The 60948-nt window shown below is 46.5% G+C and overlaps 1 protein-coding gene across 2 annotated transcripts; it reads left to right on the forward strand.

Annotated features, from left to right (window-relative positions):
• The first annotated feature begins 20439 nt into the window (after positions 1 to 20439).
• CHST1 (carbohydrate sulfotransferase 1) lies at positions 20440 to 60393 on the forward strand. 2 transcript variants are annotated; one of them, XM_075280783.1, is made up of 2 exons: positions 20440 to 20704; positions 58291 to 60393. In XM_075280783.1, exon 2 carries the CDS (start codon positions 58342 to 58344, stop codon positions 59602 to 59604), a length of 1263 nt encoding a protein of 420 aa, XP_075136884.1. In that variant the 5' UTR covers positions 20440 to 20704; positions 58291 to 58341; the 3' UTR covers positions 59605 to 60393. The 2 variants fall into 2 exon arrangements, with proteins under 2 accessions (XP_075136884.1, XP_075136883.1); XM_075280782.1 differs by lacking the exon at positions 20440 to 20704 and adding an exon at positions 55219 to 55298 and having other exon boundaries at positions 58291 to 60392.
• Positions 60394 to 60948: the final 555 nt, after the last annotated feature.

Raw genomic sequence — 60948 nt, forward strand, 5'->3', positions numbered from 1 at the left:
ACAAGGTGAAGATGAGGTGGAGACAAAGTGGAGACGAGATGGAGACAAGGTGAAGACGAGGTGGAGACAAGGTGAAGACGAGATGGAGACAAAGTGGAGACATGATGGAGACGAGGTGGAGACAAGATAGAGACAAGCTAGAGATGAGGTGGAGACAAGGTGAAGATGAGGTGGAGACAAAGTGGAGACGAGATGGAGACAAGGTGAAGACGAGATGGAGACAAAGTGGAGACAAGGTGAAGACGAGATGGAGACATGATGGAGACGAGGTGGAGACAAGATAGAGACAAGCTAGAGATGAGGTGGAGACAAGGTGAAGATGAGGTGGAGACAAAGTGGAGACGAGGTGGAGACAAGGTGAAGACGAGATGGAGACAAAGTGGAGACAAGGTGAAGACGAGATGGAGACATGATGGAGACGAGGTGGAGACAAGATAGAGACAAGCTAGAGATGAGATGGAGACAAGCTTGATACGAGATGGAGACAAGATGGAGACAAGCTAGAGACGAGATGGAGACAAGATGGCGACAAGATGGAGATGAGGTGGAGACAAGATGGAGACAAGCTAGAGACGAGATGGAGACAAGATGGAGATGAGGTGGAGACAAGATGGAGACAAGCTAGAGACGAGATGGAGACAAGGTGGAGACAAGATAGAGACAAGATGGAGACAAGGTGGAGACAAGATGGAGACATTATGGCCGCCCCATAATCATGGACAGAAAATAGAATAAAAAATCTACAATCAGAAAATAAAAACTGATTGGATAAATGTGATCAATCTCATGATCTGGTTGTAATAAATAAATCTATTGGCGACCCCGTGTGACCTTTAAGTGTCACATCTCGCTATATTATACGATACGAGGCTGCGCCGGGCGGTCTGTGCTGATAGGGTTAAGCCGCAGCGTCCGCACCTCCCACTAGGATGGAAACTCTTCTTCCTGGATATATTGTTGTTGTCCTAGTAAAATCCTGATAATGAAATTTTCCATCGGCGGCTCCAGAACTCCGGCGAGATTTGCTGATTATTCATCAATAGGCCGGGTGCAAAGCGAACAAACATAAAGGCGGCGGCGTGGTAACGGCGAATAGGCAATGATTTATATGCAAATATAGAGACAAAAATAATTATTATGCGCTGACTGTCAATTTGCAATCATTGGGCGGCCACAAGTTATCATCTCACTAGAGGAAAGACAATAATGAGAATCAGTCCGTGTACAGAGAAGAATACAGCCATGGATAAGAGGCCGCAACGCCAAAGTGCACATCCCAGCCGGCCGGCTACAAGTTACATGGGGTGGCCAGTGATTTCACATGTAATACTCCATATCCCCAGTGGTGGCGCTGCAGGGAAATCCAGCACTTGTTCTCAGGTCGATCAGCAGATTACAGCCGAATGCTCTTATAGAGGAGAGACCGTCCAAAGGAAACACCAAAACCAGAGCGTGAAATGCAGCACTTTTATCTGATCGGTTTTATTTTCTGATTGTAGATTTTTTTAAATTCTATTTCCTGTCTAGGATTCTGGGGGCGGCCATCTTGTCTGAGCTTCTCCTCTGCTCTATTAACAGCATTTAGTGATCTGCTTTACAGCACCGTCATGGCCATAGGCAATAATAGTCAGGTGCCGACTCATTGAGGTCTATGGAGAGTTTTCTAGACATGCTCAGTACAGAGAGGGGGAGGAGCTAAGCTATGACATCATCTATTGTGAATAGTGATGTAATGATGGCTCAGTGGTGTTATCTATAGAGGTGTTATCTTCTATTGTAATCCTGTCTGTGATGTAAATGAGGTGACTGCTGCAAAGAAAACCTTCACAATTGGCAAGTGTAAGCCTTTTACTAGGGTTAGTGGTAAGAGAGGAAATTTTGGCTCCTTGTGGTCTAGATCCAGTATACGGCTCCTGTAGAATGGACCTCCATTCCAGAACTTTTTGTCTTCTGGGTTACATATAAGTTTTTAAGAAGCAGCAAATTTTGGCAAGTTCCGTCCCGTGGTGTAGCGGAGGTTTTCTGCTGGTCCATGGAGTGGATATGGGTCCATAATTGTCCCCTACTGTCATGGATAGCGGGGCCCCTGAGGTGTTGTCATGGACGTAGAGTTGTCCTTATATCCCAATCATCACCCTCACATATGGCGTCTCTTGGTCACTGTACGCCGTCATATCCCGTATATATCTCCCATCTACATTTACATTTGGTTTCCCGGGAAACTCTAAATTGCACGTTTCGCCCTTTGCTTTCTAGGAACTGGTAATGACCGGAGCTGTCTGCACATAACACGGACTCTGGACGTGCGTGATTCCAAGAAATGTGAATCTATAAACTGTACAATAAGCCAGGAATAATGGCCATGGAGGAGGAGGAGGAGGATGGGAGTGATCTGCAGGCCGAGGTGACCACATCTAAGGCCCTGTTCACATCTGTAATGGGATTTCTGTTCTACCATCGGAGCAGAGAATTGGAAGGCTGAGGTTAGATTAGTGACCCCCGGATCCAACATGGAAGTCCTGTGCTGGGGGTAGGACATGACCCCATTAAGGCCTCTCATTGGACCAATTATTGGGAACCTCCATTCAGTAGGGTCAGTCCACCCCGATCCCTGGCAGAAGATCACCCAACAAACAAGTAAAGAATTGGGTAAATGAGATAAGTCAGTGGGTATTGAATGGAAACAGAAGATTCCTGATCGCGGCCTGTTGGACTTATCTGGATCACTAGAACAAGATACATCTGTAGACCTGAACTTATCCCAATGTCATTCTGTCCATTTCCACAACTTCCAAGACACAAGTCAATGACTAGTTTGGCTGGATATGGAAGGCCCATGGCAGATGTGACGGACTTTGGGCCCATCAGAAGACTCATTCTGGTCATGATGTTATCAATATCTGGGCCCTCGAGGAAAGGAGAACGTCCTACCAAGGCAATGGAAGGCTCAAACAGACTCCATGAACTCATCCCTTAGGTGGTCACCATGTCCCTGGTGATGTTTGGGGCCAGGGTCAGCAGGACAGAGGTCTAGGCTGATGTCTGGGCCCGCTGTTCTTTGGTAGACCCATGGCAATTTGAGTGAACCTACTATATTCTTGGCACATTGGTGATGGAGTAGACAAAGTGGCCCATGTGAGACTTGTAGCCAAAGTCATACGAAGAGACAGCCCTGGTGGAGTCTGTTCATCTGGAACTTTCTACATTATTGATACCCAAACAGTGCAGGTCACCTAAGGCTTATCCTGACCTTTCATGGTCCTAACAACGCGATGATGAGATTTTTGCATCATTGACTTCCAGATCTTGTGTCTCAAACCTTTGGAATAAGTTGTCGCTGGTTGTGTGCCGTTATACTCGGTCCGTCCGTCTGTCCATCTATCTATGTCTGTCCATCTATCTGATCTGTAATATACAGGACCGTTCCAGTCTACATGTCTTAAACATTGAGCATTGTGCATTATCCCCTCCATTCCTATGTCTCAGTCTTTCCGTTAACCTTGGCCCAATTCTCTGGATTAGATACAGAACCTGGCTGCGGAGATGTAGGAAGTGGAGCGTGGAGTTCCTGGCCGTGCACAGGCAGCCATATATTGGGTGCCTGTTGCTTAACCCATCGCAGACGTACATGACGCTGGGCCGAGCGGACTCCCTGCTGAGCTATCACTGACATGCATTAACATATGTAAGCCAAGCAGTGGAGCTCCAGCCATCTCCACTGAGCTGCTAAAGGACGCCGCGCTCTACAAAGTAAGTCAATGGAAATATAGGTGGAGGCGGCCACGGACACTACATGCACCAGAGCTCCGGCCTCCGCCCCTAATGCCCCAAATACAAAGACTATATACATCATAGCAATGGAGCCGACAGCCAGAGAGTCTTCTTATATTACAGGAACACTAGAAAGGAACCCACCAGCATGGTTACCAATAAGGGGGCCCCTAAATTGTCAGGAACACCCATGTTTGGGTTGAGTTTGCATAAACCCCGCCTCCTTTTCAGACCAAGCCAACCAATAGGTGTGAGATGTGAAGAGGAGGCGCAATGTGACCTCTCGAAACAGCCAATCCCGATAATCTGATAGCGACGATCCATCCTAAGCAAAGGTCCTCATGGAAAACCCGTGTGAGGCCGGGGCCCCATGGGACGTAAACGCTGCGATTTGCCCACAGTGGAGACGCTGCGGGAAAAATCGCGGCATTGTACAGTGCAGGCAAAGTGTAAAAGATCGCAGCGCGGACATGCTGCGATTTGCAAAGCCACTGCGCTTCTTGCCGCAGCGCTTTCGTGCTGCAGATACAGCCCGTGGGGCCTTAGCCTGACTCACATACCCTTTAATGATAAGAACACGGCTGGGATAATATCCAAGTCTATACAGTAAAGCCAAAAAGTGAAATGTATCAATCCGAAAAGTCTTCTGTTCTGCAAATAATTACATAAAATACAGGAAACACGGAATAATAAGTAATAATAATAATAATAATAATAATAATAGTAATAATATAATAATAAATAAGTAATTAATATTCATATTATAATAATAAAATAGTAATAATATAATAATAATAATAATAATATAAATATATAAACAATAATATAATAATAATATAATAAATAATAATACTATAAATATATAAATAATAAGTAATAATAATAATATAATAATAATAATAATAATAATAATAATAATAATAAGTAATTAATAATAACAATATAATACTAATACTTTACCACTAATAATAAGTTTGTAATGAATCCCATGTATATAATATTTCCTGATGATACATTCCATGTGGGTGATTTATATTCACACTCCTATATACTGTATACACTTGTATGAAGGTGACTATACACACATATATATATATATATATATATATATATATATATATATATATATATGCACTGACATCACTGACATCTGCTCTGCGTTTCGTCATCGCCCCTGACCTGGCCTCGTCCTCCTTCTTCTCCGTGGCCCAGACATGACAGTTTGTTGGGGCATAAAGAGGCGATTATTTCGCTTTGGTGGGTTTGTGGCCCTTCAGTTGTGAGTTTGGAGCTGGGGCAGCGGCGAGGTGTAGAGAGGTCTGACAGGACATAGGGCTGCATTGTGGGGGGATGAGCGGCGCCGGCTGATTCCTAGGGATCTATCCCAGGAGCGCCGCCTCCCCCTGCACCCCCTGCACACACTGTGCCCCATTGTATACGGCAGCCTGGATAACACTATTTATAGGCCCCGACACAGAAGAACTACAAGAGTGGAAAAGTTCAGGACGACGTCACAAGAACCATAAAAGTCACCGATCCCAAATACAGAGCGCGCCCTACACGTATCCCACTATATACAGAGAGCGCCCTACACGTATCCCACTATATACAGAGAGCGCCCTACACGTATCCCACTATATACGGAGAGCGCCCTACACGTATCCCACTATATACGGAGAGCGCCCTACACGTATCCCACTATATACGGAGAGCGCCCTACACGTATCCCACTATATACGGAGAGCGCCCTACACGTATCCCACTATATACGGAGAGCGCCCTACACGTATCCCACTATATACGGAGAGCGCCCTACACGTATCCCACTATATACGGAGAGCGCCCTACACGTATCCCACTATATACGGAGAGCGCCCTACACGTATCCCACTATATACGGAGAGCGCCCTACACGTATCCCACTATATACGGAGAGCGCCCTACACGTATCCCACTATATACGGAGAGCGCCCTACACGTATCCCACTATATACGGAGAGCGCCCTACGCGTATCCCACTATATACGGAGAGCGCCCTACGCGTATCCCACTGTATACGGAGAGCGCCCTACGCGTATCCCACTGTATACGGAGAGCGCCCTACGCGTATCCCACTGTATACGGAGAGCGCCCTACGCGTATCCCACTGTATACGGAGAGCGCCCTACGCGTATCCCACTGTATACGGAGAGCGCCCTACACGTATCCCACTATATACGGAGAGCGCCCTACACGTATCCCACTATATACGGAGAGCGCCCTACACGTATCCCACTATATACGGAGAGCGCCCTACACGTATCCCACTATATACGGAGAGCGCCCTACAGGTATCTCACTATATACGGAGAGCGCCCTACGCGTATCCCACTGTATACGGAGAGCGCCCTACGCGTATCCCACTGTATACGGAGAGCGCCCTACGCGTATCCCACTGTATACGGAGAGCGCCCTACAGGTATCTCACTATATACGGAGAGCGCCCTACACGTATCCCACTGTATACGGAGAGCGCCCTACACGTATCCCACTGTATACGGAGAGCGCCCTACACGTATCCCACTGTATACGGAGAGCGCCTACACGTATCCCACTGTATACGGAGAGCGCCCTACACGTATCCCACTGTATACGGAGAGCGCCCTTCGCGTATCCCACTGTATACGGAGAGCGCCCTACGCGTATCCCACTGTATACGGAGAGCGCCCTACGCGTATCCCACTGTATACGGAGAGCGCCCTACGCGTATCCCACTGTATACGGAGAGCGCCCTACGCGTATCCCACTGTATACGGAGAGCGCCCTACGCGTATCCCACTGTATACGGAGAGCGCCCTACGCGTATCCCACTGTATACGGAGAGCGCCCTACGCGTATCCCACTGTATACGGAGAGCGCCCTACACGTATCTCACTGTATACGGAGAGCGCCCTACACTGTATGATATTGTGCAGTCCATTATGTTTATGGTGTGGTTGTTACTTTGATGGCGGTGTTATTCGGGTACGATACAGTATGGCGCTGTTATTATTCGCTCCTGTTTGGTATCATTATCCTGTATGAGGCCTGCACTGGAGTTACTGAGCCCCGCTGGGCCTGTATACCCGGGCACTGCCATGTACAATAGCTTTGTATACTCCTATAATACGCTCTAGTCTTACGGAGTGTTTTTGTTGTGTTATTAGCTCGCTGCTCCCCCGGCTGAGATTCTTATATACTTTACTCCTTTCTAATCCTTTGATTTCTCTTGCAGCCGGCGTTGTGCGGAGACGAGGTGGGAGTCATTGATCGCGACTCTATCAATACGTCTAGCATTGCCGAGAACATGAAGCGTGCACCTTGTCGCTGACTTTTACCTCACATTTCATATAAAAGTGACATCGGGCGATTGGTTTGGGAACACAAATAGTCCGCGCGCCCTCTTAGACTAGATGCGGAGTCCTAGACCTTGTATGATATAAGACATGGGGTCGATAGTCTTGGTCACTGATTTCCTTGTACTCGGGGTCGGCTGCTTTTTAGTTCTTCTTTACTTTCCATCTTAGCTGCATTATATAATGTGAGTCTTAATTTCCATCTATTGTGACATCAGAGGCCCGGGCTATTGCTCTGTCCTTCTCCCTTGCTTTACACTGCAGCATTGCTTTTTTTCAGATTGGCTTCTGTATTTGGATACAAGTCCATTGTGTGCTAAGCATCAGACATATGGAGGGAGAAAGAAGGCCCAGTGAGCTCAGAGCTTGCAGCCTCTCAGAACATGCCACTGACCTTAGAGATGGCAACTTCACAGGGCATGACCACCGAGCTCAGAACTTTGCAGCTACACAGGCAGTGCAATTTGATTTCAGAGCGTGTGGCTTCACTGGGAATGCTCAGTGAGCTCAGAGCTGGCAATTACACAAGCAGTGCCCACCGAGCTCAGAACTTATAGTTACACAAGCATTGCCCACCGAGCTCAGAACTTATAGTTACACAAGCAGTGCCCACCGAGCTCAGAACTTGTAGTTACACAAGCAGTGCCCACCGAGCTCAGAACTTATAGTTACACAAGCAGTGCCCACCGAGCTCAGAACTTATAGTTACACAAGCAGTGCCCACTGAGCTCAGAGCTGGCAGTTACACAAGCAGTGCCCACCGAGCTCAGAACTTGTAGTTACACAAGCAGTGCCCACCGAGCTCAGAACTTGTAGTTACACAAGCAGTGCCCACCGAGCTCAGAACTTGTAGTTACACAAGCAGTGCCCACCGAGCTCAGAACTTGTAGTTACATAAGCAGTGCCCACCGAGCTCAGAGCTGGCAGTTACACAAGCAGTGCCCACCGAGCTCAGAACTTATAGTTACACAAGCAGTGCCCACCGAGCTCAGAACTTGTAGTTACACAAGCAGTGCCCACTGAGCTCAGAACTTATAGTTACACAAGCAGTGCCCACTGAGCTCAGAGCTGGCAGTTACACAAGCAGTGCCCACCGAGCTCAGAACTTATAGTTACACAAACAGTGCCCACCAAGCTCAGAACTTGTAGTTACACAAGCAGTGCCCACCGAGCTCAGAACTTGTAGTTACACAAGCAGTGCCCACCGAGCTCAGAACTTGTAGTTACACAAGCAGTGCCCACCGAGCTCAGAACTTGTAGTTACACAAGCAGTGCCCACCGAGCTCAGAACTTGTAGTTACACAAGCAATGCCCACTGAGCTCAGAACTTGCAGTTACACAAGCAGTGCCCACCTAGCTCAGAACTTGTAGTTACACAAGCAGTGCCCACCGAGCTCAGAACTTGTAGTTACACAAGCAGTGCCCACCGAGCTCAGAACTTGTAGTTACACAAGCAGTGCCCACCGAGCTCAGAACTTGTAGTTACACAAGCAATGCCCACCGAGCTCAGAACTTGCAGTTACACAAACAGTGCCCACCTAGCTCAGAACTTGTAGTTACACAAGCAGTGCCCACCGAGCTCAGAACTTGTAGTTACATAAGCAGTGCCCACCGAGCTCAGAACTTGTAGTTACACAAGCAGTGCCCACCGAGCTCAGAACTTGTTACATAAGCAGTGCCCACCGAGCTCAGAACTTGTAGTTACACAAGCAGTGCCCACCGAGCTCAGAACTTGTAGTTACATAAGCAGTGCCCACCGAGCTCAGAACTTGTAGTTACACAAGCAGTGCCCACCGAGCTCAGAACTTGTAGTTACATAAGCAGTGCCCACCGAGCTCAGAACTTGTAGTTACACAAGCAGTGCCCACCGAGCTCAGAACTTGTAGTTACATAAGCAGTGCCCACCGAGCTCAGAACTTGTAGTTACACAAGCAGTGCCCACCGAGCTCAGAACTTGTAGTTACACAAGCAGTGCCCACCGAGCTCAGAACTTGTAGTTACACAAGCAGTGCCCACCGAGCTCAGAACTTGTAGTTACACAAGCAGTGCCCACCGAGCTCAGAACTTGTAGTTACATAAGCAGTGCCCACCGAGCTCAGAACTTGTAGTTACACAAGCAGTGCCCACCGAGCTCAGAACTTGTAGTTACACAAGCAGTGCCCACCGAGCTCAGAACTTGTAGTTACACAAGCAGTGCCCACCGAGCTCAGAACTTGTAGTTACATAAGCAGTGCCCACCGAGCTCAGAACTTGTAGTTACACAAGCAGTGCCCACCGAGCTCAGAACTTGTAGTTACACAAGCAGTGCCCACCGAGCTCAGAACTTGTAGTTACATAAGCAGTGCCCACCGAGCTCAGAACTTATAATTACACAAGCAGTGCCCACTGAGCTCAGAACTTGTAGTTACACAAGCAGTGCCCACCGAGCTCAGAGCTGGCAGTAGAGTTTGCCATAAAATTATCAGCCTTTTCAGGTAGCCAAATGTAGCCGCACATACATATAGCCGCACATACGTGTAGCCGCACATACGTGTAGCCGCACATACGTGTAGCCGCACATACATGTAGCCGCACATACTCTTACACTTTAGGTGGACTTGCTATAATTCCTATAATTCTTCGTCCATTTGCAATTCGAGCAGGAAGTTCCATAATAATAACCAGTAATATCTGCTCCTAAGTATCCGCAGGACGAGACCACGGCGAGATGGGGAAGATTTAACAGATACATTTTGCTAATGGAAGAAACATATTTAACAAATGTGTCCCTCTAAGGACGGCGGAATATTAATGGCAGAGCGGAGCTTAATGGACGACTCCCTGCAAGGAGCGCCATATATTAATGGATGTGACACCTTTAAGCGATTAGTTCCTCATAGGAGCAAAGTATATTAATGGCAATGACATGTTTAACGGATTATTATCTCTAAGGAGTCGGATGCGCGACTACCAACAGAGTCTGCGACGTGACTGCCCGTGACATGACAGCGCCTCCCTGTAGACTGCCGCAGCTTCATTCAGAAACCTAATGACTTTACACCGCTCATCCCGCAATGTCTGGAAGCTGCATACAAATAGGTGGCGTCCTCTCCTGCCGCCCCCGAGTAACAGCGCCGGTGCCCCCAGGCCGGGTCTAGGATCGCAGCTCAGCCCCATTCACTTAAAGGGGATGTCCAGGGAAGCTTATTTGACTTACTCCCTCCAGGAGTTTTTAGGTGCTGCACCTAGGGGGCCGGGTCTGACCCTCGGTCACGTGATCGGAGCTAACACATGACCCCCAGGTCGCTCCACCCTCTCCCTCCTCTTACTATAGTCAGCAGCCCTCATAGCACAGGCGACTAATGGTGAGACCGGGAGCCGTGTGACAGCCGTGCGAAATACTGTCATGTGAATAAGCCCCTTCCCAGGGTTCAGCAGACTCACACGGCTGTTAGATCTGCATTGTCGCGCGACTCCGTCCCTCGGCCCGTTTGTGTTAATTCCTGTCCCAGGATCAGATGTGACTGTAATGAATGACTACTCCTCCCATTGTCCGCTCCTCCCAGTGATGGAGGGTAACCCCGAGGAGCCGTCCTGTATTATAATACCTGGAACGCCGTACGGTAGACACGGCTGATAATACGGTGACGCTGCGCTCATCCATGTCAGCGACTCATTATTTATAGGTGGGGATCAATGATTAATAACGTCCTCGCATCCGGCCTCCTGACCTGGAGATCACATTCATCAAGATGAGAATAACGAGGAGGATCGAGGCCGCCCCTGACCCCGACACACGCAGAAAATGAAGACAGTGCGGCCTCCAGGAACAGCGCCACACTGCATCAGTGGTTACAGCTGGTACTGCAGCTCAGGTGAACCAAGCCTCGGGTGCTCATAGAGCATGAATGGAGTGGCAGGGTGCATGCTCGGTCTGACGCTCCATCAGGGTTGGAGAGGGGGTGCCCTGTTTTCTTTCATTGGTCGGGGTCCCAGCAGTGATCATGACGTTATCCACTAGCGTGCCAATAGGAAATAACTACAGAATTTGGTGTAACCCCGTTATCCTCATCTATCACATATTGTGGTGAGGACACTATTAACATTGTAACACCTGTCCAGGCAGAAAAAGTATCTTAAATTGCAAAAACAATCTGTTTTCCTTCCATTTTATGGGCCATTCCCTTAGTAACTGTATGAGGTCTCCATCATGGCGGCTGCTCAATGGCCACCAAGGTCCAATGCTGATCCGATGGGTTTCATTTCCATGGCTGTGACATATTCGGGTCCTCAGTCACGTATGCCGCATCCCTTTAAGTATGGAGATTGCCTTTAAGAAGGTGACTTTACTCTCCTGCTTAAATATTGAAATTGTCCCTAATTGTTTATCCTCGCTGTGTGCGCCGAGCAGAGATAGGAGGCCGTGTACACAGCGATCCCCGCGCCGCGAGCCCTGGCAGAGGAGATAGACGGGCGGCTGATACAGCGCACACAACTCTCTGACCGTCTCTCAGATAAGGAGGATTTGTCAGGAGAACCAAGAACTTCATGACGGAAAACTCGCCCATCGCCGTCTGTGGCTGCGATATCAATTCTGCTCTGCGCCAACTTATCTCACCACATCGACCTGCTAAATGGGCCGCTAGGATGGACCCTTCAATGTCAGGAAACCTGTCAAGGGAATTGAGGCCCCAGGTGCCCCCCCGCGCCCGACAGCCGTGTCCTACACTATGGCCAATACAGCGTATCCTAGGACTGTCTGATATATTTCATAGACCTGCCAGGAGTCATGTGGGAGGAGCTGCTCCTCCTTAGAGTCATTCTGGCCACTCCCCATCCTGACTTGGTTGATCCCCTACAGACTGGGGAACATCACTCCTAACATACGGCGCATGCGCGGGAAGGTGTAATGAAGTGGTCTCAGCATTATCTGCGTCCTGCGCATGTGCCGTAATAGCTGCTTGTAAAGACATACCCGGCCTGTAGCACAGGTATCGGAGGACCCAGGGCGCACCAAGAAATTACTACACCAGTCTGACCTGCTGCCCCCTACAGGAAGGGTCATCTATTCTCCTCCTGGTACCAAATCCTCCCCCATCATCCTGGCCCCACAGTCATTGGCTTCATCTGCCCTGGCCATGTTCCTCCATGTTTGACCCCCGGAGTTTTGTCTTTCTGTGTCCCTTAGTAATGGCGCTTGCGCTGGTGGTGTGCGGTTATAGTCCGCCTGTACTATGGCGCAGTGACGTGTGTACTGACACATTGGTTGTACCCCTGCGCCATCCTCGTGCTGCTGCCATTCTTCATGCCGCTGCACCAGGATATGGCGGTGTACAAAACCCTGCTGGACTAATCTAACCCGATGACCAGACGTCGCCTGTACTTGCTCCGATCACTCGATCTCCCTTCTAATGTAGATTCACTCGGATTCCCGGAATGTTTTATATTCTGCTGCGCTCCAGGGTCACGTGTCTAAGGTCCAATCATGAGAGGATGGGGGTCTCTAATAAAGTGGCCACTCAGCATATATAATAGCAGGAGATGGTCCAGATATACGATGGCTTCAGGGCCAAGATATTGCGCGTTCCTTCAAGCTGAACAAGAATCTTCTCGTACAGACAAAATACATTCAGAAGGAAAAGATAAAGAGAGACCCTACGGTGATAAGAAAAGACTGACAGATGTGGAAGGAGATCAGACAATGGGCAGTAAGTGCGAGCGCCGGGTCAGGTCCCTATAGTGCGGAGCCCGCGGCTGCGCCGCCTCACAGGGACCTACTAAAGCCGACCAGCAAACTCTCCATTTAAAGGGCAAACTTGCTCCAAGGAAGAAAAACGCTGAAAAGAGCCGCAGTAAAGTGCAAAATCATAAAGCGAGTCGTCTGGAACTGACCGTCACGTTAACCCATTCATGAGGAGACGTCCCGCCCCATATTATATGTAAACTTCTGGATCCTCAGTGTATGCAAAGGAAGAGATAATATGCAATGTTCCTCTCCATTACGTCTTCTACAAGCGAATTAACCCAATTCTTTAAAATCCAATTGTCTACTGGCCATGGCAACTGCAGCAACCTGATGACATCACCACGGACGGCCCATGTGACCCCCCCCCCCCCAGATTGCACTTTACTCTACAATTAGTCTTCTTTGGCAAGTGAGCGATTCACAAGAGGAAACACTATTTTATTAAAGGGGTCTTCCCAACTCACCTGCTCACCACCATGCAGTCTGTCCGCTCTGCTCACTTCCTGGTTTTCTCAGTACATTGGTGGGCGGGGATACCTTGCTCTGCTATCTCTCTTCATAGCAGTTCATGTTTGCAGTCAGTAATGAGGGATGGTTATAAATAAATTAGCACAGTATCACTGCAAGGTGCACAGTATGAAGCTGATGTAGAAGAGCGGGATTTGATAGGTCATGAGAATCCCAAATTTACATGCTACAGGACCAAGAGTCAGCTTGCAATAAACTCAGTTTTAGGTCTGTGTTTACATACAGAGGTAACTGACTCCCTGTCTCAGCCCTTATCAGCAAAAATCAATCAGCCGACCTGATAACTGGAAGAGGGAGATAAACAGCCCAGAAATACAAGCTCGCTCCGAGCACTCAGTCCCCCTCCCGTCCTGAGAGCAGGGAACTATGTCACTTGTGCCGGGTGTAGAGATAAGATCATCCCCAGGTCTGTAGTTATGGAAACACAGTGTAAACAATGAAGTGCATAATCTCAGATAGCAGCCAAACAAAGCAGTTTTGCTGAAGTAATGTATTTAGGAAAAGTCCACATAAAGCTCCAAGTATAGATAGGATCCTTGAGATCAGACAAACCCTTTAAGTTGAATGTAACCTATCAATCTGCAGGGCTGGGGTGATATGCTGGTTCTGGTGACAGTAACCTATCTATCTGCAGGGCTGGGGTGATATGCTGGTTCTGGTGTCAGTAACCTATCTATCTGCAGGGCTGGGGTGATATGCTGGTTCTGGTGACAGTAACCTATCTATCTGCAGGGCTGGGGTGATATGCTGGTTCTGGTGACAGTAACCTATCTATCTGCAGGGCTGGGGGGATATGCTGGTTCTGGTGACAGTAACCTATCTATCTGCAGGGCTGGGGTGATATGCTGGTTCTGGTGACAGTAACCTATCTATCTGCAGGATTGGGGTGATATGCTGGGACTGGTGACAGTAACCTATCTATCTATCTCCAGGGCTGGGGTGATATGCTGGTTCTGGTGACAGTAACCTATCTATCTGCAGGGCTGGGGTGATATGCTGGTTCTGGTGACAGTAACCTATCTATCTGCACGGCTGGGGTGATATACTGGGTCTGGTGACAGTAACCTATCTATCTACAGGACTGGGGGGATATGCTGGTTCTGGTGACAGTAACCTATCTATCTGCAGGGCTGGGGTGATATGCTGGTTCTGGTGACAGTAACCTATCTATCTGCAGGGCTGGGGTGATATGCTGGTTCTGGTGACAGTAACCTATCTATCTGCAGGGCTGGGGGGATATGCTGGGTCTGGTGACAGTAACCTATCTATCTGCAGGGCTGGGGTGATATGCTGGTTGTGGTGACAGTAACCTATCTATCTGCAGGGCTGGGGTGATATGCTGGTTCTGGTGACAGTAACCTATCTATCTGCAGGGCTGGGGGGATATGCTGGGTCTGGTGACAGTAACCTATCTATCTGCAGGGCTGGGGTGATATGCTGGGGTATGGTGACAGTAACCTATCTATCTGCAGGGCTGGGGTGATCTGCTGGGGTATGGTGACAGTAACCTATCTATCTGCAGGGCTGGAGTGATATGCTGGTTCTGGTGACAGTAACCTATCTATCTGCAGGGCTGGGGTGATATGTTGGTTCTGGTGACAGTAACCTATCTATCTGCACGGCTGGGGTGATATGCTGGTTCTGGTGACAGTAACCTATCTATCTGCAGGGCTGGGGTGATATGTTGGTTCTGCTGACAGGAACCTATCTATCTGCAGGGCTGGGGTGATGTGCTGGTACTGGTGACAGTAACCTATCTATCTGCAGGGCTGGGGTGATATGCTGGGTCTGGTGACAGTAACCTATCTATCTGCAGGGCTGGGGTGATATGTTGGTTCTGGTGACAGTAACCTATCTATCTGCAGGGCTGGAGTGATATGCTGGTTCTGGTGACAGTAACCTATCTATCTGCAGGGCTGGAGTGATATGCTGGTTCTGGTGACAGTAACCTATCTATCTGCAGGGCTGGGGTGATATGCTGGTACTGGTGACAGTAACCTATCTATCTGCAGGGCTGGAGTGATATGCTGGGTCTGGTGACAGTAACCTATCTATCTGCAGGGCTGGGGTGATATGTTGGTTCTGGTGACAGTAACCTATCTATCTGCAGGGCTGGAGTGATATGCTGGTTCTGGTGACAGTAACCTATCTATCTACAGGGCTGGGGTGATATGCTGGGTCTGGTGACAGTAACCTATCTATCTGCAGGGCTGGGGTGATATGCTGGGGTATGGTGACAGTAACCTATCTATCTGCAGGGCTGGGGTGATATGCTGGTTCTGGTGACAGTAACCTTTCTATCTGCAGGGCTGGGGTGATATGCTGGTTCTGGTGACAGTAACCTATCTATCTGCAGGGCTGGGGTGATATGCTGGGTCTGGTGACAGTAACCTATCTATCTGCAGGGCTGAGGGGATATGCTGGTTCTGGTGACAGTAACCTATCTATCTGCGGGGCTGGGGTGATATGCTGGGTCTGGTGACAGTAACCTATCTATCTGCAGGGCTGGGGTGATATGCTGGTTCTGGTGACAGTAACCTATCTATCTGCAGGGCTGGGGTGATATGATGGTTCTGGTGACAGTAACCTATCTATCTGCAGGGCTGGGGTGATATGCTGGTTCTGGTGACAGTAACCTATCTATCTGCAGGACTGGAGTGATATGCTGGGGTATGGTGACAGTAACCTATCTATCTGCAGGGCTGGGGGGATATGCTGGGTCTGGTGACAGTAACCTATCTATCTGCAGGACTGGGGTGATATGCTGGTTCTGGTGACAGTAACCTATCTATCTGCAGGGCTGGGGTGATATGCTGGGTCTGGTGACAGTAACCTATCTATCTGCAGGGCTGGGGTGATATGCTGGGTCTGGTGACAGTAACCTATCTATCTGCAGGGCTGGGGTGATATGCTGGGTCTGGTGACAGTAACCTATCTATCTGCAGGGCTGGGGTGATATGCTGGTTCTGGTGACAGTAACCTATCTATCTGCAGGGCTGGGGTGATATGCTGGTACTGGTGACAGTAACCTATCTATCTGCAGGACTGGGGTGATATGCTGGTTCTGGTGACAGTAACCTATCTATCTGCAGGGCTGGGGTGATATGCAGGTTCTGGTGACATTAACCTATCTATCTGCGGGGCTGGGGTGATATGCTGGTTCTGGTGACATTAACCTATCTATCTGCGGGGCTGGGGTGATATACTGGTTCTGGTGACAGTAACCTATCTATCTGCAGGGCTGGGGTGATATGCTGGTTCTGGTGACAGTAACCTATCTATCTGCAGGGCTGGGGTGATATGCTGGTTCTGGTGACAGTAACCTATCTATCTGCAGGGCTGGGGTGATATGCTGGTTCTGGTGACAGTAACCTATCTATCTGCAGGGCTGGGGTGATATGCTGGTTCTGGTGACAGTAACCTATCTATCTGCAGGGCTGGAGTGATATGCTGGTTCTGGTGACAGTAACCTATCTATCTGCAGGGCTGGAGTGATATGCTGGGGTATGGTGACAGTAACCTATCTATCTGCAGGGCTGGGGTGATATGCTGGTTCTGGTGACAGTAACCTATCTATCTGCAGGGCTGGGGTGATGTGCTGGTACTGGTGACAGTAACCTATCTATCTGCAGGGCTGGGGTGATATGCTGGGTCTGGTGACAGTAACCTATCTATCTGCAGGGCTGGGGTGATATGTTGGTTCTGGTGACAGTAACCTATCTATCTGCAGGGCTGGAGTGATATGCTGGTTCTGGTGACAGTAAACTATCTATCTGCAGGGCTGGAGTGATATGCTGGTTCTGGTGACAGTAACCTATCTATCTGCAGGGCTGGGGTGATATGCTGGTACTGGTGACAGTAACCTATCTATCTGCAGGGCTGGAGTGATATGCTGGGTCTGGTGACAGTAACCTATCTATCTGCAGGGCTGGGGTGATATGTTGGTTCTGGTGACAGTAACCTATCTATCTGCAGGGCTGGAGTGATATGCTGGTTCTGGTGACAGTAACCTATCTATCTACAGGGCTGGGGTGATATGCTGGGTCTGGTGACAGTAACCTATCTATCTGCAGGGCTGGGGTGATATGCTGGGGTATGGTGACAGTAACCTATCTATCTGCAGGGCTGGGGTGATATACTGGTTCTGGTGACAGTAACCTATCTATCTGCAGGGCTGGGGTGATATGCTGGTTCTGGTGACAGTAACCTTTCTATCTGCAGGGCTGGGGTGATATGCTGGTTCTGGTGACAGTAACCTATCTATCTGCAGGGCTGGGGTGATATGCTGGGTCTGGTGACAGTAACCTATCTATCTGCAGGGCTGAGGGGATATGCTGGTTCTGGTGACAGTAACCTATCTATCTGCGGGGCTGGGGTGATATGCTGGGTCTGGTGACAGTAACCTATCTATCTGCAGGGCTGGGGTGATATGCTGGTTCTGGTGACAGTAACCTATCTATCTGCAGGGCTGGGGTGATATGATGGTTCTGGTGACAGTAACCTATCTATCTGCAGGGCTGGGGTGATATGCTGGGTCTGGTGACAGTAACCTATCTATCTGCAGGGCTGGAGTGATATACTGGTTCTGGTGACAGTAACCTATCTATCTGCAGGACTGGAGTGATATGCTGGGGTATGGTGACAGTAACCTATCTATCTGCAGGGCTGGGGGGATATGCTGGGTCTGGTGACAGTAACCTATCTATCTGCAGGACTGGGGTGATATGCTGGTTCTGGTGACAGTAACCTATCTATCTGCAGGGCTGGGGTGATATGCTGGGTCTGGTGACAGTAACCTATCTATCTGCAGGGCTGGGGTGATATGCTGGGTCTGGTGACAGTAACCTATCTATCTGCAGGGCTGGGGTGATATGCTGGGTCTGGTGACAGTAACCTATCTATCTGCAGGGCTGGGGTGATATGCTGGTTCTGGTGACAGTAACCTATCTATCTGCAGGGCTGGGGTGATATGCTGGTACTGGTGACAGTAACCTATCTATCTGCAGGACTGGGGTGATATGCTGGTTCTGGTGACAGTAACCTATCTATCTGCAGGGCTGGGGTGATATGCAGGTTCTGGTGACATTAACCTATCTATCTGCGGGGCTGGGGTGATATGCAGGTTCTGGTGACATTAACCTATCTATCTGCACGGCTGGGGTGATATGCTGGTTCTGGTGACATTAACCTATCTATCTGCGGGGCTGGGGTGATATACTGGTTCTGGTGACAGTAACCTATCTATCTGCAGGGCTGGGGTGATATGCTGGTTCTGGTGACAGTAACCTATCTGTCTGCAGGGCTGGGGTGATATGCTGGTTCTGGTGACAGTAACCTATCTATCTGCAGGGCTGGGGTGATATGCTGGTTCTGGTGACAGTAACCTATCTATCTGCAGGGCTGGGGTGATATGCTGGTTCTGGTGACAGTAACCTATCTATCTGCAGGGCTGGAGTGATATGCTGGTTCTGGTGACAGTAACCTATCTATCTGCAGGGCTGGGGAGATATGCTGGTTCTGGTGATAGTAACCTATCTATCTGCAGGGCTGGGGTGATATGCTGGTTCTGGTGACAGTAACCTATCTATCTGCAGGGCTGGGGTGATATGCTGGTTCTGGTGACAGTAACCTATCTATCTGCAGGGCTGGGGTGATATGCTGGGTCTGGTGACAGTAACCTATCTATCTGCAGGGCTGGGGTGATATGCTGGGTCTGGTGACAGTAACCTATCTATCTGCAGGGCTGGGGTGATATGCTGGGTCTGGTGACAGTAACCTATCTATCTGCAGGGCTGGGGTGATATGCTGGTTCTGGTGACAGTAACCTATCTATCTGCAGGGCTGGGGTGATATGCTGGTACTGGTGACAGTAACCTATCTATCTGCAGGACTGGGGTGATATGCTGGTTCTGGTGACAGTAACCTATCTATCTGCAGGGCTGGGGTGATATGCAGGTTCTGGTGACATTAACCTATCTATCTGCGGGGCTGGGGTGATATGCAGGTTCTGGTGACATTAACCTATCTATCTGCACGGCTGGGGTGATATGCTGGTTCTGGTGACATTAACCTATCTATCTGCGGGGCTGGGGTGATATACTGGTTCTGGTGACAGTAACCTATCTATCTGCAGGGCTGGGGTGATATGCTGGTTCTGGTGACAGTAACCTATCTGTCTGCAGGGCTGGGGTGATATGCTGGTTCTGGTGACAGTAACCTATCTATCTGCAGGGCTGGGGTGATATGCTGGTTCTGGTGACAGTAACCTATCTATCTGCAGGGCTGGGGTGATATGCTGGTTCTGGTGACAGTAACCTATCTATCTGCAGGGCTGGAGTGATATGCTGGTTCTGGTGACAGTAACCTATCTATCTGCAGGGCTGGAGTGATATGCTGGGGTATGGTGACAGTAACCTATCTATCTGCAGGGCTGGGGTGATATGCTGGTTCTGGTGACAGTAACCTATCTATCTGCAGGGCTGGGGTGATATGCTGGTTCTGGTGACAGTAACCTATCTATCTGCAGGGTCAGGCTGATATGCTGGGTCTGGTGGATCATCACCCGTCTTAGCCGCCCCTCAGTGTCCTACAAGACCCGACAACCCCATTTATGATTCCTTAGACTACGTTTTGGTCACTCAGGACCAGTCAGGGGCGTCAGAGCAGCCGAATGTTTGAGAGTCCACAATTTGGGAACCTGGTGAAATCTTTTGTCAGGTCCAGACCCGGCTGTTTTTGTTGCAGTCTCCAGCGCTCCTGGTCTGTACTTTTGGCCACCTCTTCTCCCTCACACCTCGCTCCTTGGCCATCCCTCCATGTGACACTTTCTCCCTTCCCTCCTCTCTCCTTTCCCTGGCTGATGTTGCTCCCTCCCCGCTCCCTCCCTCCTGTCTCCTTTCTCTCTCAGCTGCTCCTGCTGTAGCTGTAATATCTGTGAGCCCTGGAAGGAGCTGCACATCTATGTCAGCAGCAGCAGCACCAGGACTGCAGTGAGATCTGGGCTCCCTCCTGCACCCGTCTGCTGCCGCCTCAGCCCCATCACAAGGCGCTCTGGGATTTGCAGTGGATACCCGGAGCCATACTGGGGGAGGGGGTCTCCCTGACACTTGACTGGAGCAGAAGATTCCCAACATATTCAACAAGGGAGCGAGAACCTCCAGGATGGATGAGATGAGAGTAACAGGCTGGGGGTCCAGCGCCCACCACACCGGGAACAATCCCAAGAAGCTGCCACGGAATTTGCTGCAAGCTCAGTGAGGATCCCCCGGTCCAGTCCCCCCAGAATCCTGCACCAAAGCCTGGGAAGGTAAGTGGACTGCAGTCCCTGTGCGCTCAGCAGCTCCCGGGGTGGGACATCAGGAGGGGACACTTGGTGGCTTCTTAGGTCACTGGGGCAGATAGAGAATCCAGAAGAAGGGTCTAGAAGAGAAGCAACAAGGTGAGAGAGTCAACCAAAGAGTCCGCCCATTATATTATATCTATGGAATGAGGGAAAGAAGTCAAAATCTAGAGTAAGGCGTCTAATATCTATCTATCTATCTATCTATCTATCTATCTATGTATCTATCTATCTATCTCCTATCTATCTATCTATCTATCTATCTATCTCCTATCTATCTATCTATCTATCTATCTATCTATCTATCTATCTATCTATCTATCTCCTATCTAGCTATCTATCTATCTATCTCCTATCTATCTATCTATTTATCTATCTCCTATCTATCTATCTATCTATCTATCTATCTATCTATCTATCTATATATCTATCTATCTATCTATCTATCTATCTATCTATTTATCTATCTTCTATCTATCATCTATCTATCTATCTATCTATCTATCTATCTATCTATCTATCTATCTATCTCCTATCTATCTATCTATCTATCTCCTATCTATCTATCTATCTATCTATCTCCTATCTATCTATCTATCTATCTATCTCCTATCTATCTATCTATCTATCTATCTATCTATTTATCTATCTTCTATCTATCTATCTATCTATCTATCTATCTATCTCCTATCTATCTATCTATCTATCTATCTCCTATCTATCTATCTATCTATCTATCTATCTATTTATCTATCTTCTATCTATCTATCTATCTATCTATCTATCTATCTATCTATCTATCTCCTATCCATCTATCTATCTATCTATCTATCTATCTATCTATCTATCTATCTGTCACGGGATGGTTAGAGTCTATACTATAGGCCATGTGTAATATATATTTCATGTGGAATGTATTCTCTAACCTGTTGTAAACATCAGTGTGTAGTTGGCTGATTCGGGTCTAGTGTGTTAACACATTGTATGCAAATCCCTCTAACTAGTGAGGACCAGTGAGGACAATGGGTGGAGATAATCTGATCAGTGTCTCCAAGAAGATGTTGGATGGTGCATTGTCCATAGTAGACAGGGAGTCTGCTCTCCTTGGTATAGGTGAGGGGGGAAGGATCTGTGACTCAGCCCTTCCCACCCACAGATATAGGAAGTAACAGTTTTAGTATATAGTTGTAGCTGGAGTTAGTATGTGTTAGCCGGCCTGTGCACAGCTCTGCAGAGAGCCAGAATTTAGTTACAGGACCAAGGAACCAAAGCTATCATTGGATTGTGACTTCTGTGGACTTATTGTTATTACGGTTGATGTGACCGCCGCCGGCTACTAACTTTGTGGATTACAATAAATTGCTGTTGTCTCCCGACCTCTTGCGTCCCTGTTGATTCAAAAGACCATCCGGAGGAAGACGTATACCTTTGCTCCGTGACAACTGGTTGGCAGTGGTGGGATCAACAGCGGATAGCGAGATGGACTACAGCAGCCCAGCGATTAATGGAGCCACAACCTCAGAATACAGGAACTGGACTATGGCAAGTCTACAAGTAAGGGCCCGGGAACTAAACCTGAGTTACCAGGGAAGAACGAAAGAGCAACTGATCGAGGCACTGGAGGAGATGACCCTGCAAAGCGACCATGAGGAGGGCTGCCCCCAGGAGACAGTAGAGATACAGGAGTGGCAGGTACAGACCCAAAAGAGCAGATGGGTTGTTTTGTATGAGGAGGAATTGGCAGTGCTGGGGCTAGGAGCAACTGCAGAGCAAAGGAGTAGAGCATTACAGAGGGCTCAGGAAACGGAGAAGGAGGAACAGAGAATGGCGCATGAAAAGGAAAGAATGGCGCATGAAATGCGAATGGCTGAGATAACTACGCGGAATTATAATCAAACGTCGACCCCCAGCCCAACAGTGAGAGAACCACCATATGTCTCCCATAAACACTTCAAGACCTTTGATGAAGCGGCTGGGGATGTTGATGGATATTTTCAGGACTTCGAACACCAGTGCCGCCTGATGGAAGTCCCAGAGAAGGATTGGGTCCGGTATCTGGTGGGGCACCTACGAGATGGGGCTGCGGAAGCTCTCAGAGCCATGGACCCTAGTGATCAGCGGGACTATGAGGCCATTAAAAGAGCGGTGCAGAAGTATTATGCAGTCACTCCAGAGACCTACCGAGTTCAGTTCCGCTCTTTGTCTTACAATGGGGGAAGCTCCTTCCACATGTTCGCCCACAAGTTGAAGCAAGCATGCAAGCGCTGGCTAGAAGGAGAGGAGGCTGTCACAGTCGATAAGATCCTCCAAGTCATACTTAAGGAACAGTTCTTTTCCCAGTGCCCCGCTGAGATCCGTGAGTGGGTGCTGGAACGGAACCCAGCCACAGTTGAGCAAGCTGCTTCTCTTGCAGATGAGGGCCTGACCATCAAGCCGCAGTGGAAGAGGTTGTTTGCAGAGGAGCGGAAAACTACCACAGTCCGCCAGACACCCTTCAGCCAGCCAACCACCTTTCGTGCCCGGCCTCAGGATTACAATTCCCCCTCTACCCCTGCCCCAGCCCATCGGCCTCCAGCTATGAACAACCCTGTCCCTAGACAACGACCTACTGGAAGAATGCTAGAGCGCAGATGTTTTGGGTGCGGGCGGCCTGGACATTTGCAAGCTAGTTGCCCTGTTAACATGGGGGCACGGGCCACCGTGGCATCCCGGCCTATTCACTACCTGGGAACCACTCCTAGGACAGAAAGTTTGGCCCCATTTCCAGATGACTCCATGAATGACACATCTGTTCCACCTCCAGGGGTCTATGGGATTCAGCCTTCCAGAGGATGGTGGACCAGCTACTTCAAGGATGCAGAGACTTTGCCTGTGCTTACTTGGATGATATCGCAATCTTTAGCCACACGTGGGAGGACCACTTGCATCATGTCGAGGCTGTTCTAGATCGGATACAGGAGGCTGGCCTGACAATTAGACCAGACAAATGCCAGATAGGTCTGGGCGAGGTGCAATACTTGGGACATAGAGTGGGAGGGGGAAAACTGCGACCAGAGCCCGCTAAGATACAGGCTATTAGAGACTGGCCCATTCCACAGACCAAGAAACAGGTCATGGCGTTCTTAGGTACTGCTAGTTATTACCGAAAATTTGTCTCTAACTTCAGCTCCGTGGCCAAGCCCCTGACAGACCTGACGAAGAAGAACCTGCCCAGAGTGGTGAGCTGGACCCCGGCCTGCGACAGAGCTTTTAACCAACTGAAGGACGCCCTTGCCTGCTCACCTGTCCTTGCTGCCCCGGATTATAAACGAAGGTTTATTGTTCAGACAGACGCCTCCACATATGGACTGGGAGCCGTCCTCAGCCAAGTAAATGCCGCGGGGGAGGAGCACCCCATTGCCTACCTCAGCCGGAAGCTGCAGGACCGGGAAGTAGCATATGCCACTATAGAGAAGGAATGCTTGGCAGTAGTTTGGGCCCTCAAGAAGTTACAGCCGTACCTGTATGGTCGGGAGTTCACCGTAGTTACCGACCACAACCCCCTCACTTGGCTGCAGAGAGTCTCTGGGGACAATGGACGACTGTTGAGGTGGAGTCTGGCCCTTCAACCCTACAACTTTACCATTCAGTACCGCCGAGGGAGCCAACACCAGAACGCGGATGGGTTATCCCGGCAGGAGGACATATGAGCTATAGAGACTGATGTGCATTCCCCAATTTACCTGTGTAGGCCAATTGTGTCATGCACATGTTTTGAGAGGGGGAGGGGTTGTCACGGGATGGTTAGAGTCTATACTATAGGCCATGTGTAATATATATTTCATGTGGAATGTATTCTCTAACCTGTTGTAAACATCAGTGTGTAGTTGGCTGATTCGGGTCTAGTGTGTTAGCACATTGTATGCAAATACCTCTAACTAGTGAGGACCAGTGAGGACAATGGGTGGAGATAATCTGATCAGTGTCTCCAAGAAAATGTTGGATGGTGCATTGTCCATAGTAGACAGGGAGTCTGCTCTCCTTGGTATAGGTGAGGGGGGAAGGATCTGTGACTCAGCCCTTCCCACCCACAGATATAGGTGTAACAGTTTTAGTATATAGTTGTAGCTGCAGTTAGTATGTGTTAGCCGGCCTGTGAACAGCTCTGAAGAGAGCCAGGATTTAGTTACAGGACCAAGGAACCAAAGCTATCATTGAGTTGTGACTTCTGTGGACTTATTGTTATTACGGTTGATGTGACCGCCGCCGGCTACTAACTTTGTGGATTACAATAAATTGCTGTTGTCTCCCGACCTCTTGCGTCCCTGTTGATTCAAAAGACCATCCGGAGGAAGACGTATACCTTTGCTCCGTGACACTATCTATCTCCTATCTATCTATCTATCTATCTATCTCCTATCTATCTATCTATCTATCTATCTATCTATCTCCTATCTATCTATCTATCTATCTATCTATTTATCTATCTTCTATCTATCTATCTATCTATCTATCTCCTATCCATCTATCTATCTCCTATCTATCTATCTATCTATCTATCTATCTCCTATCTATCTATCTATCTATCTATCTATCTATCTCCTATCTATCTATCTATCTATCTATCTATCTATCTCCTATCTATCTATCTCCTATCTATCTATCTATCTATCTATCTAATCTATCTATCGCCTATCTATCTATCTATCTATCTATCTATCTATCTATCTATCTCCTATCTATCTATCTATCTATCTATCTCCTAACTCTCTATCTATCTATCTATCTATCTATCTATCTATCTATCTATCTATATATCTATCTATCTCCTATCTATCTATCTATCTATCTATCTATCTATCTATCTATCTATCTCTCTCTCTCTCTCTCTATCTATCTATCTATCTATCTATCTATCTACCTATCTCCTATCTATCTATCTATCTATCTATCTATATATCTATCTATCTCCTATCTATCTATCTATCTATCTATCTACCTATCTCCTATCTATCTATCTATCTATCTATCTATCTCCTATCTATCTATCTATCTATCTATCTATCTATCTATCTATCTCCTATCTATTTATCTATCTATCTATCTATCTATCTATCTATCTCCTATCTATTTATCTATCTATCTATCTATCTATCTATCTATCTCCTATCTATCTATCTATCTATCTATCTATCTATCTATCTCCTATCTATCTATCTATCTATCTATCTATCTCCTATCTATCTATCTCCTATCTATCTATCTATCTATCTATCTATCTATCTCCTATCTATCTATCTATCTATCTATCTATCTATCTATCTATCTCCTATCTATCTATCTATCTATCTATCTATCTATCAATCTCCTATCTATCTATCTATCTATCTATCTATCTATCTATCTATCTATCTATCTCCTATCTATCTATCTATCTATCTATCTCCTATCTATCTATCTCCTATCTATCTATCTATCTATCTATCTATCTATCTATCTATCTCCTATCTATCTATCTATCTATCTATCTCCTATCTATCTATCTATCTATCTATCTATCTATCTATCAATCTCCTATCTATCTATCTATCTATCTATCTATCTATCTCCTATCTATCTATCTCCTATCTATCTATCTATCTATCTATCTATCTATCTCCTATCTATCTATCTATCTATCTATCTATCTATCTATCTATCTCCTATCTATCTATCTATCTATCTATCTATCTATCATCTATCTATCTCCTATCTATCTATCTATCTATCTATCTATCTATCTATCTATCTATCATCTATCTATCTCCTATCTATCTATCTATCTATCTATCTCCTATCTATCTATCTATCTATCTATCATCTATCTATCTCCTATCTATCTATCTATCTATCTATCTATCTATCTATCTATCTATCATCTATCTATCTCCTATCTATCTATCTATCTATCTATCTATCTATCATCTATCTATCTATCTATCTATCTATCTATCTCTCCTATCTATCTATCTCCTATCTATCTATCTATCTATCTATCTATCTATCTATCTATCAATCTCCTATCTATCTATCTATCTATCTATCTATCTATCTCCTATCTATCTATCTATCTATCTATCTCCTATCTATCTATCTCCTATCTATCTATCTATCTATCTATCTATCTCCTATCTATCTATCTATCTATCTATCTATCTATCTCCTATCTATCTATCTATCTATCTATCTATCTATCTATCATCTATCTATCTATCTATCTATCTATCTATCATCTATCTATCTCCTATCTATCTATCTATCTATCTATCTATCTATCTATCTATCTATCTCCTATCTATCTATCTATCTATCTATCTATCTATCTATCATCTATCTATCTCCTATCTATCTATCTATCTATCTATCTATCTATCTATCTATCATCTATCTATCTCCTATCTATCTATCTATCTATCTATCTATCTATCTATCTATCTCCTATCTATCTATCTATCTATCTATCTATCTATCTATCTATCTATCTATCTCTCCTATCTATCTATCTATCTATCTATCTATCTATCTATCTATCTCCTATCTATCTATCTATCTATCTATCTATCTATCTATCTATCTCCTATCTATCTATCTATCTTAACTTAACATTTGGAGATTCCCCCACTTTTCCTGGTGGTACCCCCATGTCTTGGTGTAGCCCTGCCCCCCTTCATCACATTTATTCTCTGCTATTTACCCTCTGACCGGCCAATGTATTGGTGGTGAGAGAGTAATAAAGACAAATCACATTAAGTGATAAACATTACTGATGACTGCACTCTATCTCCAACCTCCACTCTATCTCCGTCCTCCACTCTATCTCCATCCTCCACTCTATCTCCATCCTCCACTCTATCTCCAACCTCCACTCTATCTCCGTACTCCACTCTATCTCCAACCTCCACTCTATCTCCGTCCTCCACTCTATCTCCATCCTCCACTGTATCTCCATCCTCCACTCTATCTCCAACCTCCACTCTATCTCCAACCTCCACTCTATCTCCATCCTCCACTCTATCTCCAACCTCCACTCTATCTCCATCCTCCACTCTATCTCCAACCTCCACTCTATCTCCATCCTCCACTCTATCTTCATCCTCCACTCTAACTCCATCCTCCACTCTATCTCCAACCTCCACTCTATCTACATCCTCCACTCTATCTCCAACCTCCACTCTAACTCCATCCTCCACTCTATCTCCATCCTCCACTCTATCTCCGTCCTCCACTCTATCTCCATCCTCCACTCTATCTCCGTCCTCCACTCTATCTCCATCCTCCACTCTATCTCCATCCTCCACTACATCTCAGTCCTCCACTACATCTCCATCCTCCACTCTATCTCCATCCTCCACTACATCTCAGTCCTCCACTACATCTCCATCCTCCACTCTATCTCCATCCTCCACTCTATCTCCATCCTCCACTCCATCTCCGTCCTCCACTCTATCTCCGTCCTCCACTCTATCTCCGTCCTCCACTACATCTCCATCCTCCACTCTATCTCCATCCTCCACTCTATCTCCATCCTCCACTATATCTCCATCCTCCACTATATCTCCATCCTCCACTCTATCCCCATCCTCCACTCTATCTCCATCCTCTACTCTATCTCCAACCTCCACTACATCTCCGTCCTCCACTCTATCTCCATCCTCCACTACATCTCCGTTCTCCACTATATCTCCATCTTCCACTACATCTCCATCCTCCACTCTATCTCCAACCTCCACTCTATCTACATCCTCCACTCTATCTCCAACCTCCACTCTAACTCCATCCTCCACTCTATCTCCATCCTCCACTCTATCTCCATCCTCCACTCTATCTCCATCCTCCACTCTATCTCCATCCTCCACTCTATCTCCATCCTCCACTCCATCTCCGTCCTCCACTCTATCTCCGTCCTCCACTCTATCTCCGTCCTCCACTACATCTCCATCCTCCACTCTATCTCCATCCTCCACTCTATCTCCATCCTCCACTACATCTCCGTCCTCCACTTTATCTCCATCCTCCACTATATCTCCATCCTCCACTATATCTCCATCCTCCACTATATCTCCATCCTCCACTCTATCCCCATCCTCCACTCTATCTCCATCCTCTACTCTATCTCCAACCTCCACTACATCTCCGTCCTCCACTCTATCTCCATCCTCCACTATATCTCCGTCCTCCACTACATCTCCGTTCTCCACTATATCTCCATCCTCCACTACATCTCCATCCTCCACTCTATCTTCATCCTCCACTCTAACTCCATCCTCCACTCTATCTCCAACCTCCACTCTATCTCCATCCTCCACTCTATCTCCAACCTCCACTCTAACTCCATCCTCCACTCTATCTCCATCCTCCACTCTATCTCCGTCCTCCACTCTATCTCCATCCTCCACTCTATCTCCATCCTCCACTCTATCTCCATCCTCCACTATATCTCCATCCTCCACTATATCTCCATCCTCCACTCTATCCCCATCCTCCACTCTATCTCCATCCTCTACTCTATCTCCAACCTCCACTACATCTCCGTCCTCCACTCTATCTCCATCCTCCACTACATCTCCGTTCTCCACTATATCTCCATCCTCCACTATATCTCCGTCCTCCACTCTATCTCCATCCTCCACTATATCTCCGTCCTCCACTCTATCTCCGTCCTCCACTCTATCTCCATCCTCCACTCTATCTCCAACCTCTACTACATCTCCGTCCTCCACTACATCTCCATCCTCCACTCTATCTCCATCCTCCACTATATCTCCGTCCTCCACTCTATCTCCGTCCTCCACTCTATCTCCATCCTCCACTCTATCTCCAACCTCTACTACATCTCCGTCCTCCACTACATCTCCATCCTCCACTCTATCTCCATCCTCCACTACTAGTCTGATGTAGCAGAGCTGAGATTGTCATTATTGGTTTGTAGCACTTCTTCAGCTCTGCTACATCTGGACTCTTATTTGCGGCCACTCCTGACAGTCGGCTCCAGCTCTGGATTAAGCAGACGACTTCTTGACATAACAGATGGGCTCCGCGGCCCCGGCCACCTGCTCTTGGTGCAGTGTGTTATATTAGAGGTGGGCCGGACCCCTGATCTGGAGGAATCACCAAGCCGCAGAATCTGCAACCACACAGGCTCTGTGCTATGTCCTGATATCTCTGGAATTTAGTTACTTTTACCTCCAATTCCCAAATTGTGCCCTCAGGACGTCACGTCTCTGCTGCACCTGACACAGTCAGCTCTGCTACATCTGAGCACAGGCAATTAGAAGAATACAATCCATCAGGATCACGGACATAATACAAAGGTAGCTGATAGTAATAGTAGGGATCGTCACCCCGCCGGGATCGGGACTAGGCAGAGAATGTGGTGATCAGAGGGACGGAGCGGCTTAGGGGCGAGGGGGGGATTTACTGAGCAGGTAATAGAGAGATCATGTTGGATCCTACAAGGAGGTCAAAACCCGTCCTGGGGCGACTGATACATTGGAGCAAAACTAGTGCTCTGTGCACACAGCTGTGAAGAGATAGAAAGTGGTGGCAGCTATAGAAGAAACTGGTCTAGACGTGCCAAGTCCCATCAGAGGCCAGATTACAGGGAGGACCTCAATAATGGAGCGTATGGCAGAGCACCAGGTGGCGGTATGTGCAGTATCTATGGTCTCTGCTATATACATGAGCTCTAAGGCTGATACATAGAGGAGTGACAGATACTGGAGGAGGGGCACTTAAAGGGGGTGCGGCACCCAAACAAACATATCACCCCACCCCACAGATAGATCGGTTAGGGTCACCTGAATATAACGGTCTTTTCCCCGTGTCGGTCGCTGCTTCTGCCGCTGAGATATTGCGGTTTTTATAATATGCAAATGAGCTCCTGGAGCAATGGCCGCCTCCGTGGTCCTCCAAAGACTTGGTGATATCTCAGCAATGGAGGCGCCGATTCACAAGGGGAAAGCACCGTATGATTCACGTGACCCGAACTGATCTGTCTGTGGGGTGCGGTGATACATTGGGTTTGGGGATAACTCCCTTTAAAGAAGATTTCTCCAATTTCCTGACATGTCTGATTTAGTAAATTCTTATATTCCCCAAAATATTACAAATCTGGAGCCGATTGTTTAATCCCTTCTAGGAATTTCTTAATAAATCGTGATTTGGGTGTTACGATGAGTGGGCGTGTCCCTGCACATTCTGACACGCCCCCCTGACAAGGTGAAGGGCAGCACAAGATATCTATCACAAGCTCTTATTATTCCGCTCAGACCCCCAAGAAAAAATCATTAAGAAAAGACCTTGGTGTATAAATGAGAGAAGTAACAGAAGAATATCCGTGAGATCTCATCTATTATAGCGCCGCCGGGTATATGATAAGAGGCCGCACCCCCGGCACAGGGATCGGGGAGCAGAACCTCATCCTGGGCCCAAATAATACACGAGGGCTTGATAAGAGCTTCACACTCCGCTCCGTCTGTACCCAAGTGTGAAATCAATATTTCGACGTGGCGAGGCGAGGTTTCTATCTCACTAGAGGTTCAGACAGTTTTATTTGAAATGTTCACTTTATCTCCTCCGGTGAGTAAAACCGAGAAGTCAGAGCCGCGGAAAGCGCGTAGTATATACCAGGAGAGCGACGTGACGTATCTATCATCTATCTATTATCTATCTATCTCCTATCTATCTATCTATCTATCTATCTATCTATCTATCTATCTATCTATCTCCTCTCTATCTATCTATCTATCTATCTATCTCCTATCTATCTATCTATCTATCTATCTATCTATCTATCTCCTATCTATCTATCTATCTATCTATCTATCTATCTCCTATCTATCTATCTATCTATCTATCTATCTCCTATCTATCTATCTATCTATCTATCTATCTATCTATCTCCTATCTATCTATCTATCTATCTATCTATCTATCTATCTATCTATCTCCTATCTATCTATCTATCTATCTATCTATCTCCTATCTATCTATCTATCTATCTATCTATCTATCTATCTATCTATCTATCTATCTATCTATCTCCTATCTATCTATCTATCTATCTCCTATCTATCTATCTATCTCCTATCTATCTATCTATCTATCTCCTATCTATCTATCTATCTATCTATCTATCTATCTATCTCCTATCTATCTATCTATCTCCTATCTATCTATCTATCTATCTATCTATCTATCTATCTATCTATCTCTCTATCTCCTATAGATATTTGGGGTTGTCTCTACACATTCTGACATTGTCCATCCAGCGATGATAGCACCACATAATGTTGGGACCTCTTTGACACCAATTTGTCATTTTATTCATAAATTTCATAGAGTTCAATGCAAAGTTGCTTTTGAGTTTCATGGAGACAGATCCTATTTATGTCATATCCATCGACAAACCTACAAAATAGGAGAGACGTTATCTAAAGCATTGGTAACCAGTGGTGGTCTGGAGGACAAGTATGGAGGTCAGGTCAGGTTAGCAGTTCGGGAGGACAGGTTTGGAGGACAGGAGAAACCTTGTTGGGCCCAGACAATAATGGAAGATGAAACCAACTAAACACCAGTTGAAGCCACAGAAACCCTAAAGTAGAGCTCCGGCTTAGACCTCTGTGTATATGAGGTCTATGGTGTGACCCGTCCATTAATGGGGCCATTGGTTGACGTAGTCAGAGCTCGGGCACATTGGCCTCCTTGGTCGTCTTGCTCTTGTCTTCTCCCTGCTCTTTACTGATCAGCTCCATTTCTTATGACCATCTTGGAGGATCTTGTAGGACGTGGCGGTGTCTGCGCATTATTAATGAGGGTAATGAGCGGTTGTTTTATATTTCTGAAGATGTCATTACAGTATAAAGTAACTTCAGAGCTGTAATTAGCGTCTAATGATCTAATGGTTGGCAGTGTTGCCCGCGCTCTCGCCCGCTCGCTCGCCCGCCCGCGGTGATGTAACGAGTTTGCCATTGGAAACCCTTTTGGTAAATGACACAAGGACGGGACTATTTTATAGATCACATTCCTGGCGGAGTAAAATAGTTCCCCCGACGACGGTGAAGGGACGAGGGAGCGTCGGTGCGGTAGTAATGACCTCTAACAAACAGACCTGGGAACCAAATCCAACAAGCTGCACAGAAGGGAACGGACCGCAACACAATGCCAAAGTAACGCAAGAGCAGCCGTGAGTGCAGATCTTTCCCACACTATACAAGTATTCATAGACACAAAGACGTGGCCACAATGTCCTGATATCACAAGACCAAGATGTTGTAAGTCTAGGAGATGACGGAATTAAAGGGGCCCCAGAATGGCCCCAATAGCACAGCAGAGACTGATATTATAGGACACCGGACCTAGCTGATGTGACATTATAGGGTGTCTGTTCCTTCTTCCCTTTCTGATACAGTGGCCGCCAGTGCTGCCAATTTCCCCAATCTTTTCCGGAGAGCGGGGGTTCAGTCAGTTTTTGGGGCAGCAAATGATAGATCAGCGGGATAGAACTTCAGAGCCCTAAGTGCACGGTCACATTGTGTCCTATGTGATGCTGCTTCACCCTGTTTCCCTTTACTCCTGCTTGGAATAGGTTTCTCCTCATCCTCTTAAAAGCAGGAGGCAGAAGAAGTAGTCGAAGCTTGCAGAATACACTGGAGATTCTGCACACAGGGGCAGCTGACACTCTAGGGACTCATCTATTATCACTGCCCATCACACTGGGCCCTTAGTGAAGGCAGACATGAGATCTCTCTATACATACTGAGGAACTATGTGGAGGGGACTGAGCACAGCCAGGAGGTATCTGATCGGTGATGGTGTAATCCTGTACTTCACAGGAAGTTCTGCACACAGGAGAGACTGACACCTGGTCTACACAAGAGGGCGAGCTCTGGACTGATTGTCAGACTGCTGATCACATGTCATATTGAAGGGGTCAATATATAGAGATATCAAAGCCGGGATGGAACAAACTGCACTACTAGAATATTGGTGGGACATTAAATGTCCAAAAACTGGCTGAAGTGACTCCTTGAACCTTGTTGTGCTTGTTCTTGGACAGGGCGTGGCCTGGCGAAAAACTAAGATTGTTATGTGCAATGGAGGAAATGGAGATGGAGATACCTGGGGGGGTCTGAAGGGACCGAAGAGATGGGAGGCTGCAGTATATACACTGAGGTCTAGTCAGCGGAGGGTGTGCTGGGTGGGGGCTGCAGGGGGTCTGGGGTGTTATAGTTTGGGATAAAGGGACTCCAGAGAGTGTGGTCTGGCACATAGTCAGAGGTGTGGTCTTGGGTGTGGTGACCTCAGGAGGGGTCGTCTTAGGAGATGTGATGGTCTGGGATAGAAGACGTCTATAGAGTGGTGGTCAAGGATAGAAGGATTCGGAGGCCTCGGCCCGGCAGCTTTATGTCCACTTACAATGTTAGGGTAAAATGATTCTTACAAAATCTTGGTAAATCTCCCCGAATCTCCCCGAATCTCCCCGAATCTCTCCAAATCTCCCCGAATCTCCCCGAATCTCTCCAAATCTCCCCAAATCTCCCCGAATCTCCCCGAATCTCTCCAAATCTCCCCAAATCTCCCCGAATCTCCCCGAATCTCCCCGAATCTCTCCAAATCTCCAAATCTTCCCAAATCTCCCCGAATCTCTCCAAATCTCTCTGAATCTCCCCGAATCTCTCCAAATCTCCAAATCTCCCCAAATCTCCCCGAATCTCTCCAAATCTCTCTGAATCTCCCCGAATCTCTCCAAATCTCCAAATCTCCCCAAATCTCCCCGAATCTCCCCAAATCTCTCCGAATCTCCCTGAATCTCTCCGAATCTCCCCGAATCTCTCCGAATCTCCCCGAATCTCCCCAAATCTCGCCGAATCTCTCCAAATCTCCGAATCTTCCCAAATCTCCCTGAATCTCTCTGAATCTCCCTGAATCTCTCTCGAATCTCCCCAAATCTCCCCGAATCTCCCCAAATCTCCCCGAATCTCCCCGAATCTCTCCGAATCTCCCCGAATCTCCCCAAATCTCCCCGAATCTCCCCAAATCTCTCCAAATCTCCCTGAATCTCTCCGAATCTCCCCGAATCTCCCCGAATCTCCCCAAATCTCCCCGAATCTCTCCAAATCTCCTCAAATCTCCCGAATCTCCCAATGTTTCCACCAGATTTCCCGGGGTCTTTCCTATGTGTCAGTAATCGGGTGGTCCCTCTGCCTAGTACATAGTAATACACACCAAGGACCTCCCCCCACCGAGCTTGGTAAGATTCGGTAAGTGTCACAGTTTGCCCTTATAAGGGAGATGCAGTTTACGGAGGATTACAGAAGATTATTCGAGATTTAGTAGTGTGATAATATCGGAGATATAAAGTCTGCAGAGAAATCCAAACGTACAAATCCGACTCCGTCATAAACCGCTGGGGGGTGATAACCTGCGGAATAACGGAAGGAAACCAATATTTATTGTAAAGAGTAAGAAACTCCTATAAGAGTAAAAGTATCACATTATATAAGGAATCCAAGAACTATCAAATACTCCAAATATGGAAAAATAAGTAACAAAGTAACTATAAGAGAGTGATAATATGTAACAATATGTGATACAGTAACTATACAATACTAATAATGTAATATAATAGCTATAGAATACTAACAATATGGGATACAGTAACTATAGGAACGTCCGGTACTGATACAATACTAATAATATGTAACAATAAGGTAATATAATAACTATACTAATAACATGTAACAGCTATAGGATACTAACAATATGTAATACAGTAACTATAAGAGTAATAACATGTAACAATATGTAACACAGTAATTATAGGAACGTCTCATATGGGGTCTGTCGGAGCGTCAGGTATTGATGCCCCCGGTCCTTGTGGTCTTCAGTAGTATTTCCGTAGCGTCAGCACTGTTGCAGAGATTACTGAAGTTGCGGCTGAGTCAAAATGGAAAGGCGGGGGGATCGAAAGCAAAAATCGAAAAATGTGTCAGTAAGGGGTTAATCACTAAGAGCACAAATAAGATAAAATAGTGAATTGTTTATTGTCTATATCCAGTAACAATCTGATATTCTGATATGGGGGTGATGGGGTTAATCATGGTCAGGGTCCCCCTCAGTATAAATGCCCCCCCTCCCCCCCCCCATCACTGAGCCCCTCCATCGTCGCCTTCCTTGTGATTCGGATCTTCGTTATTTTCCCGCTTTTCTTCCATCGCTGACTTCTTGTTATCTTGATGAATCTTCGGATCCGCAGCTAATTATGGAATATTCCGGAGCCGTAGGCAGCAGGGCCGGGGGTGCAGGTGACGCCGCGCCTGTGCACACGTAGATCTAATTGAGCCGGTGCAAATTATATGGACTTAATGAATCGCAAAAACAGGAAATTAGCAAATTACCCAAATACGACCGTAATAAATAAACTGTAAAAGCCGGAACGCAACAACGGATCAGATGACAAGTCCAAGGTCGTAAATCGTAACGGTGATGGATGGGAGATTCAGTGCGGGCGCGGGCGTGCCTACCTGGGGGAACATTAGTAGGGGGGGCCTCTGTGGGATGCGTCTTATAATGCCAGGACGGCCCAATCACAGTGACCCTCATAACTCTATGATTGACCTGTGCCCTGTATGACCTCTGTGCCCTGTATGACCTCTCTACCCTGTATGACCTCTGTGCCCTGTATGACCTCTGAACCCTTCCATACTCTTCCTCTGGTCCAGATATCGGACACCTGATGATCGGCTTCTCAAGACAATGTTGTTTCGCACTGTTGTCTCAGAGGTGATTCTATGTGCGGCCACCTAGTGGTTATGTTGTGCGTTGCGGCCTTTCTAATGAATTAAATTTATGAGATATTTGAGTTCTGAACCAAATTACAGGCACGTTAAGGGAGTCGCTGCGACCGGACAATATACAGGGGGTCATTGGTTAGGGCGTGTTCAGACTGCACAAGAAATGCCTAAAATAGCAACTACTCTGAGGCCCGGGGCGGTGGTGGGGGGAGGGGCAGGGGTCTCACACACTATTTGGATCTCTTTTGATGTCTGTCAGTCCAAGTACCCTAACTCCTCCCCCCTTTTTCTATTTGCTGAGATTTATGACCCCTCCCCCACATCAGAAAGTCATTAACCATGTAATGACAACATTAGCAGCAGATGAGTATATAATAGAATAAAGAAGAGCCCCGGAGACGCCCCCTGCAGACGAGCTCCGGCTTCCGTGTCATATTTGGAATGATTTCGACTTGTGATGTTGTGATGGGGCCCAATGATTTCTGTGTCTGAATAAAACTGTAGGAGGTGAACGGCGCCCGGCGAGGACGTGATTGCAGCTCTGCAGCGTCTGAGGGCGATGGAAACCTTACGCAGGTTACTAATTACTATCTAATACCCCCCCGTGTGCCCCACATTAGTAGTAATACCCCCCCGTGTGCCCCACATTAGTAATAATACCCCCCATGTGCCCCACATTAGTAATAATACCCCCCGTGTGCCCCACATTAGTAATAATACCCCCCGTGTGCCCCACATTAGTAATAATACCCCCCCGTGTGCCCCACATTAGTAATAATACCCCCCGTGTGCCCCACATTAGTAGTAATACCCCCCGTGTGCCCCACATTAGTAGTAATACCCCCCGTGTGCCCCACATTAGTAATAATACCCCCCCGTGTGCCCCACATTAGTAATTATACCCCCCCGTGTGCCCCACATTAGTAGTAATATCCCCTGTGTGCCCCACATTAGTAATAATACCCCCCGTGTGCCCCACATTAGTAATAATACCCCCCGTGTGCCCCACATTAGTAATAATACCCCCCGTGTGCCCCACATTAGTAATAATACCCCCCGTGTGCCCCACATTAGTAATAATACCCCCCGTGTGCCCCACATTAGTAATAATACCCCCCGTGTGCCCCACATTAGTAGTAATACCCCCCCGTGTGCCCCACATTAGTAATAATACCCCCCGTGTGCCCCACATTAGTAATAATACCCCCCATGTGCCCCACATTAGTAATAATACCCCCCATGTGCCCCACATTAGTAATAATACCCCCCGTGTGCCCCACATTAGTAATAATACCCCCCGTGTGCCCCACATTAGTAATAATACCCCCCCGTGTGCCCCACATTAGTAATAATACCCCCCGTGTGCCCCACATTAGTAATAATACCCCCCCGTGTGCCCCACATTAGTAATAATACCCCCCGTGTGCCCCACATTAGTAATAATACCCCCCGTGTGCCCCACATTAGTAGTAATACCTCCTGTGTGCCCCACATTAGTAGTAATACCCCCCGTGTGCCCCACATTAGTAATAATACCCCCCCGTGTGCCCCACATTAGTAGTAATACCCCCCGTGTGCCCCACATTAGTAGTAATACCCCCCGTGTGCCCCACATTAGTAATAATACCCCCCCGTGTGCCCCACATTAGTAATTATACCCCCCCGTGTGCCCCACATTAGTAGTAATATCCCCTGTGTGCCCCACATTAGTAATAATACCCCCCGTGTGCCCCACATTAGTAATAATACCCCCCGTGTGCCCCACATTAGTAATAATACCCCCCGTGTGCCCCACATTAGTAATAATACCCCCCGTGTGCCCCACATTAGTAATAATACCCCCCGTGTGCCCCACATTAGTAGTAATACCCCCCGTGTGCCCCACATTAGTAGTAATACCCCCCCGTGTGCCCCACATTAGTAATAATACCCCCCCGTGTGCCCCACATTAGTAATAATACCCCCCGTGTGCCCCACATTAGTAATAATACCCCCCGTGTGCCCCACATTAGTAATAATACCCCCCCGTGTGCCCCACATTAGTAATAATACCCCCCGTGTGCCCCACATTAGTAGTAATACCCCCCCGTGTGCCCCACATTAGTAATAATACCCCCGTGTGCCCCACATTAGTAATAATACCCCCCGTGTGCCCCACATTAGTAATAATACCCCCCGTGTGCCCCACATTAGTAATAATACCCCCCGTGTGCCCCACATTAGTAATAATACCCCTCGTGTGCCCCACATTAGTAGTAATACCCCCCGTGTGCCCCACATTAGTAATAATACCCCCCGTGTGCCCCACATTAGTAGTAATACCCCCCGTGTGCACCACATTAGTAGTAATACCCCCCCGTGTGCCCCACATTAGTAGTAATACCCCCCGTGTGCCCCACATTAGTAGTAATACCCCCCGTGTGCCCCACATTAGTAGTAATACCCCCCCGTGTGCCCCACATTAGTAGTAATACCCCCCGTGTGCCCCACATTAGTAATAATACCCCCCGTGTGCCCCACATTAGTAATAATACCCCCCGTGTGCCCCACATTAGTAATAATACCCCCCGTGTGCCCCACATTAGTAGTAATACCCCCCCGTGTGCCCCACATTAGTAATAATACCCCCCCGTGTGCCCCACATTAGTAATAATACCCCCCGTGTGCCCCACATTAGTAATAATACCCCCCGTGTGCCCCACATTAGTAATAATACCCCCCCGTGTGCCCCACATTAGTAATAATACCCCCCGTGTGCCCCACATTAGTAGTAATACCCCCCCGTGTGCCCCACATTAGTAATAATACCCCCGTGTGCCCCACATTAGTAATAATACCCCCCGTGTGCCCCACATTAGTAATAATACCCCCCGTGTGCCCCACATTAGTAATAATACCCCCCCGTGTGCCCCACATTAGTAATAATACCCCTCGTGTGCCCCACATTAGTAGTAATACCCCCCGTGTGCCCCACATTAGTAATAATACCCCCCGTGTGCCCCACATTAGTAGTAATACCCCCCGTGTGCACCACATTAGTAGTAATACCCCCCCGTGTGCCCCACATTAGTAGTAATACCCCCCCGTGTGCCCCACATTAGTAGTAATACCCCCCCGTGTGCCCCACATTAGTAGTAATACCCCCACATTAGTAGTAATACCCCCCCGTGTGCCCCACATTAGTAGTAATACCCCCCGTGTGCCCCACATTAGTAGTAATACCCCCCCGTGTGCCCCACATTAGTAGTAATACCCCCCCGTGTGCCCCACATTAGTAGTAATACCCCCCGTGTGCCCCACATTAGTAGTAATACCCCCCCGTGTGCCCCACATTAGTAGTAATACCCCCCCGTGTGCCCCACATTAGTAGTAAGACCCCCCCAGTGTGCCCCCCATCACTAATAGATATGATGCCCTCAGTGTGCCCCCATTAGTAATAATACCCCCAGTGTTCCCCCCATTAGTAATAGATATGATGCCCCCCAGTCTTCCCTCCCTGACGCCCCTTCATGCTCCATAGACCCATCTAGATATCAGGGTGCCTCTCCCCTCGCTGCTGTAATGGTGGGGGGCGTTGGTACCTCGGATTGTCGGGGGACATTTGGGGCACGTGGCAGGTATTTTGCACTAGTGATGCCCCCGGGTGTGTGCGGCGTCTCTGCTGCTCCATGTAACACTCTGGGCTCTGCTGCGTCGCCCGTGAGCCGCCATTACCTAATTATAAAGTGACTGATTTGTTGTTACAAACGTATAATAACATAATTTATGCAAATAAACGTAACGCGGCGCAACGAGACTGTGGGAGGAAGAGGCAGAAACCTCCCCCGGCATCTCCCAGCTCTTCTGCTTCGTTCACACTGCGCTTTCCTCACCTGAAGAAATACTCAATTTATAAAAGGAACATTGACCTCATATTTCTTATTTTCCAGCACGTTAGGAATGTCTGACAGGGGATGGGGGGGGGGGGGGGTTCTGCGACCTCTGACCCCCTCCTGGACTGTGTCTGAACAGAAAGATCCCCCTATATGATACGGGAAAGGTCCTGACACCGTTCTATTGGCCATTGCCACTAGGGGAGTGTTTGAAATCTTATTGGGATCAATGAGACCTGTCTGTATACAATGAGCTCCCCCTAGTGGTGACTGCAGACTGAAGAGCTCCATCTAGAGGTGACTGCAGACTGAAGAGCTCCATCTAGTGGTGACTGAAGACTGAAGAGCTCCATCTAGTGGTGACTGCAGACTGAAGAGCTCCATCTAGAGGTGACTGCAGACTGAAGAGCTCCATCTAGAGGTGGCTGCAGACTGAAGAGCTCCACCTAGTGATGACTGCAGACTGAAGAGCTCCACCTAGAGGTGACTGCAGACTGAAGAGCTCCACCTAGAGGTGACTGCAGACTGAAGAGCTCCACCTAGAGGTGACTGCAGACTGAAGAGCTCCCCCCTAGTGGTGACTGCAGACTGAAGAGCTCCACCTAGAGGTGACTGCAGACTGAAGAGCTCCCCCCTAGTGGTGACTGCAGACTGAAGAGCTCCACCTAGTGGTGACTGCAGACTGAAGAGCTCCATCTAGTGATGACTGCAGACTGAAGAGCTCCACCTAGAGGTGACTGTAGACTGAAGAGCTCCATCTAGTGATGACTGCAGACTACAGAGCCCCATCTAGTGGTGGCTGCAGACTGAAGAGCTCCACCTAGTGGTGACTGCAGACTGAAGAGCTCCATCTAGAGGTGGCTGAAGACTGAAGAGCCCCATCTAGTGGTGACTGCAGACTGAAGAGCTCGGTCTAGAGGTGGCTGAAGACTGAAGAGCTTCATCTAGAGGTGGCTGCAGACTGAAGAGCTTCATCTAGAGGTGGCTGCAGACTGTAGAGGTCCATCTAGAGGTGGCTGCAGACTGAATAGCTCCACCTAGTGATGACTGCAGACTGAAGAGCTCCACCTAGTGATGACTGCAGACTGAAGAGCTCCATCTAGAGGTGGCTGCAGACTGAAGAGCTCCATCTAGAGGTGGCTGCAGACTGAAGAGCTCCATATAGAGGTGGCTGCAGACTGAAGAGCCCCATCTAGTGGTGACTGCAGACTGAAGAGCTCCATCTAGTGGTGACTGCAGACTGAAGAGCTCCATCTAGTGGTGACTGCAGACTGAAGAGCTCCATCTAGTGGTGACTGCAGACTGAAGAGCTCCATCTAGTGGTGACTGCAGATTGAAGAGCTCCACCTAGTGGTGACTGCAGACTGAAGAGCCCCATCTAGTGATGACTGCAGACTGAATAGCTCCACCTAGTGGTGACTGCAGACTGAAGAGCTCCATCTAGTGGTGACTGCAGACTGAATAGCTCCACCTAGTGGTGACTGTAGACTAAATAGCTCCATCTAGTGGTGACTGCAGACTGAAGAGCCCCATCTAGAGGTGACTGCAGACTGAATAGCTCCATCTAGTGGTGGCTGCAGACTGAAGAGCTCCATCTAGTGGTGACTGCAGACTGAATAGCTCCACCTAGTGGTGACTGTAGACTAAATAGCTCCATCTAGTGGTGACTGCAGACTGAAGAGCCCCATCTAGAGGTGACTGCAGACTGAATAGCTCCATCTAGTGGTGGCTGCAGACTGAAGAGCTCCATCTAGTGGTGACTGCAGACTGAATAGCTCCACCTAGTGGTGACTGTAGACTAAATAGCTCCATCTAGTGGTGACTGCAGACTGAAGAGCTCCACCTAGTGGTGACTGCAGATTGAAGAGCTCCCCCTAGTGGTGACTGCAGACTGAAGAGCTCCCCCTAGAGGTGACTGTAGACTGAAGAGCTCCATCTAGTGATGACTGCAGACTGAAGAGCTCCATCTAGTGGTGACTGCAGACTGAAGAGCTCCATCTAGTGGTGGCTGCAGACTGAAGAGCTCCATCTAGAGGTGACTGCAGACTGAATAGCTCCACCTAGTGGTGACTGCAGACTGAAGAGCTCCATCTAGTGGTGGCTGCAGACTGAATAGCTCCACCTAGTGGTGACTGTAGACTGAACAGCTCCACCTAGCGGTGACTGCAGACTGAATAGCTCCACCTAGCGGTGACTGCAGACTGAAGAGCTCCACCTGGTGGTGACTGCAGACTGAAGAGCTCCACCTAGTGGTGACTGCAGACTGAAGAGCTCCACCTAGTGGTGACTGCAGACTGATGAGCTCCACCTAATGAGGGCATCTACTTCATGATGGAAGAGGCCACTGCCATTATTTTCTCTTTAGGTTCCTTTAATTGAAGTGAATTGACTATAACGATGATATAATTAGACTCCATAATTACCGCCAAATGATTCAGTAGCAGCAGAAAGTGCAGAGACGTTCCAGGAAGTGACTGAGAGGTAAAATCTGCCAAATGTGAATCATCTCACCTCAATTAGTAGAGAAATAATGATAAATGCGTCATCCCCCTGCGAGCGTCACCGGATGTGCGGAACAGTGGTGGAGCCCCCTAGTGGTGGTGCCGGGAGATGGTTGTCTTCTACAATTGTTTACTGGGCACAATGAGGAGGTCATGTGACCTGCTAGTGTGTATTATGGTTGTTGTATCAGTGCCATAGTGTGTGACTGTATGATGGTGTTGTAGTATATGATGTGTGACTGTATGACGGTGTTGTAGTATATGATGTGTGACTGTATGACGGTGTTGTAGTATATGATGTGTGACTGTATGACGGTGTTGTAGTATATGATGTGTGACTGTGTGACGGTGTTGTAGTAGTGCCATAGTGTGTGACTGTATGACGGTGTTGTAGTATATGATGTGTAACTGTATGACGGTGTTGTAGTATATGATGTGTGACTGTATGACGGTGTTGTAGTATATGATGTGTGACTGTATGAAGGTGTTGTAGTATATGATGTGTGACTGTGTGATGGTGTTGTAGTATATGATGTGTGACTGTATGACAGTGTTGTAGTATATGATGTGTGACTGTGTGATGGTGTTGTAGTATATGATGTGTGACTGTATGACGGTGTTGTAGTAGTGCCATAGTGTGTGACTGTATGACGGTGTTGTAGTATATGATGTGTAACTGTATGACGGTGTTGTAGTATATGATGTGTGACTGTATGAAGGTGTTGTAGTATATGATGTGTGACTGTATGACGGTGTTGTAGTATATGATGTGTGACTGTATGACGGTGTTGTAGTATATGATGTGTGACTGTATGACGGTGTTGTAGTATATGATGTGTGACTGTATGACGGTGTTGTAGTATATGATGTGTGACTGTATGACGGTGTTGTAGTATATGATGTGTGACTGTATGATGGTGTTGTAGTATATGATGTGTGACTGTATGACAGTGTTGTAGTATATGATGTGTGACTGTGTGATGGTGTTGTAGTATATGATGTGTGACTGTATGACAGTGTTGTAGTATATGATGTGTGACTGTGTGATGGTGTTGTAGTATATGATGTGTGACTGTATGACGGTGTTGTAGTAGTGCCATAGTGTGTGACTGTATGACGGTGTTGTAGTATATGATGTGTAACTGTATGACGGTGTTGTAGTATATGATGTGTGACTGTATGACGGTGTTGTAGTATATGATGTGTGACTGTATGAAGGTGTTGTAGTATATGATGTGTGACTGTATGACGGTGTTGTAGTATATGATGTGTGACTGTATGATGGTGTTGTAGTATATGATGTGTGACTGTATGATGGTGTTGTAGTATATGATGTGTGACTGTATGACGGTGTTGTAGTATATGATGTGTGACTGTGTGACGGTGTTGTAGTATATGATGTGTGACTGTATGAAGGTGTTGTAGTATATGATGTGTGACTGTATGACGGTGTTGTAGTAGTGCCATAGTGTGTGACTGTATGACGGTGTTGTAGTATATGATGTGTAACTGTATGATGGTGTTGTAGTATATGATGTGTGACTGTATGACGGTGTTGTAGTATATGATGTGTGACTGTATGACGGTGTTGTAGTATACGATGTGTGACTGTATGACGGTATTGTAGTAGTGCCATAGTGTGTGACTGTATGACGGTGTTGTAGTATATGATGTGTAACTGTATGACGGTGTTGTAGTATATGATGTGTGACTGTATGACGGTGTTGTAGTATATGATGTGTGACTGTATGACGGTGTTGTAGTATATGATGTGTGACTGTATGACGGTGTTGTAGTATATGATGTGTGACTGTATGATGGTGTTGTGGTATATGATGTGTGACTGTATGACGGTGTTGTAGTATATGATGTGTGACTGTATGACAGTGTTGTAGTATATGATGTGTGACTGTGTGATGGTGTTGTAGTATATGATGTGTGACTGTATGACGGTGTTGTAGTATATGATGTGTGACTGTATGACGGTGTTGTAGTATATGATGTGTGACTGTATGAAGGTGTTGTAGTATATGATGTGTGACTGTATGACGGTGTTGTAGTATATGATGTGTGACTGTATGACGGTGTTGTAGTATATGATGTGTGACTGTATGACGGTGTTGTAGTATATGATGTGTGACTGTATGACGGTGTTGTAGTATATGATGTGTGACTGTATGACGGTGTTGTAGTATACGATGTGTGACTGTATGACAGTGTTGTAGTATATGATGTGTGACTGTATGACGGTGTTATAGTATATGATGTGTGACTGTGTGATGGTGTTGTAGTATATGATGTGTGACTGTATGACGGTGTTGTAGTAGTGCCATAGTGTGTGACTGTATGACGGTGTTGTAGTATATGATGTGTGACTGTATGACGGTGTTGTAGTATATGATGTGTGACTGTATGACGGTGTTGTAGTATACGATGTGTGACTGTATGACAGTGTTGTAGTATATGATGTGTGACTGTATGACAGTGTTGTAGTATATGATGTGTGACTGTGTGATGGTGTTGTAGTATATGATGTGTGACTGTATGACAGTGTTGTAGTATATGATGTGTGACTGTGTGATGGTGTTGTAGTATATGATGTGTGACTGTATGACGGTGTTGTAGTATATGATGTGTGACTGTATGACGGTGTTGTAGTATATAATGTGTGACTGTATGACGGTGTTGTAGTATATGATGTGTGACTGTATGACGGTGTTGTAGTATATGATGTGTAACTGTATGACGGTGTTGTAGTATATGATGTGTGACTGTATGACGGTGTTGTAGTATATGATGTGTGACTGTATGACGGTGTTGTAGTATATGATGTGTGACTGTATGACGGTGTTATAGTATATGATGTGTGACTGTATGACGGTGTTATAGTATATGATGTGTGACTGTATGACGGTGTTGTAGTATATGATGTGTGACTGTATGACGGTGTTGTAGTATATGATGTGTGACTGTATGACGGTGTTATAGTATATGATGTGTGACTGTATGACGGTGTTATAGTATATGATGTGTGACTGTATGACGGTGTTGTAGTATATGATGTGTGACTGTATGACGGTGTTGTAGTATATGATGTGTGACTGTATGACGGTGTTGTAGTATATGATGTGTGACTGTATGACGGTGTTGTAGTATATGATGTGTGACTGTATGACGGTGTTATAGTATATGATGTGTGACTGTATGACGGTGTTGTAGTATATGATGTGTGACTGTATGACGGTGTTGTAGTATATGATGTGTGACTGTATGACGGTGTTGTAGTATATGATGTGTGACTGTATGACGGTGTTGTAGTATATGATGTGTGACTGTATGACGGTGTTGTAGTATATGATGTGTGACTGTGTGACGGTGTTGTAGTATATGATGTGTGACTGTATGACGGTGTTGTAGTATATGATGTGTGACTGTATGACGGTGTTGTAGTATACAATGTGTTACAGTATCGGAGTCTCGCACATGGCGCTCTCTTTAGAGTACAGGCGGCCGTTCTTTCTGCTAATAAGATGTGGAAATTTCCAGCTCTCGCGGCGTCAGATTTGGGGATCGTCTCCCTGTTTGTCCAGGTTTCGGCTGCTGTTTGAATAGTCCGCTCTGCCAAATACAGGAACAGAATATTTACTAAGAGAAAGCAGTGTCAATATTGGGCGACCGCCTGCAGCCCCCCAACACCCGGCACACCCTGCCTCTGCCCCCGGGCATTATAGCACATATGGTGCATCGCTCTGCACCCTTTCTGTGCTGGATCCCCCCCCCCCCCATACATGTAACTGGGAATTCTGCAGATACTGAGGAGGGGTCTACGAGTGACAGTGTAGTCTGTAACCATGGAGACGCCATCCTCTGTATACCAGTTGTATACACAACTATATACACAACACTATACACAAAACTATATACACAACACTATACAACTATATACAAAACTATATACACAACTATATACACAGCACTATACAACTATACACACAGCACTATACAACTATATACACAACTATATACACAACACTATACAACTATATACACAACTATATACACAACACTATACAACTATATACACAACTATATACACAACTATATACACAGCACTATACAACTATATACACAACTATATACACAACTATATACACAGCACTATACAACTATATACACAACACTATACAACTATATACAAAACTATATACACAACACTATACAACTATATACAAAACTATATACACAACTATATACACAGCACTATACAACTATATACACAACACTATACAACTATATACAAAACTATATACACAACTATATACACAGCACTATACACAAAACTATATACACAACACTATACACAAAACTATATACACAACACTATACACAAAACTATATACACAACACTATACACAAAACTATATACACAACTATATACACAGCACTATACAACTATATACAAAACTATATACACAACTATATACACAGCACTATACAACTATACACACAGCACTATACAACTATATACACAACTATATACACAACACTATACAACTATATACAAAACTATATACACAACTATATACACAGCACTATACAACTATATACACAACACTATACAACTATATACAAAACTATATACACAACTATATACACAGCACTATACAACTATACACAAAACTATATACACAACTATATACACAGCACTATACAACTATATACAAAACTATATACACAACTATATACACAGCACTATACAACTATATACACAACACTATACAACTATATACAAAACTATATACACAACACTATACAACTATATACAAAACTATATACACAACTATATACACAGCACTATACAACTATATACACAACACTATACAACTATATACAAAACTATATACACAACTATATACACAGCACTATACAACTATATACACAACACTATACACAAAACTATATACACAACACTATACAACTATATACAAAACTATATACACAACTATATACACAGCACTATACAACTATATACACAACACTATACAACTATATACAAAACTATATACACAACACTATACAACTATGTATACAACTATATACACAACACTATACACAACACTATACAACTATATACAAAACTATATACACAACTATATACACAACAATATACAACTATATACACAACTATATACACAACACTATACAACTATATACACAACTATATACACAACACTATACAACTATATACACAACTATATACACAACTATATACACAGCACTATACAACTATATACACAACACTATACAACTATATACACAACACTATATACACAACTATATACACAACACTATACAACTATATACAAAACTATATACACAACACTATACAACTATATACACAGCACTATACAACTATATACACAACACTATATACACAACTATATACACAACACTATACAACTATATACACAACTATATACACAACACTATACAACTATATACAAAACTATATACACAACTATATACACAGCACTATACAACTATATACACAACACTATACAACTATATACAAAACTATATACACAACACTATACAACTATGTATACAACTATATACACAACTATATACACAGCACTATACAACTATATACAAAACTATATACACAACTATATACACAACACTATACAACTATATACACAACTATATACACAGCACTATACAACTATATACACAGCACTATACAACTATATACACAACACTATACAACTATATACACAACTATATACACAGCACTATACAACTATATACACAGCACTGTACAACTATATACACAACTATATACACAGCACTATACAACTATATACACAGCACTGTACAACTATATACACAACACTATACAACTATATACACAACACTATACAACTATATACACAACTATATACACAGCACTATACAACTATATACACAGCACTATACAACTATATACACAACACTATACAACTATATACACAACACTATACAACTATATATACAACTATACACACAGCACTACACAACTATATACACAACTATATACACAGCACTATACAACTATATACACAACACTATACAACTATATACAAAACTATATACACAGCACTATACAACTATATATTATTATTATTGTTTATTTATATACACAACACCATACAACTATATATACAACTATATACACAGCACTATAAAACTATATACACAGCACTATACAACTATATACACAGCACTATACAACTATATATACAACTATATACACAGCACTATACAACTATATACACAACACTATACACAGCACTATACAACTATATACACAGCACTATACAACTATATACACAACTATACACACAACTATATACACAGCACTATACAACTATATACACAGCACTATACAACTATATACACAACTATATACACAACACTATACAACTATATACACAACTATATACACAACACTATACAACTATATACACAACTATATACACAACTATATACACAGCACTATACAACTATATACACAGCACTATACAACTATATACACAGCACTATACAACTATATACACAACTATACACTTGTTTTGTGCAGGACGTTGAGTTCTTGGACCTTTGTTCTCAGGCAGAACTGAAGACGTCTCAGCTGTAAATGTTTCCTCCTTTTCACAATATTAGCAAACTGGAGGGGGAAACAATAAGAGCCCGGATTATTGTAATGTCTCTGGTGATCTAGTGGTGTGTGATCTCTGTGTGATCTCTATGTGATCTCTGTGATTTCTGTGTGATCTCTGTGATCTCTATCTCATCTCTCTGTGATCTCCATGTGATCTCTGTGATTTCTGTGTGATCTCTCTGTGATCTCTCTGTGATCTCTCTGTGATCTCTCTGTGATCTCTGTGTGATCTCTGTGTGATTTCTCTGTGATCTCTGTGTGATCTTTCTGTGATCTCTGTGTTATCTCTGTGTGATCTCTGTGTTATCTCTGTGTGATATCTGTGTGATCTCTGTGATCTCTATCTCATCTCTCTGTGATCTCTATGTGATCTCTGTGTGATCTTTAAGTGATCGCTCTGTGTGATCTCTGTGTGATCTGTGTTATCTCTGTGATCTCTATGTGATCTCTGTGTGATCGCTGTGTGATCTCTGTGTTATCTCTGTGTGATCTCTCTGTGATCTCTGTGTGATCTCTGTGTGATCTCTGTGATCTCCGTGTAATCTCTGTGTGATCTCTCTGTGATCTCTATCTCATCTCTCTGTGATCTCTGTGATCTCTGTGTGATCTCTGTGATCTCTATCTCATCTCTCTGTGATCTCTATGTGATCTCTGTGTGATCTTTAAGTGATCTCTCTGTGTGATCTCTGTGTGATCTCTGTGTGATCTCTGTTATCTCTGCGTGATCTCTCTGTGATCTCTGTGTAATCTCTCTGTGATCTGTGTGATCTCTCTGTGATCTCCGTGTAATCTGTGTGATCTGTGATCTCTCTGTGATCTCTGTGTGATCTCTGTGTGATCTCCGTGTAATCTCTGTGTGATCTGTCTGTGATCTCTGTGTGATCTCTCTGTGATCTCTGTGTGATCTCCGTGTAATCTCCGTGTGATCTCTCTGTGATCTCTGTGTCATCTCTCTGTGATCTCTGTGATCTCTCTTTGATCTCTATGTGATCTGTGATCTCTCTGTGATCTCTGTGATCTGTGTGATCTCTCTGTGATCTCTCTGTGATCTCTGTGTGATCTCTCTGTGATCTGTGTGATCTGTGTGATCTCTCTGTGATCTCTGTGTGATCTCTCTGTGATCTCTGTGTGATCTCCGTGTAATCTCTGTGTGATCTCTCTGTGATCTCTGTGTGATCTCCGTGTAATCTCTGTGTGATCTCTCTGTGATCTCTGTGTCATCTCTCTGTGATCTCTGTGTAATCTCCGTGTGATCTCTCTGTGATCTCTGTGTGATCTCCGTGTAATCTCTGTGTGATCTCTCTGTGATCTCTGTGTCATCTCTCTGTGATCTCTGTGTAATCTCCGTGTGATCTCTCTGTGATCTATGTGATCTCTCTTTGATCTCTATGTGATCTGTGATCTCTGTGTGATCTCTCTGTGATCTCTGTGTGATCTCTCTGTGATCTGTGTGATCTCTCTGTGATCTCTGTGTGATCTCTCTGTGATCTCTGTGTGATCTCTCTGTGATCTCTGTGTGATCTCTCTGTGATCTTTAAGTGATCTCTCTGTGTGATCTCTATGTGATCTCTGTGTGATCTTTAAGTGATCTCTCTGTGATCTCTGTGTGATCTTTAATTGATCTCTCTGTGTGATCGCTGTGTGATCTCCATGTGATCTCTCTGTGAGTTATTGCAGAGTCTTATCTTTAGGTTATATAATTATCATTGGCTCGTATTTTTTGGGGGTTGGGGGAGGGGAGATAACATGAATGACCAGAACGTCGGCGGCTCCGGATGGTGTTTCGGGTTTTGTTATTCGGCTCCTCCATGTTGCTCTTTATTTCGTCGTCCGTCTTGTTCATTATTTATCAGTTTCTTACAAAGTAAAAGCCGAAACGCAAAGTAATAAGGAGGTTTTATTAATATTAATCACTTTTTGCCCCTCTGTGGCCCCTCATGTCTCTCTGGGGCCCGGGGGTCATTGTTAGGCCCCTATAACCCCCCTGTCATCTCTATGGGGTGTGACCTCAGTGATATATATTACAGCCATTCCCTGTCCGGGCTCCTCCATATGTGCGAATACAAAGGTCTAATGGACGGGCAGTGGCCCCCAGCCACAAGGGGTTAATGACCCCTTAATGTATATAAGAATAGCCCTTATAACACCAGACGTCCCCCATGTGATCCCCTCATTTACATATTAATCTGTGTAATTTACATATGTGTATAGACCCCCCGGGGTATCCTCATGTAATTGCCCCCCAGGCCCATCCTGCCTAATGTGTAGGGGGGTCTCTGAGATTTTCACCTGCCGATCCTTTGTTCCTATGGGAGATTTGGGGGTGTTTGGCAGTGAATTATTAAGGGGACACGTCAGGCCGGGGGTGCGTGTGTCTGGGTAGTCGGGAGGACTGGCTGTCGGTTACAGGGATTTTCTATCTCACTGCCATAGTGAAAGGGTTAATCTGCAGCTCGGCGGTGATAGGGCGGTGTTCACACAGCAGTCATGTGATGGTGGAGAATGACCCCCACGTATACGCTATAGGGTCGGCTCATTACATTATTAGGACATCCTATTAGTTATATGGGCCGTGGTGTCCTCGGGGACCAGCGAACCCTCTTACATCAGACGCCACATGTTCACATGGTTGGTGTCAGATATGGCTTCATCAGTCGAGGAGTTGCGAGGGTGAATACGCAGCGTCTTACCGGCCGCGGCTGGACAAAGTCTGCATTGTAATGGCTGCAGCAGTAGGAAAGACACACGGGGAACACAAGCCCTGCTGTGAGAGGGGAGGAGGGGGCGCAACGGGAAGGCTATTCCGTCACCTGGGCGTACAGACCCAAATATAGAACTCATAGAAGACCATGGACAGGCCCCGAGCCTGGGGGCATTGGAGGGATTACCATAGGGCCCCTTCTGGTGCCGGCGCCTCCCATTAACCACCCGGGATAGGAGGATTTGGTTCCTGATCCCCTCCCCTTAATTCTCCGCACTCACTAATGTTATGTGGCCTCTGCATAGGGTAAAATAAGGCGGGGGGTACAAATAGGATGGGGGTCCTGGGGAGGGTATTCTGGTGGTTCAGTCACTGGAGTCTGGGTCACTAAACTAAATCTTTGCCCTTGTCTGAATAAGGCTACGGCCACCAATGTCCGCCCGGTCCGTCCACTGAAAGTCCTGTGACTATTTGCCCAGTGATGTAAACATTGGCTACCCGACAGACCTGATTATAGCCAATGGGGGACCCTGCGACCCATTGGAGGACCAGAAGATCAGATCAGCGCCTAAACATAGCCCAAGGGACCCATCCTGGCTGGAGCCGTCTTGTCAGCGGCCCATTACATGACCTGCTTGCTTGGTCCCTTCCTCCAGGACTGTCCTCATGTATGAGACAAGCTCGTCTTTCCATGTTCTCTTCTGCATCGATTCCTCTTGTGCATCAGCCTGACTTACTGGAAGTGCCAATCACGGCTAATAAATTCTCGCAGATTTATATTAGTATGGAAGGCGTCTAGAAAGATCCGTCAGGAAGTTGTAAGTCTCTTGCCTTGATGGTCATGAGTCACGACGAGGAGAAAAAACATCATCCCAATGCCGGCCCTAAATGTAGAGACTTGTCCTGGTTCATTTGTATTGGGCCGGGAAACTTTAGGACAAATCTGATCCATGTTGAGCTAAATAATGAGACGCAATATTGAATTAAAGGGGTGCCGCACCGATCGCAGGGAACGACACAGCACCGATCACGGGGAGTGAGACAACACTGATCACAGGGAGCAACACCACACCCATCACGGGGAGTAACACTGCACCGATCATAGGGAACAACTCCGCACCCATCACGGGGAGCAACACTGCACCAATCATAGGGAACAACACCGCAACGATCATAGAGCATGGCACTGCACCAATCACAGAGCCACACTGATCACAGGGAACGACACAGCACTGATCACAGGGAGCAACACTGAACCGATCATAGGGAACGACACAGTCCCCATCACAGGGAGCGAGACAACACTGATCACAGGGAGCAACACCGCACCGATCACAGGGAGCAACACTGCACCAATCATAGGGAACGACACAGCACCCATCACGGGGAGCGAGACAACACTGAGCACAGGGAGCAACACTGCACCGATCACAGGGAGCAACTGCACCGATCATAGGGAACGACACAGCACCCATCACGGGGAGCGACACCGCACCGATCATAGGGAACGACACTGCACCAAACACTGAGGGTGACGCCACACTGATCACAGGGAGCAACACAGCACCCATCACGGGGAGCGAGATAAAACTGATCGCAGAGAGCAACACTGCACCGATCATAGAGAATGGCACTGCACCAATCACAGGGAACAACACCGCAACGATCATAGAGCATGGCACTGCACCAATCACAGAGCCACACTGATCACAGGGAACGACACAGCACTGATCACAGGGAGCAACACTGAACCGATCATAGGGAACGACACAGTCCCCATCACAGGGAGCGGGACAACACTGATCACAGGGAGCAACACTGCACCGATCACAGGGAGCAACACTGCACCAATCATAGGGAACGACACTGCACCAAACACTGAGGGTGACGCCACACTGATCACAGGGAGCAACACTGCACCGATCACGGGGAGCGAGATAAAACTGATCGCAGAGAGCAACACTGTACCAATCATAGAGAATGGCACTGCACCAATCACAGGGAGCGGAGCCGTACCGATCATGGAGGATAAATAATACAGATACATATTAGCAAATTCTAATTTAGATGCAATGTTACCTATAACCCATCTGCGGAGCACTGGCTTGGTGGTGACTCCTCTGGGTATAGTATGGACCATGGCGGCTCGTGCCGTGTGTGCTTTCCGTTTCTTTAGGTGCTTTCTCTGCATCGCGGGATCTATGGATTTTTTGCTAAGTTTGCTCCGGCCAGGAAAATCTATTTATTGCTGTGCTTTTAAGAAGTGTTTGTGCCGCTGCGCTCTGCAAGGCCTCGTAACGTGTATTCACTGCAGAACATTATCAGGGAGTGTCGGATGTTATATCTCATATAATACACTGTAGGTTCTGCACAAGGACCTCTGGTCACATGACTGGCCTGAAAGATTGTACTGCATGGCGGCTCCTGAGGATACAATATGGCCGCCAGTCAGGTGACTGTGAGAGCGCGGCCAAGGAAAGTGATGGAAGGGTTAGATGACGCCAGGCCGGGGTTGTGCGCCGTTCTTTGGGTCTGGAGTAACCGTATATGAAGTGTCATATTGTGTGCGCTATACCCTCACGTAGATATAATGTAAGTCTGTATGTATACATAAGGCAGATGCGTATATACTGGGCAGTGTGTACACAGACATATACAAGGATACCTTCTTCTGGATGGCTAGTCCATGTATTATAGACACTAATGTGGAAGGATACGGTATATACTCACCAGGGAGATCCAAATAGTATATACGGAGGGCACTTACATGTGACCGCGGAGGGGATTGGACTTTCATGGGTCACTTTCCGCTCCCCCGGCTGTCACTATGAAGCATTGCTCCTTCTGCAGTCACTGACCTTGTCATGGTTTTCTTCTAGAGGTGACTTATCGGAGAAGAATCGTGCCAAGATTTATTCCAAGACTTTCCCCCGTCACTGCTATTGGGCCAGGGCACCAGATTTGCCTATTTTATGGTAAGTGCTCCAAGGAAATTCCAAATAGTAGGGTGGGGGTCTGTCGTTTAGGGTCCTCCATAATTTAGGTGAATCAGAGACCACCGAGAGCGTCTTCTTGCTCTGGAGGACCAGACGTGTTCATATATTATACAGACAAAACCCATTGATTCTTATTAACACCATGTAATGCCTAATTTCACCTGCGGGGGTGCTGCAGGAGAACTCAATGTGCTGTAACAAATTGCGAAGGTCCTATTTTTGGCTGGAAGTCAATGGGTCCATTTTTAGTAGCTGTCAAAATGCCTTTGGATTTGTGGATAGAAATAAGATGGCGGTGAAATGTATCTGTTTTATAAAAGTCCAGAAAAAACTATGAGAAACGGACGTTAAAAATGGCGAATGAATGTAAAATATGTGGCTGCAAGATATAAAATACAATGGCCGCGAGGATAGAGCCTGACTCCCTATCTGCAGTATCGGGGATAGGTGTCCGATCAGTGGGAGTCCGACCACAAGCTGTATGACCTGGGTGTCTCGTGTGCCCCCTGTGTGCAGAGCCATGGTGCCGTCATTGCTCCATTCTCTTCTATAGCGTTCTGGAAGCCCCATAGAAGTCAATGGAGAGGAGGCTGAGCATGCAAACCACTGCTTCAATCACATGGGGCGCTCAGGGATCCCCATCCTCATGATGGTCGGGGGTCCCAGTGATATCTTCATAGATCATATAGAATCAATGGTAAACTCATTTTATGGGCCATTATGGGTATAGACAGAGCACAATGCTGCTTTATGGTATTTGGTCATCTCAGGTCGGTCCCGTCCTCTTTTCCCTTCGACCCTCCCTGGATTAAAAAATCACATGCAAAAAAAAAATCCTATCAGAATTTCTATTATTGGATGTAAAGAAAACCTGAAATGCATCCAAAAATCCCCAAAATGTAAGTAGTGGCTATTATCTTACACCTTGATGACTCTCGGGACATTGCAGTAAGTGCACCTTGAAATATTCCCTCGCACGAAAGTGCAAGTGAGAAGAGAGCAGTGAGAAGTGAGCAGAGAGCAGTGAGAAGTGAGCAGAGAGCAGTGAGAAGTGAGCAGTGAGCAGAGAGCAGTGAGAAGTGAGCAGAGAGCAGTGAGCAGAGAGCAGTGAGAAGTGAGCAGAGAGCAGTGAGAAGTGAGCAGTGAGCAGTGAGAAGTGAACAGAGAGCAGTGAGAAGTGAGCAGAGAGCAGTGAGAAGTGAGCAGAGAGCAGAGAGCAGTGAGCAGAGATCAGTGAGCAGAGAGAAGTGAGCAGAGAGCAGTGAGAAGTGAGCAGAGAGCAGTGAGAAGTGAGCAGAGAGCAGTGAGCAGAGAGCAGTGAGAAGTGAGCAGAGAGCAGTGAGAAGTGAGCAGAGAGCAGAGAGCAGTGAGCAGTGAGCAGAGAGAAGTGAGCAGAGAGCAGTGAGAAGTGAGCAGTGAGAAGTGAGCAGAGAGCAGTGAGAAGTGAGCAGAGAGCAGTGAGAAGTGAGCAGTGAGCAGAGAGCAGTGAGAAGTGAGCAGAGAGCAGTGAGAAGTGAGCAGTGAGCAGTGAGCAGAGAGCAGTGAGAAGTGAGCAGAGAGCAGTGAGAAGTGAGCAGAGAGCAGTGAGCAGAGAGCAGTGAGAAGTGAGCAGAGAGCAGTGAGAAGTGAGCAGTGAGCAGAGAGCAGTGAGAAGTGAGCAGAGAGCAGTGAGAAGTGAGCAGAGAGCAGTGAGAAGTGAGCAGAGCATCTCATTACCGTGGAGGTGCCGGAGAATTTGACTCCTTTGCAGGGAGACAGAGATTTTTTTTTTCTGCTACCCATTAACTGAGCTTCTCCCGTCTCCTAATCCATAAATCAGAAATCTCATTATGTGAGAATTTAACAAGTTTAGACTGAGTGGCCCCTACACAAGGAGTAGACTGAGGGGCCCCTGCACAAGTAGACTGAGGGGCCTCTACACAAGATGAAGACTGAGCGGCCCCTGCACAAGGTGAAGACTGAGGGGCCCCTGCGCAAGGAGTAGACTGAGGGGCCCCTGCACAAGGTGTAGACTGAGCAGCCCCTGCACAAGGTGAAGACTGAGCAGCCCCTGCACAAGGTGAAGACTGAGCAGCCCCTGCACAAGGTGTAGACTGAGGGGCCCCTGCGCAAGGTGTAGACTGAGCGGCCCCTGCACAAGGTGTAGACCGAGCAGCCCCTGCACAAGGTGAAGACTGAGCAGCCCCTGCACAAGGAGTAGACTGAGGGGCCCCTGCACAAGGTGTAGACTAAGCGGCCCCTGCGCAAGGTGTAGACTAAGCGGCCCCTGCACAAGGTGTAGACCGAGCAGCCCCTGCACAAGGTGTAGACTGAGGGGCCCCTGCACAAGGTGTAGACTAAGCGGCCCCTGCACAAGGTGTAGACCGAGCAGCCCCTGCACAAGGAGTAGACTGAGCAGCCCCTGCACAAGGTGAAGACTGAGCAGCCCCTGCGCAAGGTGTAGACTGAGCGGCCCCTGCACAAGGTGTAGACTGAGCGGCCCCTGCACAAGGTGTAGACCGAGCAGCCCCTGCACAAGGTGTAGACCGAGCAGCCCCTGCACAAGGTGAAGACTGAGCAGCCCCTGCGCAAGGTGTAGACTGAGCGGCCCCTGCATAATAAGGTCCAAGGTAATGGGCAATGAGAAGTGAGAGAAGATGAGTAGAGATGAGCGAGTACTGTTGGGATCAGCCGATCCGAACAGCACGCTCGCATAGAAATGAATGGATGTAGCCGGCACGCGGGGGGTTAAGCGGCCGGCCGCCGTCAAAGCGGAAGTACCAGGTGCATCCATTCATTTCTATGGAGCGTGCTGTACGGATTGGCTGATCCCAACAGTACTCGCTCATCTCTAAAGATGAGATGTGTCCCTTATATAAAGGTCCTCCAGATGACCTGTTATTGATGTCATAGCAGGTGTAGTATATATATATATATATATATATATATATATATGTTCCTATATAATTACATCTCTTTCTCCTTCCCATAGGTACAGTACACACCAGAATACCTTTGCGAGGCTCAATGACGGTTTCCAGCCATGCAATGTTCTTGGAAGGCTGTCCTCTTACTAGCGCTGGCCTCTATCGCTATACAGTACACAGCCATCCGGACCTTCACCACCAAATCCTTTCACATGTGCCCAATCCCCAACCCAAATAATTGTAGCCCTGGACAAGACCCCACAGAATCTCCTGATCGCCTCTGTGAAGATGGTCAGCTGATAACCGCCAATCTATCCAGAAAGACTCACATCCTTATCTTGGCGACCACTCGCAGCGGATCTTCCTTTGTAGGACAACTCTTTAACCAACACACGGACGTCTTCTATTTGTTTGAGCCACTTTACCATGTCCAGTATACCCTGATACCCAAAATGACTCCCAGTAAGAGCTCCACCGATAGGCGCGTGATGTTGGGCGCAAGCAGAGACCTTTTAAGAAGTCTTTATGACTGTGACTTGTACTTCATGGAGAACTACATAAAGCCACAGCCGGTCAACCATACCACGGACCGGTTATTCCGAAGAGGCGCCAGTAAAGCTCTGTGCTCCCCTCCAGTCTGTGACGCACTGGGACCCACCGACATCTACCTAGAGGAGGGAGACTGCGTCAAGAAATGTGGGAGCCTAAATCTGACTCTGGCCATGGAGTCTTGTAAAGATCATGGACATGTGGCCATCAAAACCGTGCGTGTCCCTGAGGTGAATGACTTACGAGCGCTGGTGGAAGATCCCAGACTGAACTTAAAGGTGATCCAGCTGGTAAGGGATCCACGAGGCATATTGGCTTCTCGTAGCGAGACATTCAGGGACACATATAGGTTGTGGAGGATCTGGAGGGCCACCGGTCGTAGACCATACAACTTAGACTCTACGCAACTGACCACAGTCTGTGAGGACTTCTTAAATTCAGTCTCTACAGGCCTAAGCCGGCCTCTTTGGTTAAAGGGTCGTTACATGCTCTTGAGATACGAAGATCTGGCTAGAAACCCCATGAAAAAGATGGAGGAGATCTACGACTTTGTGGGCATTCCATTGGATGCCAATGTCGAAAGATGGATCCTAAATAACACTCGAGGAGACCAATCCTCTGCCAAACACAAATATGGCACAGTCAGAAACTCTGCCGCAACGGCCGAAAGCTGGAGACTAACGTTATCGTATGACATTGTAGAATTCACCCAGAACGCCTGCCAACAAGTCCTGGTCCAGCTGGGGTACAAAACTGTGAGCTCTTCCCAGGACTTGAGGAACCTTTCCTACAGCCTCATCGAGGACAGAGCTTTTACCCCGTTTTTGTGATGGTTAATTTAATGGTCCCTAAAGACTGAAGATCTCACCAACAACAGGCAGAATATTGGTGGAAAGTTTATTTTTTATAGGACATTTCCTTCTTCATCTTGTTTCTTGCTCTGGGGAAAAAAAAACAAAACAAAAAGTTGCACTAGCGAGGGAGGGGTAATAAAGCACATGAAACAAAATCGGGGGTTTTTACCTCTGCGAAACTTGAAAATGTTTTATTAGTTCAGTTCAATAGAAACAAAAGTACCATAAAAAGGCCCAAACTGTTCTCCACAAAGCAATGCAGGATCGGCGAGGAGAGACTTCAAGGGGCGTTAACCATGAGACGGGTTATGGGAATCCATTGGCCGTTGAGCAGGTGCCATAGTGACCCTATCCGGCTAACTTCCATAGAATAGGCATAGTTAGAGGGTTTCTTGCCCCCACCGGTCACGATACAGTCCTTTCTTATTTCTTGTATGGCTGCAGAGGGTGTTACAATGTTTACATAAACCAAAACACAAGGTAGATTCTTCTGACACGTACGATTGCTCTGACTGTCCGCTCGATGCTGTAGAGGACTCTGGTTGAAGGAATTTGCACAAATTTTTTGGATCATGTTGTATTATTTATAAATGTTTATAAAGATGCATTGAAGATGATTATCGTGTCTTTTATGCCCCGGATCAGTAGAACAATCGGAACAATTGTCTTGGATTTATAGATGTGACGTTTCAAAAATAAAGAGGAATCAGCAATAACAATGTTTCAGAACTGGTAATAAATGACAAAATCCAGATTCGGGTTCTCAGACGTTTCACATTTGTAGGTTTCTTCTTTACATGGGGCCATAAGGTGATGTCTCATCCATGTCAGGTAAGTGGTTGCTTGACCGTCAGGATCTCTGCAGATCAAGGACCTGGATCCTCCAACAAACGGGCAAACACAGTCCGGACTGCCCACAGTTCTAGACTGAATCTGGAGACCAGGACTCCTTGAATTAAAGGGATCTGTTATCCTTGGAGTCCCCACCTCCCCCGACACTCCTCCGAGGATCATGAAGCAAGGAGTCTTGGTCTCCAGTGTGGACCGTCTAGAGGCCTTCATATCCGAGTTTTCATGAATCCATATATACTTGGTATAATACAGTTGTGGTCTCAGAGGTTTGGCCCTGGAGATCAGACCTTCATGGGGCATCTTAAGTTTTATGCCACTACTGTCTATACCAAGTCAACCAAGGCCAAGGAAAGGTACATGAGGCCATGTCATTGGGACTCCGCCATCTTGTGAACCACCAATACTCCCCGGTATTTCTATCCAGAAAAGGAAGAGGCCCCATATTCACAGGTCAAGGATTTTCCATAG

The sequence above is a fragment of the Leptodactylus fuscus genome, chromosome 7 (assembly GCF_031893055.1).
Source record: "Leptodactylus fuscus isolate aLepFus1 chromosome 7, aLepFus1.hap2, whole genome shotgun sequence".
NCBI lineage: Eukaryota > Metazoa > Chordata > Amphibia > Anura > Leptodactylidae > Leptodactylus > Leptodactylus fuscus.

Coding starts and splice junctions, on each gene's coding strand:
- CHST1 (XM_075280783.1), top strand. CDS start 58,342: ATGCAATGTTCTTGGAAGGCTGTCCTCTTACTAGCGCTGGCCTCTATC.